General features: G+C 38.2%; 3 protein-coding genes and 1 long non-coding RNA gene across 5 annotated transcripts; 3 read left to right on the top strand and 1 right to left on the bottom strand.

Moving 5' to 3' along the window:
* The first annotated feature begins 18,029 nt into the window (after window positions 1–18,029).
* On the top strand, window positions 18,030–37,809 carry atp1a3b (ATPase Na+/K+ transporting subunit alpha 3b). Its single transcript, XM_060870687.1, has 21 exons — window positions 18,030–18,544; window positions 29,281–29,400; window positions 29,493–29,552; window positions 29,823–30,026; window positions 30,102–30,215; window positions 30,352–30,486; window positions 30,630–30,747; window positions 31,193–31,461; window positions 31,565–31,763; window positions 32,287–32,531; window positions 32,900–33,092; window positions 33,212–33,524; window positions 33,638–33,788; window positions 34,078–34,246; window positions 34,353–34,507; window positions 34,609–34,732; window positions 34,883–35,028; window positions 35,138–35,268; window positions 35,387–35,488; window positions 35,636–35,727; window positions 36,169–37,809. The coding sequence occupies exons 1-21, from the start codon at window positions 18,539–18,541 to the stop codon at window positions 36,195–36,197; spliced, it is 3,075 nt and encodes a 1,024-aa protein (XP_060726670.1). The 5' UTR covers window positions 18,030–18,538; the 3' UTR covers window positions 36,198–37,809.
* Window positions 37,786–42,599, bottom strand: rabac1 (Rab acceptor 1 (prenylated)). Of its 2 annotated transcripts, none has more exons than XM_060870688.1 (6): window positions 42,510–42,599; window positions 41,759–41,839; window positions 40,845–41,054; window positions 39,830–39,927; window positions 39,561–39,662; window positions 37,786–39,426 (listed from the first exon to the last, which is right to left on the bottom strand). In XM_060870688.1, exons 2-6 carry the CDS (start codon window positions 41,827–41,829, stop codon window positions 39,338–39,340), a joined length of 570 nt encoding a protein of 189 aa, XP_060726671.1. In that variant the 5' UTR covers window positions 41,830–41,839; window positions 42,510–42,599; the 3' UTR covers window positions 37,786–39,337. The 2 variants fall into 2 exon arrangements, with proteins under 2 accessions (XP_060726671.1, XP_060726672.1); XM_060870689.1 differs by having other exon boundaries at window positions 41,759–41,842; window positions 42,510–42,586.
* A 257-nt stretch (window positions 42,600–42,856) lies between these two features.
* dedd1 (death effector domain-containing 1) lies at window positions 42,857–56,505 on the top strand. Its single transcript, XM_060870686.1, has 6 exons — window positions 42,857–42,977; window positions 43,686–44,174; window positions 44,889–44,993; window positions 45,162–45,290; window positions 54,449–54,836; window positions 55,423–56,505. The coding sequence occupies exons 2-6, from the start codon at window positions 43,721–43,723 to the stop codon at window positions 55,427–55,429; spliced, it is 1,083 nt and encodes a 360-aa protein (XP_060726669.1). The 5' UTR covers window positions 42,857–42,977; window positions 43,686–43,720; the 3' UTR covers window positions 55,430–56,505.
* On the top strand, window positions 46,141–52,973 carry LOC132846128 (uncharacterized). The gene is made up of 3 exons (XR_009648461.1): window positions 46,141–48,356; window positions 50,955–51,124; window positions 51,777–52,973. It is a non-coding gene; the product is annotated as an uncharacterized LOC132846128 (long non-coding RNA).
* Window positions 56,506–72,089: the final 15,584 nt, after the last annotated feature.

The following is a 72,089-nucleotide window of genomic DNA, read 5'->3' as shown; positions in this document are numbered from 1 at the left end:
ATGGAGAACATAAAAGGAGACAGGAAAGGAGGGAGAAAGACAGTGTGTGTGTGTGTGTGTGTGTGTGTGTGTGTTTGAGTTAGGTCATATAATAACTGAGGATGCGTAGCACATAATCAAGTAATCGGAGGATTCTGTACAGTGTCTCTCACATTGGTAGCTCTCTCTGTTAGACAGACTGACTCACACAATCTGATTAATCTCACTAATCTCACTTTAGTAAACGTAAATTATTGAACCCTAAGCACAGCCCTCTTTCCCTCATTATACATCAGGTTGTATCACACCACCACTCTAATCTGGGACAGCTTCCCTTTTCCCAGAACGATAAGAGAACACACAGCTACTCACATAAGCTTCTGACTCAGAGTGTTTTTAAGTGTCACTATTGCTTTCATCCCAAAACATCCATGCAGTGCTTTGATCACTTGATATGCTTTGTCCAAAAAAACAGCTTTTTTACCTGTCTGTTAAATACTTTCATATATTTAGAATCTAGAGCATGGTCATGTACTAAGCTGTATTAAGATGTAGGCTTTAACCTGTATATTCCAGATTTCAGAGATTTCCCAGCATGAAAAATAATATTGTTGAAGCACATCACAGTCCAGTAATCAAAGACAGGTCTTACTCAGCATGGGGATTTACAGGTTTCAGAATGAGGTTGGGCTGCATTAAATATGTTCCTTTTTGTTTTAATGCAACATTTATATTTATTGCATTTACATTTGCATTACCGTTCACATGCAAAGCAAAGGCAGTGATGGAGAATGCTCTACTTCCATGCAAATACATTCTATCTAGAACAAAGCACACTAACTATATGGTTAAAGGTTTGTAGACACCTGACCTTCATACTAATATGTGGTTCTATCCCCTATCCCAACTTTTTCCACAAAGCTGGAAGCACACAATTATATAAAATGTTTTTTTTATGTTGTAGCATTACAGTTTCCTTTCACTGGAACTAAGAGGTCCAAACACACCTCTGCCCCTGTGGGCTCTGTGAAGACTGGAAGTGGAATGCTGATTGCACACCAGACCTCCTCACCTGACCTCACTGCCTGACTTCACTAATGTTCTTGTGGCTGAATGATTAAAAATCTCCACAGTCCCGCTCCAAAATCTAACGAGAAGCTTTCCCAGAAGAATGAAGCTTATTATAACAGCAGTGAGGAACTAAAGAGGGCTAAGAGAGATGGACTTTCTATTTAACTTTATCTTGGGGGTTAAGTTAAATTTAGGTTTAGAGAGATCTAGTTATGCCAACATTTGGGTCAAAAATGGTGCATCAAAGGTATTTAAATGCACTGATTTTAGAAAGTATTTTTATTAAAAAAAATACCAATATATATATATCAGACCTTTTATTCAATGTTTTCTTGAAGCACCTTGGCAGTGAGTACAGTGTTCTTGGATATGATGAATCAAGCTTGACACACCTTTCTGCAGAACCTCTGTCAGGTTGGATGTGAAACAGAGAGCTTATTTTAGGTCTCTCCAGAGATATTCAATCAGTTTCAAGTCCGAGCTATACCTCGTCACTTAAGGACATTCACAAACTTGTACTAAGGCCACTCATGCATCACAGGACTTCACAACAATCTGAGGTTTGGAGCACTCTTAAAAGGTTTTCCTTCCAGTCTCTGCTGACAAAAAGCCTCTCTACAGCATGACGTCAGCACTGTAGCTGGTTTCTCCCAGAAGTTCAGTAATTCTCTTTTGTCAGTCAGTTTATTCTTTGTCATTCCCTTGGAGATTTTGCTTTTCACTGTTGTTTCTGGTTTTAAGATGTTGGAGCACTAATTGGAATGTTGTGAGTTCACATTTCAGGGCCACCAATCTGGAACCTTGAGCAAGGCCCTCAACCCTCAAATGCTCAGATGTATGAGTGAGATAAATGTCACTCTGGATGAGGGCATCTGCAAAGGTAAATAAAAGTGCTGCAAAGGTAAATAAAACTAAAAACTATAAAACTACAATGTATTGCAGTCCAGTGGTGCAACCATGACAGAACCCCTATTGCCCAGTCCTGGACTGCCAGACAAGGTATCGATGGTCTGATGGATTCCCTCAGATATTGTAATCAGGGGCCAAATGTGGACCAGTACAATGCAAAGTCATGTCAAGTTCCCAGGGCAGTAAGAGCTGTCAACAATGTCCTTGCCAGAGTTACAGGGCATAAACTCATCTGTACAGGCTGCCCCATTGCGCTCTCGCATGAACTTTTCTGTAGAGGCTTGTGAGGCTTATGAAGTGGGTTTAGGATTACGTAAAGGAAACATGTACAAAAATTAGAAATACACATGAGCATGACGCTGATACAACAACATCCACATGATGCTCTTCAGAGCAGACTCTAGGCAAAGAGTGATCTAAAAACATGACTTAAATACTAAAGCTCACTCATGATTATTAAAACAAAATGAATTAGGTGTAAACAAACTGCCTTCTGGTCAGTTTACAGGTTAAAGTCTGATAGGTGAAGTGATACAGAGACGATTATCCTTCTGGCAGGTTCTTTCATCTCCCCAGGACCACTTGAGTTCAGATGGACCTTATGGTTTATCTCCCTTGTTGTAAGACATTAGCAGGTACAGGATGGAGTTGCAGGAATCTTCCTAGGCTCCAATACTGGTTCTCAGCCAACAAACCCAATTAAATACAAAGATACACCTCAACCAATTGTTAACTTATCCGTCAGAAGACAGACAGAAATAGATGGAAAAATAGGAAAAGAAAGGAGAGATGTAAGGCAAATAGACAAAGGAAAATCGATGTAAAAATACAAAAGGTTGAAGAGTTGGATAAAGAGTTGAAAGACTTAAATATGAGTGACTAAAAGAAGACAACGATGGATCAGACGCTGTACCTAGACAGCTGGAAGAAGATTCTAACAGAAAGGAAGATTATAATGCGTTAAGTTTTATTTCCAGAAGTTCAAGAAAACTCTGAATCGTTTTTCTTTTTTTTATATTCATGTATTCTCCTATAATAGAATTGATAAGATTAATATTGCTTATTTTGACTGTAAACTTAGATGATTATGTTTCTCGCAGTGAAATCTTAAAAGTCCACTGTGACATTTACTCACATCAAGAATCGCTTATGCCGAATTATAGCATTCACGGGTGAAATCTGCAAATGAAGGTTTCAGTCATATGTAACCACAGCTTTGCAGCTGCAGGAAGTTATCTGCAACCATATAACCATATATAGAATTGTTAACCTTTAAAGATGAGGAACAAGCACTCTGAGTGTCGCAGACGAGAAATGTTTGAAATGAAATTTGATGTTGGCTGTTGAAAAAGCCCAAGGTGGAGAGAGTCGACAGCAAAATCCAACTTGCAATAGCAATGTTACAAAGTGTATAATAAGGCCCATGAAATGTCATCTGGGTTTGCATTCATCTAGAGGCAAGCTTAGTGTGTTATACTCAGTTATTGCTAATAGTGGGTGCATCATAGAACAAACTCAAGCTTACACTTGGAGAGTGTTTCTTGGTTTGTTACTATCTTTGAATTTTAATTACTTTTACTTATTCTAATACTGTTTGATTATTTGAAGGAGATTTTATTTGTAATATTCTTTTATTTTACTTTACATACAGTACACACATTTATCTGTATTATACTGATTTTAATAAAAACAAGGCCTCAGATTGTGAGGACCCCGAAAAGACAAAAACGTCTAAGTCTGACTCCTTCATAGATTCAAACAATAGATTAGGTTGAAGAACTAGAAGAGGATTCTTTGTTAGAAGACTAAGGGACTTCGAAGGACACCTGCGTTCAAGGTAAGACCAACCCTGAAAGTTGATCTTGTGTTTTCAAAACTAACTCGTGCAATCTAGGACACATTCCTTAGTGGGATTGTGGAAGGGTTTCCCACGCAATCCGAAAACAAGTGTCACTAAGGGACACGTACGTCAGTACTGTATAAATTACTTCACCCTGTCTAATGTCATTCTACACTGATTGCATGTAACGTTTTGGTTGTGTGGCTGGCTTCCGGCTCCAGGAAAAGTCTCAGTTGGTCTGAAATTTTTCTATTATATAATGTGTTGTGTACATTGAGACCTTTAGAGTTGTAGTCATTTTCAGTTTCCTTTCCTCAGATCGTTGAGGTTCCTGTTTCTGAAGTCTATGGGCAATGGAATGAATCTCATGTATTATATAGCCATTTAATATCGTGTTCATTCAGCTGTATTTACCAAACTTAAATCATGAATAAAAAATGAAACAGGAAGCATCTGAGATTCAATTGAGTGTTCTTTGTGGTTAAGGTGTTGGACTACTGCTTAGAAGGTTGTGAGTTTGAATCCTAGGTCCAACAATAGAAAAGAATAGAAGCATAGTGAAATTCATTCTTCGTGTATCCCAACTTTTGGAGGTTGGGGTCAGAGCACAGGATCAGCCATGATACAGCACCCCTGGAGCAGGGAGGGCTAAAGTCCTTGCTCAAGGGCCAACAGTGGCAGCTTGGTAGTACTGGGGCTTGAACCCTGATCTTCCAATCAACAATCAGAACAAGCAGAGCCTTAAATGCTTGAGCCACCATTGTCCAAACTGCCATTCCTGGGCCCCTGAGCAACTCCCTTAACCCTCAATTGCTTATTTGTTTAAATAAGTTAAATTTTGCTCTGGATACAGTTATCAACCGATTGACAGAAATGTAAATAATGTATATAAAGAAAAAATGTCTTTGAACTCACTCACTCTCTCACTCATCTTCTATCGCTTATCCGAACTACCTCGGGTCATCTCAGGTGTCATCGGGCATCAAGGCAGGATACACCCTGGACGGAGTGCCAACCCATCGCAGGGCACACACACTCTCATTCACTCACGCAATCACACACTACAGACAATTTTCCAGAGATGCCAATCAACCTAAAATGCATGTCTTTGGACCGGGGAGGAAACCGGAATACCCGGAGGAAACCCCCGAGGCACGGGGAGAACATGCAAACTCCACACACACAAGGTGGAGCGGGAATCGAACTCCCAACCCTGAAGGTGTGGGGCGAACATGCTAACCACTAAGTCACCGTCCCCCCCCCGTCTTTAAACTACTTACTATTAATTACTGTGTGTGATAGAGACACTGATCAGACAGAGTCTGAGATAAAACAGGGTTGAACTGCTCTTATGTTTTACATCCAGATGTGTCAAAATGACTGAGACATTGTGTTGTTGTAATTTTCCTAATTAGATTGTTTTTTGTGCTGTTGCCTGAGTGTAATATAGCTCTCACATGCCATGTTCTAATTTATTTAGAGATTGTAAATAATTTATTGAGCAAGTTGATCAGTGATGCAGTCCCAGAGAAGGGAAAGCTATGCAGATCGTGTGTGTGTAATACAAAACGTGTGTAATACTAAATTAAACTGAACAACTCATCCAAGTCCTACTCTACTACCTGCTAAGATATATTTTTAGACTTGCTTTCCGATTCAGTGTCTATAGTATAGTTTTTTTTTAATTTATTATTACTAATTTATGTCACTAAGCCAGCTGTTAAACCTTTTGCATGATTAGGATGCATTCTCCAAAAAAAATGCATAATTTAAACATGCATACAGCCTTTTTCACCCAGAATCAGCCATTTTCACCCAGAGTATACAGGTAACACCACCAACACACTGATTATACATAACTGAAGAGCACTGGAAACATACTCCAATCCTCTCTCTTCAAACCTCACACCATTAAATGAACCTGTCCTTTTTTGTATATACACACAAACACACACACACACACACACACACACACACACATTTATATATATATATATATATATATATATATATATATATATATATATATATATATATATATATATATATATATATATAGCATTTTACCATTGATCTAAAACTAATAAAGTTATGGTGCAATATGGTAAGATAACAGTGTAGAGGTCAAAGAGCATGATGTATACCTGTAATGCAAATGGGAATTAAGTTAAATGAAATAAATAGGAATTACGGAAATAGCAAGGTTGACATAAACAGAGGTAAACATCATGATGCATGCAAAATGATATGTAAAGTGATTACAGTAATGCAATAATGTTCAAATAGCAACCCTATGCAAATATGAATAAGTTTAGTAATGACAGTTAATAGCAGTAATGTACAATGCAGTATAGTGGCAGTTAAAGTTCAAGGTTGTACATGAGTTTTTTTGTGCTAAGGCACAAACTTCTGTAGTGTTTTCCTGAAGGGAGGCGTACAAACAGTCCATAGTGGGGATGGGAAGTGTCCTTGATGATACCTTTCACATTCTGCCAGCAATTCTTCTGATAAATGTTTGTAATATTGGGCAACTGTGTTCCAAGTGATGTATTGGGCAGTTCTCATTACTCGTTCGAATGACTTCTGGTCACACACTGTGTGGTTGTTGTGCAATACTGTGATGCAGTTTGTAAGGATGGTTTCAATTTAACAGTGATACACTGTAGAACTTCACCATGATCTGAGGAGCAAGGTGAGCTTTCTTAAGGCTACGGATATGACCTACCCTTAGTCCTATTCTTAAAGACAGCAGAATGTTTGATGCCCCTCAGTGACGTCTACAGTAGTAGACCACAATCAGTTCTTTGGTTTCTGGGGGTTAAGGGCAAGGTTAATGTTGACTCACCATGCTAGCAGATGCTGAATCTCTTCCCTGAATCTCTTCCCTGATCAGGGCAACCAACGTACCATCGCCTTCAAACGTGATTACAGAGTTGGAGCAGTGCATGTACCAATACACAGTCAGTGTGATCAATAGTGCAGAGATCTGGTAAAATGCCAACCTTACTCGGAGGACACCGTGTTCAGTAAGAAGAGGTTGCAGGAAAGCTGCCAGCTTGGAGGACCAGATTAAACATTTATTTTTTTAAATAAGGCCCTTTGCAGATCACAAAGCTGCACTTTATCATCTTTATGCTGATGCTGTGTGGACAGAAGGATTTTTTAATTTTTGAGCATGTCTGATTTATCTCCTTCTTTGATAGGCAGTTTGAAAAGGTCTCAATTAAAAAAAATCTATTTTTGATTTTTAATCAAAAAATTTAGTTTAGTTTTTCCATGTTTGTGCATTCTGATTTGATATGTTCTTGCTTTCTGTCTGAATTTGATTAATTTTTCCTTACACAATTTTTTCGATTTCTCCACCTTTTTCTCTTTCTGAGATACTGTATATTTCCTGATGTTTTCATTTTAGCACGATTTGATATTATTGCATGTTTCTAATAAATTTCAGTAACTTGTCAGTTTAGCATCTCCTTCAGTAGGTTGAAGGGAATCTGTTCATAAGATGATTCTTAACTTAAGATTCTCATTAGCAGCAGTAGAGTCTGGTTTATTTGTGTTATTACTCTGTGGCTCTGGTAAGGAAATGCCTTAAATATTTATTTATATATAATTGTTTCCATGGAGATATATATATATATATATACAGAGTCACATCCTGAACCTGGCATTATCACCCACACAAAGTCTCAAATTGCCCTGAACCTGGAAAGACTTGACTTCTATGGGCTTATCATTATAGGAGGATGTATGTTTGCTACACAGGTTATGATTCTAGTTAGAAAATCCCCTTTAAAGATTAAATAGATTTTTTAGTGTTGAATCAGGTTTTTTTTTTTATATCAGATACTGAACCTGCCTGAGTCTCTTCCATATTTTACATTTATTTGTTTAAATGAAGACAGGAAAGAATTCCCTGTAGACTCAGAGAGACAGAGATAGAGATAGAGAGAGATAGAGAGAGATTTGTATATAAATCTAAAGATTCAATAAAAATGCTACTTTCTCGAAATTCTCTGTGTGGATAAATCATAACACGTAGACTAACAGAATAGCGTTAGTGCTCTGTTTGTAGTTGGACACCAGAATTTTGCCACTGTGTAGTTCGGGAGCATCTATTGATGGTGCAGGTGTTTACCTCTGGATTTCATGAGGAGGGCTGTAGTAGTATTGATATTTGCCCCTGAGGCTGGTTGTTGTGGAGTTAAAAAATGACTGTGGGGCTGGTGAGCTGGAGCTGGCTCTTGGGGAAACGAGGCTATGGCAAGCCGTTTTAACATTTAATGGCTAGTCTGGATATGTATTATAGATATCCGTAATTCAGTTCTGCTAGTCAAAATGAAAATTTCAGATATCCACAATAGCATTCCTCCTATCCACAATTGTCTTTTCAGATATCCACAACTTCATTCTTCCTAGGACGAATGACGTCACTTTTCCCATTCATGTCTATGGAGTTTCCCTTTACAGATATCTTTAATTCAGTTGTAGATATCCGCAATGTGAAATGTGGATATCTACAACTAAATTATGACTATCCATAATTCCGGTTAGAGATATCTACAATTTAATTCTGACTAGTCACAATTCCAGTTCCAGATATCTTCAACTCAACCTCAATTAAAGATATCTATAATGTCTGTTTGAGATATCTTAAATTCAATTTCAACTAGTCAAAACTAGATTATAGATATCTTGAATTGGAATTGTGACTAGTCAGAATTAAATTGTATCAAGTTATAGATATCTTCAAATGAATTTTGATTAGAGATATCTCAAATCAGAGATATCTTTAACTTTCATTCTTCCTAGTCAATATGTAATTAGAGATATCTTGAAATAGAGTTTTGACTAGACAAAATTATGTTGCAGATATCTGTAATGATGTCACTGCAAGTAGGAAGAGGGTCTTGTTATCGGTGAGAGGAGCTTGTTATAGCAGTGATTGCTGTTAGCCCATATCTATAACTTTAATTCTGCCTCAGCAAAACTCAATTATAGATATCTGCAATTGTCATTAAGGATGTGTGACGAGATGAATATCGTTTTCAGTGACTGAATTCCAGATATCCCTAACTTTCATTGTGACTATCTAAAACGGAATTAAAGATATCTCTAACTGTCATTTTGATTAGTCAGAATGCAGTTACAACTAGTTGAAAATATGTTGTTGATATATGTTAATTCGGGATAGTCAATCGTAGCCATTAAATGTTAAAACGGCTTGCCATACGAGGCTGGTTCTCTGGCTATTCTTAGAGCCTAGTGGACCGAGATCTTGTTGCTTGGTTGTGGGATTGTTCTGCTACTGCTTGGATTATAGACTGCTTTTTCATTTCATTGTTTCATCTAAAACCTAATCTAAAACCTTGTATTGTTCTTTCAGGTCATATTTTAAAAAAAGGTATGTAAAAGCGGGATATTCAGCATGGTCCAGAACTGAAGACTACCTGTAGGGGCTGGTGTGAGTTCAGTTGCCCTTGAACTGTACCACGATTTCCCTGAATGTGAAGACAGTTCATACTTAGGTATGCACTTTTAATTGAAGTAAAGTAACCTCAATGTGTGTTTTAGCTGATGACGACATTGTTGGTTTCCACAGCACATGTGTAGCATGAGTGGCAGGAGAATGTTGTGAGACACAGGAAGAGGTGAGGAGCCTTATTCAGTTATGGGGATGAAAAATACAGGCGCAGTGAAACACAACTCACAGACTTTTTTTCATTGTTCAGCACAAAATTAAAGCTTGGACTCAACAGAACCAGTTAACAATGTCATTTGAAAGTAAAAAAGCTTGGAAAGCATTGCTAAAAAATAAGAGATTAGACGTGTAAAACATGCTCCGTTGATGTAAATGGATACAAATGTCATTCAATACTATAATAATGATTGAAAAACTATATAGTGAATCGGATTGTGTTTGTGATGATGTAGCATGAATGTAAACGCACAAGGGTTTGATATAGGTGAATAAGGTGAGTTTGAAACTAGACCAACGCTGCAGGAGCACTGGGAATAAACACATTCAAGATTCAAACCACAGCAAACTTACCCAGCCTGAAAACCACCTTAGTCCTATTTTCAGCTTTAACTCTTTCATCTCTTCTAGTAGCTTGTGCACTGTATATTGTTTTTCTCCTGAAGTTTGCTCTCTTTAAATCTAGCTCTAGACTCAGAGTGTGTGGGCGGCAGCTAGTTTCTCTCGGCATTTACCTCAGAAAAGCTTACCAAGCATTAGTTTCTGTACCTTGGGACATTAGCATCCTGTTTCTGTCCTCGTTTATAGTATCTTTATGGGTTATAGCCAAAAGAAATCACCTCACGGTTTGTTTAAATTCTTTTAATCCCTTTTTGAAATGCCTTTTTTTTGAGAGAGAGAGAATTAAGCCGAGAGATGTGAGCAAGATAGAAGTACAGGTCTACTTTTATTTCTATCATGTAAAACCTTGAGTGTGTCTGTGTGTGTACATGGTGCCCTATGATGGACTGGCATCTTATCCAATAGCAATATATGGAACATTAAACACATACAGATATAGATACAAATACATACGCATAAATACAGATACTTGTGTTACAGCCCTACTTACATGTAATTACCAGAGCCAGGAAGATTGCAAAAGATGTCAGCCATCCCAACAATGGACTCTTTTCCTTGTTGCGTTCAGGGAAACGCTTCCGCTCCCTGAAAGCAAACACAGAGAGGATGAGGAGAAGCTTCTTCCCGCAGGCCATTCGGAGTTTAAACCAGGAAACACCAAGGATCTAGCACTGGACCTCTCTCTCCATCCCCACTGTTCTATGCACCCCCCCTTTTTTTGCAATGACACTTTAATTCTGGACTGTCACTTTCACTTTAACTCTGGACTTGCACAGCACAGTGCCACTTTATACACTCCATACACTATTTACACACCACACTTCACCTGGACATTCTATGGACACTTTAAACTCCGGACTTGCACAGCACAGTGCCACTTTATACACTATTTACACACCATACTGCACATTTATGTATATTTATATTTATGCATATGTATATACATTATTTCTTCATCTCTATTTTCATATTTTTATATAGTTATCTTATATAGTTTTCTTATATAGTTTATACTTTTTATTTTATTTCTTGTTCTTCTTGCTTTATACATATATATTTATATATACATATATATATATATATATATATATATATATATATATATATATATATATATATATATATATATACACATACATACATATGTGTGTATATATATATATATATATATATATATATATATATATATATATATATATATATATATATATATATATATATATATACGCGTATTTACACACAGAATTGCAGTGTGTATGATCGAAGGGGCTCAAAATAATGTTACCGGCTGAGATTGTATTGTGTGTGCCATATGAGCCAAATAAGTACAGGTTAGATGTTAATGTGAACTCTGTGTGCATGTGCATGATTGCGTGTGTGCTTGTGAGGTTGTATGTGTGTATACGTGTATGTTCGTATGTGTGTTCCCTAGAGACAAATGTAAATAGCATGGCTGGCAGATGTGGAGGAGGAGCACAGACGTCATAGTGCTATAAATAGCACCTCTTTCATCAGGATGTGCAATCTTGAGTATAAATGTGTACATATACAGTATATGTGTATATTTGAGGCTAGTGGGTGGGGAGGTTTTTTGCTCATTTAATAATCTTGTCCTTGTAATCAGTAATGTTCATATCGATAGCGCAATGCAGAAGTGACCTCTGACAGAGAGAGAGAGAGAGAAAGAGAGAGAGACAGAGGAGAGAGAAAGGGGGGGTGTTAGTTGAAAATTATATATAATGCTGAAACTGTAGTCTGATTTTTTTTTTATTCATGCTTACCTTGCCTCTATTCTCTCTCACAAAATCTGTTAAAAAATGAAGTGTTCATGTGCTTTTGTGGATTTAATGCAGAGCACATGGCCCTCCAGTAGCAGGTGTAGCTTTACAACAACAGATGCTAACTCTCACTCTGTATGTGTGTGTGTGTGTGTGTGTGTGTGTGTGTGTGTGTGTGTGTGTGTGCGCGTGTGTGTGTGCGCATGTGTGTGTGCGTGTTACAAAAAATGATGATATAAGTAAATACCATCTGTAGAAGTTTCTTAGACTAATTAGAAATAAAGCATCTTTTTGCAGTGCTAAATAACCTTGTAAGACGTTAGGAAGGTTAAGCCCAAAATATATAAAACCCCTGAAATCTACTTTTAAATAAATGAAGGAAAGTTTTTATTTTGTTGAACAAAACATAATTAAACATTGTGAGTCAGCTGTCAGTAAAAAGACTTATCGCAGCACTGCTGGATTCTCAGATCGGATTAATCAGTAGGCGTTCATTATTTTTGTATAACACACAGCTCAGACAGTGGTTCCAGCTGTACCATAAATGATAATTAATATTAATGTGTTCTTTCAAGTACATTATCGTTTCTATAGTTACAGAGCATACATGCGGATGTTCCATGCAATCTAACTAATGAGAGAGAGAGAGGGAGAGAGAGAGAGAGAGAGAGAGAGGTCAGATGCTGAAAAGTGGCTTTGCAACAATAACAATATAAATTATAAAGGGAAAAATCATATATATATATATATATATATATATACACACAGTATACACACACACACACACACACACACACATATGGATGTCTATTGGTATTGATTTTTTTGATGTGTGTATGTGTGTGTGTATATATATATATATATATATATATATATATATATATATATATATATATATATATATGTGTGTGTGTGTGTGTGTGTGTGTGTGTGTGTGTGTGTGTGTGTGTGTGTGTGTGTGTGTGTATGTGTGTGTGTGCATATATATGTGTATATATATGTATATATGTGTGTGTGTGTTATGTACCTCCATATAGCACATTCCTACTCCCAGTGTTCTCAGGATGCACTCTGAATGGACCACAAACCTTGTCGGAAGAGTTTACTGAATATGAGTAAATGAATATGGATTTTGAGGTCAGTTTTCTTGTAAGTTCACTTTAATAAGAAATTGCCCTCAGTTGCCCTTCTTGCTAAATTTCTTGCCATGAAATCTGGTTTCAATAAAGATAATGTATCATATCTTTTAACTCATTTGAAACATCTTTTCCTCTGATCATCTTAACAGCATTTATACTAAGTACAGTAATGACAGATTGTGGTTGACCAGCCATATAGACACCACACGGGTGTATATGTATTTCACAGGAGTATAACTGGGTCACTTACCAAGATGTTTCAGTTAGTGAAGTGCAAAGAAAAAGCAGAAACTGCCCACTGGTCCATTCACATACAAAGCTATTTAATTTCTCTCTCTCTCTCTCTCTCTCTCTCTCTCTCTCTCTCTCTCTCTCTCTCTCTCTCTCTCTCCCTCTCCCTCTCTCTGTTTTTTCCGTAGTACACATTCAGTCACAAATAGTAACATGTCCAGGTTACTAAGTCCTCACTTGATTTTGCTGTTCTTTTATTTTTAACCAGCTAATGCTAGCGATATCTCTACTGTTGATGATTAAAACTCAAAACAATGATTAATTTGTTCAGTGTTATAGATTGTAACCAGTGTTATAGAACCAAGCACTGTGTCTACATACGAACTGATCTAAAGACAACACTGCAATAAGCTAATTTTATAAAAGAAAGGGCACTTTATACTGTTCAGTGTGCATGATCACGTTGTTTTGACATCACTCTCTAGAAGAGAAAGTCTTTCACACTATTTTGGGCAGAGCTTTTTCTTTGTCCTCAGCATAAATTCGTCATTCACAAACACATATATTCTGAACTCCACTGACCCACAATTTAAAAAATGTTGCTATTTTGTTTTAATCATGGGGCACCAAGTATACTGCCTTATTTAGCCCATAGAGTTATTGTTGCACCTAGTGGTTAGAAATTAAAACTGCAACACATGCTAACACACGTTCCGTCCTGGTTACTCTTTTACATTTCATGACTGGCCTCCTGTCTATAATCTTCTCTATCCTTATCCCTTGGACAAATTCCTCTGCAGTGTTAACAAATAGCGTTGGGTCAGTTTAATCTGGAGGGAATGATCTCTGTGTCAGGAAGACATTTTTATCCTCTGGACACCATGTACCCTCCTTCATATCATAGGCAACCTTTCCTGTCTCTTCCCTTTGTCTTTTCACTTGGCTGTTTCGCATTATGTCTAAATGTGGTCAGAAGAATGTCTGTGAACTGTGAACTGGGGTAGATGAGATTGAGAGTGAGAGATTTCCTTCTCTCTTCTGTTCTTTCACACCTGACTAGTAGCCCTGCAAGGTCATTTCCAAGGACACACCAGTCTCACTGTCTGCCTCCTGGTTGGCTAGCTGACTGTTAAAGAGACAGCATCCTGCTGAACACATGCCTCTGTGAACAACCCCCCATTAAACACACACACACACACACACACACACACACACACACACCACACACACAGACGATGACTGCAGAGTCAGCAGTCGCACCAGCACGAATATGGCGATCCTTAAGGATGTGCCTTGTTTAATATAATGTAATAATTCATCATTCTCCAGCAAGTAAAATCAATTTCTTATAATAAACCCATTACGTATATATACTGTTTAACATGCTGTTTGTTTACTGCAGTGCTTTTGAGTGGGGTTCAGCAGCTAAAGGTCATTCAGGTGAAGGAGATGGCTTGAGCCTGCATGATGCCGGTTGTAGCTTTAGTGAAATCACTGCAGCATTCAGACCTTCTGAGACAGACGGAAAGAATGGTGCAGAGAAAGATTCCTTTGACCCACTTTAGATTAGATATAGGTGTGTGTGTGTGTTATGGTTGAACAATTTGGCTAAATGATTGGAAATTATATTAAAAAAAGACTTATACATTAATATTGCTCAATTCAATTTCCATATTGCATGTAATGTGCTACTACTGATAGATGCATAAAATTAATATAAAATCTAAACTCCTACACCTGCTAGATTCCACTAAAATATGATGTAAGTGACTCATGTTTAGTGTTTTTTTTTCTGCATGTTTAGAATGTATTAATGTTATTTAATGTGACATTTATAGATCGCAAGATGGAGTCTCTGGCAAAAATATTGTAGCCTGATCCTGTCATTTATTTCTATCATAGCAACTCTCGATTTTTCTTCTCACGTAGCATAGAGTTTGCGGCTTGGTATAATTATGTGTGTGAGAAAATCCGACATCTTGAGAAGCGGATTCCTGACATATCATTTGGCATTGTGTAAATGCCCGAACACCATTACAACTGACAAGTTCGCATGTTTGATTCTGCTGCAGGATGTTGGTTAATTTATATTCATCATAGCTCATGTGATGTGACAACTGCGTTCTTTTAAATAACACTTTTAGATTTTTTCCTCATATTTCTTCATGTGACTCCAGCCAACCACATCTTTTCAAACAACTGTTCATGCACCATGCTGGGTGAAAATTAGGGATGAGCGAGTACAACATTATCTGTATCCGTATCTGTTAACCATATAAATTATCTGTATCTGTATCTGTACTCTGAGTGGGTGGGGCCTAACCAGGAAGTAGGTGGGGTTTGTCTTGAAATGGGCGGGGCTCTAACTGGTAATAATTAATTTGTAATATTTATAACACTAGCTTACTACCTTTATGTTTTTATGAAATACAGCAAAAATGTGTCAGACACTCGGTGTCTGGTTACTGGTTAGAGACAGCTGAAGGTTTAAAAAAGAAAAAAAATCTCTGACAGGCAGAGACGCAATGCGAGTCGCATTCTACCAAGCAAGCACCACGTCTGAACGAACCCACGTTTACCAGAACTCTACTGGTTAGTAAGTACGTATTATTAACGTTACAACCCGAAGTAAAAAGATGAAGAAACCCTAAACGTTAACGGAAAAGACCCGCGTACCCGAGTGACTGAGGGAGAGACAGAGAGCTGTTCTGTGTGTGACTGTGAGTGAGCAGAGCGAGACACAGCAACACAATACATCTGTATGTGTGTAGGGGAGGGGCACTGTGACTAGCCTATCACAGAACGCTGACACAATCAGATACCCAATGATGATTTTCATTCAATCCGAGCACAGATATTGACTCGTATTACTTGTATAATACTCGTACTCGGCAGAAGTGCTTTATCCGTACCGGATACTCGTTTCAGCCGAGTATCCGGCTCATCTCTAGTGAAAATATAAGCAATAGTGACTGAAGAAGTTAGTGCAATAGTAATTATACATGAATCCTATCTCTATTAATTGTTCAACCCTGGGTCAGATGGGAATGCCGATGCTTAATCAGATAAGACTGAGGAAGACGTGGTGTAGTGTACTTAATTGATCTGATTTGATTATTTCATTACTTTGTCTTTTATTCAGGTAATTAAACTAATGCCCTTTTGTCCTTGCTCTTTAACACTCACTTGATGTGTTTTCTGTCTCTGCTTCTTCTTCTATCGTTCTCTCTTTTCCATTCGCCGACTTGACATTTCTAAACTTCTTGTCCATCTGCTATCATCTGTCTCATTTCTCATCCTGTCTGATCTTTTCTTTTTTTCCCCCAGTCTTTCATTCCCATGGTCCTTGTCCTTATATTAAAATACACCCAATTTTATGTTCTCAGTCTCAGAGTGCTTGTAGTCTGACATTTCACATATGAAATAAGATTAGGACACACACACACACACACACACACATTTGCACATACAGCAGTCTTGGTGGAATTTTATATATTTCAAGTCAAGACGCTTTTATTGTCATTTCAACCATATTTAGCTGTTGCAGTGTATAGCTTAAAGATGTGGTTATCTGCATTTTTTGACAACTGTCCTACTTCTACATATGTCCTCCTCTCCATCTTTCTTTGTCTACCTTGCTTTTCTGTGAATCAGCAAATTGATTGTGAAGCAAGGCAAGGTCACCTGACTGTTGTTGCCGTGGAGACCAGAGACCAAGAATCAGGGATAATTTTCCCACTATCCTGTTTGTATAGAGAGAGAGAGAGAGAGAGAGAGAGAGAGAGAGAGAGAGAGAGAGAAACATGGGGGCTGGGTGACTCAAGGATATATGTACATGGGGACGGCCATTTTGGTTATTCAAAAAACAAGAAAAACTTTATGGAAAGAACAAGCAAAGGACAATAACAAAAGTTTAATCCTAAAGAGAATTTAGGGTTAACATATAAAGGACACACATTTAAATGTAATATTAGGTACATATATAAAGCATAGAAGTACTTTATATATAACTAAATCTCTTTCATATCCCCTTCTTGAGATGCAGTGCCCACACTACACAGTCTGCATGAGATATCACTGAGGAGACACTGCTGCAGCAACCGTCGTATTGTTAACCGATGTTGCCCCTCTTCCAGCTCCCTGCTTTTAATTTCAATTTATTCTCCAATAAGCCCTCTTATCAGATATTAAACTGAAAGGAACAGATACTACACTTGGTTTTACAGAAGTGAGGTTCTCATCCTGTAAAGAGTAAAGCTTAGACTCTGTGCCTCCCCTTTATGTCCTGCTTTCCATTGCAAATTAGCTGATTGCTCGACACTTTGCGTGAGAGTGTGTGTAAGCATGTAAGAATTTATTCATAGTTTGTCAGGGCACATATCAACCATTGTGTATTATTATGGCAGAGACTCTGAAGTTTAAGACTAAAGCTCTCAAGACTAAGAGCATATTAGAAAAGTAGGTTTACATATACATATATATGCTTATTCCAATTTATATAACAGCAGGTGAGTTAGACAATGTGGATGTGCACATACAAAGCAATCTAAGTTGCAATTTGATACATGACTAGAAACACATCCTACTGTACAAGACACTATAAATCCTGCATGGTTCATCTGCACACAAGCATACTTACTGTTATACTGTTATATTGACATTTTGACATTTCACATTCACTTCAAATAAAAAAAATACAGTTGGCAACCATTTTTTACAAACACTGTGTCATGTAAAAATGACGCCTTAGCTTACAAAATTCGCTTATTTCTTAGGAGAAGACTAGATTCCTGCTGTCAATCCTCGGAATTCTGCAGTAACGAAGGCGGGGCATGGACAGCTTTCCGATTGGTCCGTTCAATCCACCTTTCTCACGTTGATTGGAAACACTATACGTCGATTGTACATAAAACGTGACGGGAGCTTTGGATTGGTCAGTGCAGCTGGTTTATTAATGAGCTTGGTGAGCGCTCTCAAACCGCTGCGCATCGCTCGCATCAACCGGTGCAGCTTTATGTGGCGGAATTGCGCAGGGTTCAGAGGGATGTGATGTGTCTGCTGCGGAAGGACACAAAAGCACCCCAAAACCCATCGGAGAACCGGGACAGTGCGGCTTCTTGGTTTTTGCCGGCTTTGCCTCAACTCAAGAGCAGCGCGCGACACCGGCATCCTCTAGAACCGGCACTGCCCTGCTCTCTTCATTTTCATTTAGTAGTTTCTTTCATTCGCGTTTAGTCTTGTTGAAGGTTATCCGACACGTCAGCTTTATGACTTTATTTTACAGCCTGTAGAAACTTTGAAAACTAAGCCGCGGTGAATCAGCCTCCTTGGCAATTAGCGCATCGATAATTAAACCACATCGAGCATTTTGTTTCACCTCGAATATCTCTGTCGTCTTTTATAAATAGTCCAATTTCCCCTTTCATTCATCCTTAAAGGGCTGACATCTTCTTACTGTACCTGCTGAAGAGAGCCGACTGACTGCGCAGAGATGGGGGTAAGAACCAGAAGCTTCATCTTCACCCTCCTTTTATTATAAAGATCTAATTAGCACTAACCTATATATTATTGAGGCTAACTGAGATTTATAAACTATATAACTGTGTGTTAGAGAGAGAGAGAGAGAGAGAGAGAGAGACGCAGAACTTTGTGTTCCGATCAAGACGAACTGCAGTGTCACTGCTGAGCTGTGAATGAATGACATTGACTGTAATGCGGATTTTCACTCTTTTACCTTCACAGTTTCAGGATAAGACTAAATAAATATCTCTGCTGGATGCGAAACAAAATGTCTCTCTGGTCAGATCTGGAACAAAAAAAGTCGCATCCCTGTAGATATGTGTGTGTTTTAACACCACTGTTCCGTTTATTGACTCGAACCCAAAACCCTGTGCCTGCGTCTTGGGTTCGTATATTATGCTGGTTATAATATACGAACCCAAAACCCTGTGCCTGCGTCTTGGGTTTGTATATTATGCTGGTTATAATATAACCTTATTTTCTCAGACTAATCGGTTTCATTAGCTGAGCAGCAGCGATGCGGAACGCAGCTCCGTGCGCTCGAGCTCTCGTTTCGGTTATTGTCACTTTTCTTTAATTCGTTATCTTTACTACGACTTGTGTTATTTTTCATCACCTGCAGTGCCCTTGTGATGGTGGAGTAAGCTGTAAATTTCCGCATCCCCTTTCCTCTTTCTGTCTCATATGTGCAGGTGTACGACCGGATGTCCTCTGTTCAAACAGCTCTCATCGTCATTTACTTGTACACATGTTGTCTTGTTAAAAAGTTGCAAACTTTGCAAAAACCCATCTGCCATATAACGCAACATACCAGCTATCCGGTAGAAAGATAATTTTTTCCAAATTCTTGAGATTTTTGACAAGTGCGCGCTCAGTGATGATCCGCTGACGCTAGCGCGTCATAATGCGGTTATACCGGGTATTACTGCGCTGCCGTCTACACCCCCACCCCGGCTAATGTGTGACATAACAGTGTTCAGAGAATCTTAAGTGAAACGTCCTCGCTGGGCTGATTAAATCTGTATTTCTCCCGGCGGGTGCTAATAATTCTGGTGTTTAAAGAGCGATCATCAGTGCGCCACTGCGTCAAACAGCGCACGCTTCCGGTAGCCAATCAGACACGCGACCTCAGTTGACAGCGGCATCAGCTGGAACGGCGATTTGTGTCTCCGGACGAACACACCGGTTTTTTGTTGAATGGAGCTTAATTATTCAGTTTTGCTTCATCATCGTCTTGTTGTCTTTCACTCATGTAGCTATTATAACCTGAAGTGAAAAGGTTTCGCAAGGGCATTAGGTCCTCTCACACGACCAGTGTGACGATGCGGCATTCTTCTTCTTCTTCTTCTTCTTCTTCTTCTTCTTCTTCTTCTTCTTCTTCTTCTTATTATTATTATTATTATTATACACTTTTGTTCTGCGAATTGGGACAACGTGGTATGACGCATGAAAACGAAGTCCCAGAACCTTGTGCACATGACGAACTTTTTTATAATGATGCATTTGTGAGATTCTTTGAATCTGAATGTCTATCCCATCCGGGGTGTGTGTATGCGGTCATTGCGGCAAAACCACGCTATCAGCAATGTTCCAAGGACACCGGGAAAAGTGATTACGCACACAATATTTGCCGAGTCATGCTTCGAATGTGTGTGTGGAATGAAAAGGTAGCATATGTAATATGTGTCTCCCTCCTTCACCAAACCACCGATTTATTCTCTCTCTCTCTCTCTCTCTCTCTCTCTCTCTCTCTCTCTCTCTCTCTCTCTCTCTCTCTCCCTGTGTTGAAGCTTTTGCGGTGAGCGCTGTGACGCAGTGCTGCCTCGTGCTTTATACGGCGCGGTCTGCGTCGAGGGGGGGAGGGGGACGGGCCAAGCCAGTGGAAACTCCCTGTGCATAACCGATGGACAGATTGTACCAATGCATATGGAAATACATATAGTAGTCTGAATCCTACACGTCTTCCTAATGGACATATAGTGCACTCGGTATTTATAGACTATGAAGTGCACTTACGTAAGGGGGAAAGAGACATGGAGACATTCTAAAAGCGCCTATATGACTGTATGGGATGCGAGGACCTGAGTCATGTATGTAACTAAAAAAAGACATATTATGGAGAGATTAATGAGATGAAACAGGAGAGAGCGAGAGGAGACCTAGAGTTACTGTATATACTCTTACAGTTAACCTTCAGACAAATGGAGAACACCCTGTGTGTGTGTGTGTGTGTGTGTGTGTGTGTGTGTGTGTGTGTGTGTGTCTGTGTCTGTGTCTGTGTCTGTGTGTGCTTCCACTAATATCTGAATATCTGAGAGTTTTGATCTTATGAGGAAAATCCCCCCCCCATTAACAAACAAACAAACAAACAAACAAATAAATATATAAAAGAACCGGAATGTGTCATTTTGTTTTTGAGCTTAAGGTTGGTGTTAGGTTTATGTGTAGGCAAAACATTCATTAATATATATATATACATATATACTGTATATATATTACAGGTTAAAGGTACTGGACATAGAGGGAGAATGCGTACTGGGAGGGGGAGGGGGATGGGGAGGGGGACAGAAGAGAATGGAAGGGATCATATTGTAGATTTCCACCTGAGTTTAGCTCATGTTTCCACTGCTGGTAAGTACTCAGGTGCCTTTCTGCAGGGATGCTAATGAAGAGTGAGAAGTGGCTGAGGACAACTGGGGTTTGTTAAAGTGGCACAGTACATTCTGGACTTGCTAAAGAGATGAGCTCATTCTTCATTAACGACTCAGTCATTGTAAGGTCATTATGTTATGTTGCTAAAAACGAGTGTTGGAAATCCATGTAATAATTAAAATGGCCCACAAGACACGTCCCCTTGTTTATCAAAGGGTGAGTCTGTTGAGAAGAAGCATGTTGAAAGGATGTTTTATGTCACAGTGACAGCAGCAACCAATCAGAGTGCTGGGTTTGGAGGTTATGACTTGACAACCCTCTCAGTGCTTCCCATTTCTTTTTATCTTACAGTAATAAAACTGTCTGTAAAACAACTGGCCATTAATCATTCACTTTATTAACATAACATCTTTTATTCATTTGGCATCTACTTCTTCCATTTAGTATGGGAGTCTCCAGCAGTCTGCGTTTAGTGTCTGAATCTCCAGCAGTTTGCCTGCTAAATACAGATTCGTAATTATCCCAGCTCTCAACCTTTTTGCATTGCATTCATTATATATAAAAGAAATGTGAGTCCTAGATTTACAGGATTAAGGAGAACATGTGGTGTTAGTAGAGGTTATTAAATCAGCTGACAGGATCGTTCGGGTTTTATTATCAAGAATTGTGCGTGAACAATGTGTGTGTTTAAGATGTGCTGGTGTGGGGATATGTTTAGTTTCCCAAGGTTAGGATTACCCCCTCCTATAGTTCCTTCAGTTTCGAAAGCTCCCCTGAAGGTTAGCAGCACGGTGAGATTACCGGTGTCTACAGGAGGTTAGCCAAGGGCCCAGCTCCGGTTCCCTGCTCAGCACAGCATGATTTATTCATGATACGCTCTTGTACTGAGAGGTGAACTGCAACCAAACATACAAAATATTTTTATAAAGTAACTTGAAACATTTATGTATTTGTTCTTGTGTGTTTCCTTTTTGTCATGTGGAGAATGATTGGCATATGACAAAACAATTTGATTCAGATCTATGAGTCAGGTTCTGATACAGAAGACATCATAGTGTGTGTGTGTGTGTGTGTGTGTGTGTGTGTGCATTCTGGGTCAACATACAGTTTCTCATGTGAGCATGTAAACACAACTGATTGCTTGAATGAGGATAAAAGGGATGGCTAGATGGACAGATGGATGGTTAGGCTGAAAGGGGGGAGGGGACAGAGGCGGTAATGCATAAATGAGGATTTTAGCATTTTGTTTGATTGCACAGGGCACACAATGATGTGTGTATTCTTCATCTAACCATTTTTGAGTTGTTTTTTATTTGTATTTTGTGTGTATTGTGCATTAATGTGTGCATCCGCTAAGAGATATCTTGGGGTCTCTCAGTTCGGGTGTCAGAACAAAGTCAGGGAATAACGTGAAGCGAGCGATTAAGGAGAGAAGTGCGAGCTAATCCTCATCTTTCCTAATCGGATTATGCAATCTGTATATGCACAGACCTATCATAGCCTACGGTAGAGTCCACAGCATACGGCCCCAAGGGCATTCTAGCATTTAAAAACACACGCACATAGATATATACAAGAACACACATTCACACATATATACATATATATTTATTTAAGTCTATTTATATAGATAGATAGATAGATAGATAGATAGATAGATAGATAGATAGATAGATAGATAGATAGATGGATAGATAGATATGAATACACATGCAGATTAAACAGAAGGTAGTAATTTCTTTATATTATAGTATTAATATTTTATTATTATTCTCATATTATTAACATGTTTTCTCTGCTGTTCTTTTGCTCACATGGTGTTTAAATACCACATCATCTGCCGCAGTGTCGGCATGTCTGCTGTAATAAGAATAAGTGCACACAATACCCCTATGCACTTGTGTGTACAAACACACACACACACACCTTTGCTCACCAGAGGCAGTGTCATTGTTGTTTCTGCACTAGCGCTCATTTTCAGCTAAAGCTCCCAGTAGACACCGATGGAAAATCGTGACCTTAGTGTTACATAAGGTCCATTCTCCTGTTCATTTTTATCGCACATTGAACCTTATAATAGTAATAAACTCATGAAAGGGCATGTTTTGTCTAACCAAATCCTTAAACACACTACAGAAAGTCTTTTTAGGTAAGCATAAAAGGTTAAAAGGGTCTGATCCCCCTGTAAGTCAAATGTGCAAACATGCTGCTTCATGGTGTGTGAGCAGATGTGTAATCAGGTGTGGTGTTGGGCTGTGCCTTCAGCATCTTTGCTTTGTATAGAAAATAATTAGATATGACATGTCGTGGAGCTGTAGAAAAGAGCTCAACATGAGCGAAAATATACAAGAACGTGAAACAACACAGAACCAAAATGTTCATAGACATTTGGACAAATCCAGTTCATGTTAGGGGACAGATCTCTAAGAACCAACCGCCAGCAACGGTAAATGATGTATCTAAGAATGTAGCTGATGTAACTAAGAAAACAGCAAAATATCCAGACCAAAAAAAATACTGTACAAAGAGAAATTCAATGCAATTGTTTCTTTTTATCATTAAAACCATCATAGATAGCTGCTCCAGTTGAAATGTATTATAATTGTGTCTTTTATATAACACAATAGTTTTTTTGAGGCATAATGTGAAGAAATTGGTCTTGAAAGCGGGTACGATATTTAAACATTGTTCATTGTTGGGATTAATAATTATCAGCCTCAGAGTTTACTTGTATATACGATGTATACATTTTAATAAATGCAAATAAAAACCTTTAGAAAGTATAAATGTACATCATATGAAAGCAGAGATTAATATATTATTCAATAAATCAATATATTATTTAAAAATAGAACTTGTAATTTTGTGTCAGCCCTGAAAATCAAAAAACATTACAGAACAATGCTTGAGTAACACAATTCACCAGAAGTCATCATCTCTGTCGGGAGGACAATGGTTCAATGGCAAGTAAGTTTTTTCTCATATATCTAATTTACTATTTATGAAGATTTATATTTGATTAAAGTCTAATATGTCAGCTACCTTTGAATATTGTATGAAAAGATTTTCAGTCACACATGTGACCAGATTTGCTCTACAAGGACAAAAGGTTGACGTGCATACAGAGATATGAGATTTACTGTAATTACTCATCAATAAACAAATAAAAATGGACTCAAACTGACCCCGAATGAAAGCCTAGTGAGTCCAGGGCAAGATCCACATGCCTTGATTTATTTGCTATGTATGATGATGGATGGCTTGGTTCAACATTAAAATAGTGACAGAAATGAACACAAAGATGTGAGTAACATCAGACTCATTGTGGTATCAGGCAGGGAAGAGACTGTCCTTCACAAGCTTTCCATTTGCATGATAATGACAAAATATTATTTATAGGTATTTCTCTATCTTTGTTCAGGAGGAATCTAGTATTCTCTCTCTCTCTCTCTCTCTCTCTCTCTCTCTCTCGCGCGCGCGCGTGCGCTCGCGCTCTCTCACACACCCAGCCGACATTTCAGCCGACTCCACCGTGACTCACAGATGATACAGTCTCCCAGTTTTAGCGCATCATCAATACATCAGATGTATTTTACTAGTTACAAGACTACTCTTTCTCCCTCACTCTCTTATATATCTTTATTTCTTACATACAGACACTCTCTGGACTAACGGTGGGTTCCTGTTACAGAAACATCAATAAATAGTTATCAGAGTTCAGGAAACAGTCCACCAGTGTAGAGGTGTGTGTGTCAGGTCAGTCAGTAGAAATAAAGCAGGATGTAATTCCAGCCCGAGGTCTCTGGTTCTCTCAGAGACCAGTTCTGCAGTTCCGTTACAGTAGCGTAGGTAAGAAACAGACACAGAAATAATCATGACAGAAATCCGGTGTGTTTAGTCATACAGACATACTGAAGGAATTATTCAAAGACTATTGAACGCCTCTTATGGGCTCAAAATGTACCAGATTGACCACTTCTGTGTGACCCCTATTGCGTTATGGCCGGTTTACCTGAGCTGATCCTGACATCTATCCACTGCAATCTGATCTCATATGGAACTGATTCAACCTTAATGACAGAAAGAAAGATCCACTATTCTCCTCTTCTATTCTCATTCGTGTGTGTATAAGGGAGAAAGCTCTACCTGAAATAACCGCAAGTTAGAGGTCTCGCAATAATTTTATTAATATCACTACGCTTTAACTGTGAAATAATCTCTGTACATATTCATATGTTATACAACAGATCTAACTATTCATAATTATTATTACCTTATACCACTTCTACTACTGCTGCTACTATGACTACTACTAATAATAATAATAAGATTACTAATAATAGGAAGAAGAACAAGAAGAAAATACACTCATTGCCCACTTATCCTTACTCACTTTTATCCAGTCAAGTGGAAGCAGCACAATTCATAAGATCATGCAAATATATGTCAGGAATGTCAGTTGGTGTTCACATCAAACATAAGAATGGGGGAAAATGGGATCTTAGTGTCCTTACCCATGGCATGGTTGTTGGTGCCAGACTGGCTGGTTTGAGTATTTCAGACATTTCCGATCTCCAGGGATTTTAACTCACAAAAGTCTCTAGGGTTTACACTGAATAGTGTGAATAACAAAAACCCTCCAGTGAGCAATGGCTCTGCAAGTGTAAATGCCATGTTGGTGAAAAAGGTCAAAGGAAACTGGTTTAAGCTGACAGAAAGGATGGAATAACTACAATAACTCAAACAGCATCTTTGTGCAGCCGTGTTGAGCAGAAAATCATGTTACGTCATATTGTGCCAGAGCAGTGAAAGACTGTATAAGGCCTAGGTGATATTTTGCTAACATTCAAACTGTTCAATTTTTCTGTGATTCTGTGCACACTATATCCTCACATTCTAGTTCTTTCCTGAAAGGAGTGGTGTGTCCTTCTTTCATTCGCCTCTGACCTCTCTCATCAGCAAGGCATTTCGACCTGCAGACTCACCACTGGATGTTTATTGTTTATCACAGCATTCTGTGTAAACTCTAGAGACTGTAGTGTGAAATGTGAAAATCCCAGGAGATCAGAAGTGTCAGAAATACTCCATGCAGGCACCAACAACCATGACATGGTTAGAATCACTGACTTTACCAGAAGCTCTTGGTGTTTGGATGCTTATATTACCCCTGATTGGCTTATTGGATAACTGCATGACTGTGCATTGGTTCCTATTAAAGTAGCCGGTGAGCATATATTTAAAATATACATAAAATTATAACATATATATTTAACACTAATTCAACTAATATATGCTTAAGCCTTTTTCAGCTGAGAGTAAACGCATCTCGATGTCCAATTATATCGTTTTCAAACTCCTTTATATTCTTTGGTTGGCCGCTAGTAATAAAACTACAGGATTTCAAATGCAGAGATTCAAATTAAATTTCAGACACGCCCCAGAAGAGAGCGACTGCTCATGTTAATGTTGTCACCTGCTGGAGGCCACAAATGTAAGTGTAAAAAAATAATCCGTCTTGAAATGCAAGGGGATCTAATTCATTAGATTAATAGTTTGGACTTGCACAGATGGGCAGTGTGTGTGTGTGTGTGTGTGTGTGTGTGTCCAGTTAGATATAACCAGGTGGTGTGCTGGTAAGAGCCATCAGGCGATAAATGCCATCGCCGTTGGCAACAAGCTCACATGCTGACAGAGCAGCAGGTCAATATCTAATTACCACACTGGAAGGAAAATGACGAAATCCTCCCTCTTATCGCCGTCTCCCTTTTCCTCTCTCCTCCTTTCTCTCCTCCTTCCTCCCCTTGTTCCACTTTATACAGTAGAGTGATCTCTGCCTCATCAGATATCTCTCTCAGTCTGTCAGTGTCTCCTCCCCTATGCTCCTCTCTCTTTCCATCTGTCTTCTTTTTCTTTCTCAGTCTCTGCCTATCTGTCCATCTCTCTTTCTCACCTTCTCATTCTCTATTAATCGAATGTCACCTGGTGGGCAGCTTAGTGTGGATGTGTGCATGCCGGATGTGTGGGTGTAAGCAGGTGTGTCCTTGGTCAGTCCTATAGGGAAATTAAGAGCGATAGACAAGACGAGGGGTTTTCATGTGGCTGGACAATGCTTTTGATGAAATACAAGTGAAAAGAGCTTGATAATATATTTTTCTCACACACGACGAGGGTGTTGGGTAACAACAAGCCACCTGAACAGCTTCAATGTGCTTTGGCACGCCTCTGGAAACCTACAGGAGTGACGAATGATAAACGATATTCTCTCAGCTAGTGTTTTGGTGATAGCAGTGATAGCACTATCTAAAATATCACTCTGTAGGTGTCTTAATTTCACCTTGTTTTTGTGAAGGTGAACGTACAACATCATGTCCAAAAAATACCCAACATGCACCTACAGCGTTCACACCGAACACAGTTTTCTAGTTTATAGCAAAACATTTACGCAGTACTTATGCTCAGGAATCCACTGTAATATAGTAGAACTGCAGAATTTATTATGCAGTTCGATGTGAGCACATGAATTGTGTATTAGATTGTGGTTTCAGTAAGGTACTCTGCTCACTGGACATTAGTCATTCTGTAAATGTGTGCTAGTCCTTCATCAGGCAGTAGGGGGCACCAGTGATAAGTACACTGGGTTTGTTTCTTTACTGTGTCTCTACTTAATCGTTTGAACCGGTCGATCAGTGAAGTGCTTTTTGACTTTTTTGTAAATGGAAATATAAAACCAAACCCAATTCACAGTCATCCTGCTACCACTTAACAAGTTACCCACCGCTTTAAAACTCAATAGGAAATTCTATAGACAATCACATTGTTGACTGAGGGGTTTCCAGGAAGACACTTCACTTTTGGGTAACAGCAGTACATTAAAATAGCTGCTCGGGTTCTGGAGGATTGTCATAATGGCTCTTTTGGATATTGATCAGGAAATATGCGAATGCTGAACCCAGGTTAGCGTCTGAAAGCCCATGCTAGTTCACTATAAGGGATTATTATTAGATGTTTTAAATCATTATACATTTTGCCTTTTTATTTAACACATATAACTTAGTAAGAGTTAATAAGACAATAAAGTCCATGTTAGTTAATAAGACAAAAAAAATGCAGCTTGTTACATTACTAAAATTTCACAATCAAATGAGTGAAACGTCTGTTCATGTCATGCAAAGTGGAAAAGAAAAACAGAAGTAATAAGAAAAAAAAGAGTAAAAATAGAATTAAAGGTGTTACAATGAATGAGCAATCAGAAAAAATACAGAAAATATAAAGTGAAGTCTCTGAGAATGAGGTGATACTACAGAAATTATAATGTATTAGAATGAATGCATTAGTATAACAATGTGACTTGAATTACTGCTTACCAATTACTACTGGAAATAGTGGAAAATAAATGAACGCCTTCTGGCCAATGAGATTTGAAAATTCAGCAGTACTGTGGTGTAACTATTTTATCAGGTGGTCCATATTTCATTCCTGAGTCAGGTGGGTTTGCTGTCACTTCTGTTGAAATTAAAACAGGATACAGGTTCAATTCCTAGGCAGAAAACTAACCCAGACGCGGATGGGTTAACTCTCAGTGTCTGTCCCAAGACTGAAAAGTCAAATATGTGGACCAGATGAATGTCTGTGGCGGCCCTGAACGGGAAGCATCCAAAAGCACTTGGTCAGGACTCAATTGCGCCCCAGCCACACCGAACCACATACATAGGCGCGTTTGATGCATACAGACGTTTCAGTCAACTTGTCTAACCTTTGTGTGTGTGTGTGTGTGTGTGTGTGTGTGTGTGTGTGTGTGTGTGTGTGTGTGTGGTTTTATCTGGTTAGAATCAGACACTGACACAAAGCAGCAAGTCTACAGTAAATATAGACTCTTAAAAAGATAATGAATCATCAAAGGTCTTGATTACACAGAGAAAGACAGAGCGGATGATTTGTCAGTGTTTGATGATATAGTTAACAATGTTAGCATCCATTTAGCCACAGTAACTGATTTGCACATTGTTGTTGCAGCAGTTTTTCCCACAGGTTTAAGTGTCTCGTACATTATGTGTGTTTCAGTATGGGCGATCAGACAGCTACCGCGTGGCTACCACGCAAGACAAAGATAATAAGGGCTCCCCTGACAAGAAGAAAAAAGCGGCGAAAGATCTGGATGAACTGAAGAAGGAAGTACCTCTGGTAAGATTCATTTGCATTGTAAGTGGATAGTATGAAACTTTTTCTCATTTTTTTCTCTTTTTGAATGTGTCGCTTGTCAATCTCTATTACAGACAGAACACAAGATGTCAGTGGAAGAAGTATGCCGGAAATTCCAGACAGACATAGTTCAGGTAATTGTCTCTCTCCCGCTCTCTTCAAACAACTGCAATGTGCCAAAATCTCCACTAGGTGTCAGTGTAATCCAATATAACGTTGCAAATACACACACACACACACACACACACACACACACACGAACACACACACACGAACACATACAATAAAGACATTATACATGAATAATGGTGCTGATATAATTATATTAAATATTGATATTTAAGTCTATCAATAGTCTTCAGTATCATATTCAACATCATGCATTTACAATCTCGCTGCAAAAGGGTCTGACTAATGCCAAGGCGGCTGAGTTTCTGTTGCGGGACGGTCCGAACGCTCTCACACCTCCCCCAACAACGCCCGAGTGGGTGAAGTTCTGCAGGCAACTCTTCGGAGGCTTTTCCATCCTGCTGTGGATCGGCGCGCTCCTCTGCTTCTTGGCCTACGCCATCCAAGCTGCCACTGAGGATGACCCAGCTGGGGACAACGTACGCATAACACACACATTAAGCATATAACACTAACACCTCACTGTTAGTAACTCTGCTTCCTCTTTCCCTCAGTTGTATCTAGGTATTGTGCTGTCGGCTGTAGTCATCATCACCGGCTGCTTCTCCTACTTTCAGGAGGCTAAGAGCTCCAAGATTATGGAGTCTTTCAAGAACATGGTGCCTCAGGTACACTCTACATACAAAGGGTAGCCCCTCCGGTGGATAGTGCACCAGTAGCCACACCACTATTCAACAGGCATGGCAGAGTACAGCATAGTCCTAGATACAGAACCATCCTGAGTAACATTCTCTCTGCACACAGCAAGCTTTGGTGATCCGTGAAGGAGAGAAGATGCAGATTAATGCTGAGGAGGTTGTGGCTGGAGATCTTGTAGAGGTGAAAGGGGGTGACAGAATTCCTGCTGACCTCAGAATAATATCCTCCCACGGCTGCAAGGTACACAGTCATATACTAGAGATCTTGTGTGCTTGAATATTATCATACAACATACAGATGTGTGTCCATATGGTAATTCGAACACAGTGCTACTCGCTGTAAACGGGTAAACTGTCTGGAACTTAGCCAACTCATTTGTGCAGGTGGATAACTCCTCTCTCACTGGAGAATCAGAGCCACAGACGCGATCACCCGACTGCACCCACGACAATCCTCTGGAAACTCGCAACATCGCCTTCTTCTCCACTAACTGCGTTGAGGGTACAGACTCTCTTTCAATTAACCACTCAATTAACCACTCACTTAATTACTCATTTTAAATGGAGTACACCAACGTTTTCAAATGAATTTCTGTCCACTGCATTTGTAGCATATGAGGAAAGAATTTCCTCATCACGTTTCCCTATCATGTGCATGCGCAAGCAGAATTATTTTATTGTGTCAATAAAATTTTTCAAATATAAGATTGTATAAAGCAAATTCTTAGCTGAACCTGAGCGAATTTCTTACCTATGACATTTCTGTTATTTTCTCAAATACCCCTGTATGTATTTACGGCACAGAATGAATGTTATGCAAAGATAGTTTGAAAAATGCTGGAATACTTTTAGCACCAAAAATAAATGACAATGGGTGGACTGTCTCTAAAAGTGCATTTCTTGTAATGTTATGAAATTTATATACAGTGGAATTATGTTTTTCTCAGGCACTGCCCGTGGCATTGTTGTGTGCACCGGGGATCGTACAGTGATGGGCCGCATCGCCACTCTGACCTCAGGGCTGGAAACAGGAAAGACCCCCATTGCCAAAGAGATTGAGCACTTCATCCACATCATCACAGGCGTGGCCGTCTTCTTAGGAGTCTCCTTCTTCATCCTGTCCATCATCTTAGGCTACTCCTGGCTGGAGGCTGTCATCTTCCTTATTGGTATCATTGTGGCCAATGTGCCTGAAGGACTACTGGCTACTGTCACTGTGAGAATTCAAATGAATACACCTAGTCACATATACCCGTACTAGAGACATTCACATAAAATCACACAGTCAAAACCAATTCTTCTTCACTCATGTCTGACAGGTGTGTTTGACCCTGACGGCAAAGCGCATGGCCCGGAAAAATTGCTTGGTGAAAAATCTGGAGGCTGTAGAGACTCTGGGCTCAACATCCACCATTTGCTCAGATAAGACTGGAACCCTGACACAGAACCGCATGACTGTGGCCCACATGTGGTTTGACAATCAGATTCATGAGGCTGACACCACTGAGGACCAGTCCGGTTAGTAACCGTCACCCCGTCATCCCATCACTGGGATTGCACAGTTTAGCTGCCTAGTTGTGGATAATCTAATAACAAATATCATTAAAATGCTGTAAAACTGTTTTTTTTTTGTATGTAAATACTAAAATTGATCTAGCTGTATATGTGAGGTCCTGATGCTCACTTGTGTTCTCTTGGCATTTTAGAACTATATGAAAAAAAAAATGAACACCTGCTTTTTATGAGCAAATGTCATCTTAAATGTCAAATGCAGTGATTTCTAGATTACCGAGTTTCACTTTTCATTGTTTAATGTGTATTAAGAAATGCCATTTGCCTGTAGATAGTAATCACTCAGCCTCCACTGAGACAGCTTTTAAGGGGGTTAAATTAAGAGATCTTAAGAGTAATAAGGAGAAACAGGAATAAATGTAAATACTCTCTTCAGTGCTTTATGCTTGCAGGCATTCCAAAGGTCTTCATAACTCATTTTATACTACATGCTGTGCACCTAATAAGAGCACTGACATTTCCTCTGCAGGCGCATCATTCGATAAGACCTCGGTGACATGGGTGAATCTGGCTCGTGTTGCGGCTCTGTGTAACAGGGCAGTGTTTAAAGCCGCCCAGGACTCTCTACCAATCCTGAAGAGGGACGTGGCTGGTGATGCCTCTGAGTCTGCCCTGCTGAAGTGCATTGAACTTTCCTGTGGGTCTGTTAGACAGATGCGAGATAGAAACAAGAAAGTAGCCGAGATCCCATTCAACTCCACCAACAAATATCAGGTCAGTATTGAGAATAGCCTCAAAACAACATTAATTAAAATCAGGTATCCTAAAGTCTATTCCAAGCAACTCCAAGCACTCAGGGCCCTTATAAACTAAATATATGTTGTAACTAGGCTATAGCCTCATGATGGCTCCACAGTTGTCCACCTCTCAGGAATTTATATGGTTTATTGTATTATGTTTATTGACGTAATTGTCTGGATGACTTGCTCACTATATAAATAATTACATTTTATTAGGCATCAGTCAGTTTCTGGGCAAATAAAACATGACTGGGGAAAGCATTCATGCTTTGATGAATTTCTTATTTGTCCACCGCTAAAGACTGTTATTTTTGTCTCACACTCTTTATCTTTCTATTAAAGCTGTCCATTCATGAGACTGAGGATCCCAATGATAACCGCTATCTGCTGGTGATGAAGGGAGCTCCAGAACGCATCCTGGACCGCTGCTCTACCATCATTTTACAGGGCAAGGAGCAACCAATGGATGAAGAGATGAAGGAGGCCTTTCAGAATGCCTATCTGGAGCTGGGAGGACTGGGAGAGAGAGTGTTGGGTAAGAGAATGAACAAAAGACATTAAAAGAAAATTTGAGGCAACAACATATAATGAAAGATATGAGACTCTAAATAATACTGTGTATTTAACTATTACTTCTCCTGTTCCCCATCCCAGGATTCTGCCACGTCTTATTGCCAGAGGATCAGTACCCTAAAGGGTTTGCATTCGACACAGATGATGTTAACTTCCAAACAGACAACCTATGCTTTGTGGGCCTGATGTCCATGATTGACCCTCCCCGTGCCGCTGTGCCTGACGCAGTGGGCAAGTGTCGTTCAGCTGGTATCAAGGTCATCATGGTGACTGGAGACCACCCTATCACAGCCAAAGCCATCGCCAAGGGAGTGGGCATCATCTCAGAGGGCAATGAGACTGTGGAGGACATTGCTGCTCGTCTTAATATCCCAGTCAGCCAGGTCAACCCCAGGTAAGAAACACACACACATCATACTCACAGTCCATTCATAAGAACAGGTAATGTTACCTTAAAATGTATATCATTATTATGCCATATACAAATATACATTCTCTGTGTTTTAGGGATGCAAAAGCCTGTGTAATCCATGGATCAGAACTGAAGGACATGTCTCAAGAGCAAATGGATGAGATTCTGCGCAACCATACTGAAATTGTCTTTGCCAGGACATCTCCCCAGCAAAAGCTCATTATTGTGGAGGGTTGCCAGCGACAGGTGTGGATACACACTCACACATCATAAAACATCATACTCACAATACTTAGAGCACTTTTGGATAAAACAATATGTAAATTTATTCTTTAAATAGCACCAGCATCATTACTGTAAAAAATTACCTGCTGCAGTTTCTCAATAGATTCTGTATTTAAAGGTCATATATCATGTAAAAAAAAATCCTTAATTTCACAAAGTACAATCATAGTCTCGAGCCTTTCCTCAAAGATTTGGCATCCTAATCACTATCCTTATTCTCTCTTTTTCTCTTTTTCTTCCTGTATGTCAGGGAGCTATAGTAGCTGTAACCGGCGATGGAGTAAATGACTCTCCTGCTCTGAAAAAGGCAGATATCGGTGTTGCCATGGGGATTGCTGGCTCCGATGTGTCCAAGCAGGCTGCTGACATGATCCTGCTGGACGACAATTTTGCCTCCATTGTTACTGGAGTAGAAGAGGGTGAGAAATGGAGAGGAATAAAAACAAAGCCCTTTATGATGAGCACTAAAATAACCCTGTACTGAGTAACTGAGTCATGTATCTATATCTTTCACTCTCGCTGCAGGTCGCCTGATTTTCGACAACCTGAAGAAATCCATTGCTTACACTCTGACTAGCAACATCCCAGAGATTACCCCCTTCCTCTTCTTTATTATCGTCAACATCCCATTGCCCCTCGGTACCATCACCATTCTCTGCATTGACTTAGGCACAGACATGGTGAGATTCCTCTACCCAGCTCAAACACACACACACATATATATGTTCATGAGTACATGTAGGATAATTTCTCAAGCATTTACACTGTTTCCTACGCTTAGGTACCAGCTATCTCTCTGGCCTATGAGGCAGCTGAGAGTGATATCATGAAGAGGCAGCCCAGGAACCCAATGAGGGACAAACTGGTCAATGAGCGTCTCATTAGCATTGCTTATGGACAGATTGGTTAGTTTAACACAAACAGTGCCAACACTACCACACACACACACACACACACACACACACACACACACACACACACACACACACACACACACACAGAGACTGTTTTGTATAATCAAATATAAACACTTGTGCTGTGTGTGGTGTGTGCAGGTATGATCCAAGCCTTGGGAGGTTTCTTTAGCTACTTTGTAATTTTGGCTGAAAACGGTTTTCTTCCCTCTTATCTGGTGGGCATCAGGCTCTCCTGGGATGACCGAAGCTTAAACGACCTAGAGGACAGCTATGGGCAGCAGTGGGTAAGTCTACACATATTTGTGTTTCTCTGTGTGTGTGTGTGTGTTTGTGTGTGTTGTGCCAGTTGTTAGGACTGAAGCTAATGAATCTCTTTATGCTTGTTATTGACAGACTTATGAGCAGAGAAAGATTGTGGAGTTCACATGTCACACAGCTTTCTTTGTCAGTATTGTGGTTGTGCAGTGGGCTGATCTAATCATCTGCAAAACCAGACGTAACTCAGTGTTCCAACAGGGCATGAAGTGAGTTTACACACTGTGTGTGTTTGGCCACTTGCATTTCCTCTCACTTGCATGCATGTCTCCATGACTCTCGTGTCCGGAGTATCACCTTACACCTATTTTATTTATTTTTTGACAGGAATAAGATCCTGATCTTTGGCCTGTTTGAGGAGACAGCTCTAGCAGCATTACTGTCTTATTGCCCAGGCATGGACGTAGCACTCAGGATGTACCCACTAAAGTGAGTCACACATACACATGGATATAAACCGAGAACTGTGAATAATACACCATTTAAACTACATTACAATTTGCTGGGTATAGGGATATACACTTACAGATCACATTGTCATGAATCATAAACATCTCTCTTGTTATTTTCCCCTAGACCTTCCTGGTGGTTCTGTGCATTCCCGTACAGTTTCCTAATCTTTGTTTATGATGAGATCCGAAAGCTTCTCCTGCGCCGAAACCCCGGAGGTATGCCAATAGGCACATGTACACACACAAGAATGTATTTAAAACTAGAATTCAAATAATTCAAATCAAAATGTAATAATGAGCATTTAAATGCTAAAAATGAACATTACCAGAATTTAAAAGGACAGGACATAGCAAATTGTGATATGTGAGCAAGTAGCCTAGAAAAGACGACAGTATCAAATAATAAAAAAAAGTATCAAATAAAAAAAAAACATGATAATGACATGATGATTAAACATTTTTGATCTGCAATATTAGCATTTTTTGAGGGCAGGTTTTAATTATTTTTATTTGAGGTTTATAGCATTAAGCATAATTATCAGCAATCAAAACTATGTAAAGAATAAAAGAGTATAATCACTAACCATTTTATTTAATTTTGTTTCATGACATCCCTCTCTCTCTCTCTCTCTCTCTCTCTCTCCCTCTCTCCTGCAGGCTGGGTGGAAAGAGAGACATACTATTGATTGATGAATTCCTTCTTTACTCACACCCCTACATCTTCCATTATTCTTCAACTCCTTCTATCCTTGTTCAAGGCGCACAAGCATCCCCCCACCCCCACCCCCACCCCAATACCCATTTCAAAAAGAGACAGCGGCTTAAAGCCAACACCATGCCTGCCCCAAAGAGAAAACTACAAAAACACCTTGACCATCCAAGCCCCTGTGCTGCTCCCATCACCCCTAATATTACTCTTTGCATGACTTTTCACGGGTGTGCACATAAAGTCTGTTATATATTTACCAATGGCAGCTGCATAATCATTATGTAGATCTGAGAGGAGCTTTGCTAACATGCTCTGCTAACAAAGGGCCCAGCCCTCTGCTTCTTCCTCACACTCATCTGCTTCCTCACCTGCCTCCGTCTCCATGCCTTTCTACTTCTCTGTACCCTACCAATCCCTCGCTTACCCCCTTCCGCCTGTCCTCCAATTTCACACGGGTATGTGGGTCACATGACTTGCGGCGGGACGCCACCCGCTGACACCGGTACGCTCTGGTCAGTTACTCCTGCCGACTACTATTGTCTGGGAGAAGACACGTCCACACTTTCCTATTTCTTCTCTCCGTGCTGTCCATGTTGATTGTCCTTTTTGGTTTCTCACTGTAGTTTGCTGTGATGTTACCTTGAGAGGAAGGCGTATTTATACACTGACTGTTTTTATTATTATTATTATTATTATTATTATTAATTGAAGATGGAGAGAACCATGTTGGCTCTTTCTGCATGAAATTGTCGTAAACATGGGTTTTTCATATCTTTCTCACGCTCTCTCTCTTTTTCTCTGTCTTTGTGTTCTCTGCTAATCCTATTTCAAATACTTCAGATTGTGTGTTTTAGAAACAAACCATATATCCAATATTACTTAAGATTCAATTAAATAAAACACAACCAATACAAAAACAATGAAGAAAGAATGGATCTCTTGCATGTTTGACTGTAGTAATGGTCTATAACTAGATGCCAATGACACAGGGACATGTCCGTTATCAGGTATAAAGCATAGAGAGTATGCACTTTTAATATTTTTGGTATGTTCTGGTTCTACTGCCATTATATTTCCAAACACACAAGGTTCGGCTTGTCGTTCCCCCCAAACACTTTGTATTGTTTTTAAATCAAGTTAAATCTATCATCCCATCACACCTGAGTGGACTGACTGCATTATATCTGAAGTAAACAGTCACCATGTCACAAGACAGCAGCTTTCTTTCATATGGTCCAAGTCAGTTCCAGAGAACCTGCTGTGTTTGGGGCCTTTATTTGTTGGTTTATCAGGAAACGTGTGTGTTGTGTGGTGTGGTGTGTGGAGCCTCCCGGGTCTTGTGCTGTGTGTGTGTGTGTGTGTGTGTGTGTGTGTGTGTGTGTGTGTGTGTGTGTGTGTGTGTGAGTGTGTGTGAATGCTTGGGGACAGTGCACTGTAGCAGTCTGCTTAAAGGCTGCGTCCATCTCAGAAAAGTGTGGGGGGGTGAGACTAAAGAAAGGGACGAACATTAAATATAACAAATTGTAGAGACAATGTGTTTGAAAGCAATGAAACCGACACCAATAAAACATCTAGAACATTTAATACAACCGAGAACAATCTGTGTCTTTATTTCCCTCATGAGTTGTATGTGTTAATGGGTCACTGAGCACAAAACATTATTTGCTATTTATTAAATGGCAAAATAAAAACACGACTACAATTTGCGGTGTACACTCCGAAGGTGAACAAAAACACTTCTAGTCTTTAGATTAGACTGTGAAATTACATCTTAGTCTAGTGTATTGGTAGATCTAGCACAATATAATCACAAGTATTTTTAAGCCAGTAGTTTATTGGGTTTCTCGGTTCATATGCTGATGTCTGCGGTTTTGTCTAGAAACTTCTATATCAGCACTATGTCGTGACTTGCACACACAGTCCTGTAGAGTCCTGTACCTGGTCGGTGTGAGCGCACTGCGGTGCTGTGTTCCCCTCCCTCCCCCGGCTTACTGCACCACTGTAATGGAGTATCGATCGCTGGATTCTTTAACCGCAGTATAATTTAAAGCCAGAGAGGGAGCCTTTTCTCCAAGGTCATCACTATGGCAACCTAAAAAAATTGGATTCTCAGCAGGCAGGAGAAAAAGGGCAGGGAGGTCAATCAGGTCAAAGGAGTCAGGCAGGAGAGACAGAAAAGAGGGAGTAAGAAAGAAAAATGAAAGCCAGGATTCAGAAGGCTTGTAACTCAAGCTTAGCTTATTGATAGAAATCCTAGAAGATTACAAAGGCTTTTATTCACCATCAGCACATCCTGGCAAATTATAAGCAGTGATGTCAAACCCTGCACACGAAACGTTACAGGCGAAGGAATTTATTGCACTTTTGATCAAAATACAACGATAAAAGACAAGCCAAGAAAAGAAATGAAAAAAAAAAAAAAGAATATTATTTAATATAAAAAGGCAATAGAAATACTGCAAAGAATTGCAATAAAAGCACTTGGGCAACATGCGTTTGTGAAGCTATTTGATACTGCATTTTGTACATACTCTATTTGATTACATCAATAAACAACACCGTAATGATAATGTCCACAGGCACACTGGATAGCTTTTCCCCTCTGTACACAAAAACTTGATTTTTTTCGTACATACAACTTTTTTTTTTTTTTTTTTTTTTTTAAAGAGACCCTCAAAAAATGTAAACCACTCCTTATTTAATTTCCATTAAATTCCTTCATAAAGCAGAGTTTAAATGAAGAAGCTATTTGAAGTTTTTTCCTGTTATGACTTCTGTTTTTGATTTTAAAGCACGATACACCACATGCAGTTCTTCAATATGTTACAGACGGAGCCGAGTATCCGCTGTGTACCAACGAAGCTGAAAGTGTGCGTAATGTCAGCGACTCATCATCAGTCTGCATTAAAAACGCGTTTCATCTATGCGCTTTTCTGTAATCGGATCCGGAAACGAAACAGAAAAGAAAAACGCATCAATTCCCAAATAACAGTCTATCCATAGAACAGTAATTGATTAAATATTTAGTTCATTCACCACAATGTATTTGAAAGCAGTAACAATGTGAAGGCAAGATGTTCAGATAAATAATATGTGCAGAGCTCAAGAGCCGATGAGTTATACAGGCTCCATCAGGAGTTCCTCCATGTCTGATTGCTCCAGTTCACGGAAGGCAGCGTGAGTGCCAATCACAGCCATCGTAGCTCCTGTGTGGGTACAGAACACAAAACAATAAATCAGGAGACAGGTGAATTACACTTTTCTTGTACTTTAAATCATCAATACAGTGCGTCATTTCAATACCTAAATGTCACAGCAGGGTGTAAAACTAGATACTCACCCAGTACCCAAAACACAGCTGTTCCAGCTCCTGCAAGCCAGAAGACGGGTAACGACACTGCTCCAGCCAGTCCTAACTGGTGACCGTGAGTCAACTCCCGACCTGACACACAGGAGAGCAGACAGAGACACAATCACACACCTCATAGCAGGCTGTCATTTACTACAGACATTTACTACTCAAAGTCAATAAACTGAAGGAGGAAACACTCACACGCACACCTTCACCAACTCACTTACATCCCATAACTCACTCACACACACACTTACCAAAAACAACCAGCTTAGTCTCCAATGATTTCAGGTGGATGATGTAAAAGGCGCCAGCAAATACAGCCAAAGCGATCAGCAGCATGGGGGAGCTGATACTGTGTGAAACACCAAGAGAAATCCACTGTTTAGATCAAGAGTGTTTAGATCCATTTATATAAAATACCCAGCATTTAAAAGGTCAGACAACCGACATGACAGAATGGATAATGACGTCCCATCACTCATAAACCACTCGCTGTTCTGAGGACAACTCCATGTGAACTGCAGATGGAACCACGTAGAAACCACGTTAATGGATTTAAACTGCAATTCACCATGAACGGATTTGAACTCAAGTCTCAATCTAGATTTCATCTTATATCTAGAACATGAATCTCCTATTTGATCATAATTAAGTGACGTGACATACGGCTAAGTATGGTGACCTATACTCGTATGTTTAACCCATCCAAAGTGCACACACACAGCAGTGAACACACACACACACCGTGAACACACACCCGGAGCAGTAGGCAGCCCAGGGAGCAGTTGGGGGGGTTCGGAGCCTTGCTCAAGGGCACCTCAGTCGTGACTGGCCAGAGACCCGAACCCACAACCTTAGGGTTAGGAGTCAAACTCTCTAACCGTTAGGCCACGACTTCCCAATGTTCACACTTATAGAAGGGAATTACCGGAATGAACTATATGGTGTAACCGAGATGAAGTTCCCTTTTGAATCTGTTTCCTCTCAAGGTCTCAGAAAGTTTTTCCTCACCATCATCACCTCTGGCTTGATTGTCAAGGAAAAATCTAAAATGTATTATTATTATTATATACTGAAATATTATATTTCTGTAAGTTTCTAAGCTCTGACTATCATTACGTTTAAATACCATTTCAATAAGGTCATTTATTTTACTTGTCATTAAGATAGCTGTAGGAAATTTCAGAGAAAAACTCCAAAAATCCAGGTTTGATCAGTTTTAATTACTGATGGGAAGTGCACCTTTTTATCTGCAAAGAGATTTCTTACATGCAGTAAAGGATGAGTGCCAGGAAAATGAAAGTGTAGTTGCTGTGGTAGGTGTCCATGTTGCGCACAACACGCTGGCACAGTTCACCGAAATTCTTTGGTTTGGAAAACTTGCGCTGGTCCACAAAGCCGGCCCAGGGCCTAATAGATTTCCGTCTACGGTCCAGCCACTCCTTCGCCACATTCCCAGAAATCCCTTTAGGAAAGAGTCTAAAAACACAAGGATGGAGGAATAGAAGGTGAGAGATAAGAGGATAATCCTGTCAAATTTCTGCCCATAGTAAATATAACAGGATCCATAAACCAGATGTAAATATACATTATAATAACAAGACTAATGTTTTGTGCAGTAACAGAGCCATACTGTAAAAGTCTCATTAATTATGTTAAGAATTACCAGCAGTAAGGTTTACATTAATGTTTATTTGTTCTAATAAATTAATATGTCATTAGTAACTAACACTGGGACTTGTAGTAAACAGAGGATATGTGGACAGAGGACTTGGATAGAAAGGTTTTTGTTTTTTTTGTATTATATTAATCTTTATATTATTCTTTATTTACCTTTGGTTCTATGTTTATGTTCTGTAAAGCTGCTTTGAGACAACGTCAAATGTAAAAAGCAAATAAATTTGAATTGAATAAAAAGCTTTTTTTTTTTTTTTTTATTTTAAATATTATTAACATTTGTAATCGTTGGGAAATGAATAAAACATCTATCTGTACATGTGAGAGTCAACAAACAGCTGGAACCAAATTCCTTGTGTGTGTCAACACACTTGGCCAATAATTCTAATCTCGGGACATATTGTTATAAGAAAATAATCAACACTGGGAAGTTGGCTGTTTTTTAGAACAGTGTGTTCACAGTGTGATCAGGTTTTAATCTTCAATCAATAACTATAACTATTCACCTGCTGATCATCCGTACTGCAGGAAGCTCCTCAGCCTCACTGCTGAAAGGGTCACCTGCCTTCGCCTCCATCTCTACACACCTGCTTAAAAGAACCACACACACACACACACACACACACACACACACACACACACACACACACACACACACACACACACACACACACACACAGGCGTGTACAGTGATTGACGTATGCTGTGTATAGTGATGTTGAATTCAGCATATTTAATGATTTCAGCATATTTAATGATTTCTTTCTCATGCTGCACACTTCTGAACAGATGTGGGACTTTTATTCTATTGTTGGTACAGTTTAGGGCTGGAGGCCTAATAGTTAAAAATAAATTGTAATAAATAAAGGATATAAAATAATAATAATAATAATAATAATAATAATAATAATATATTTAGTGGTTATATAGGGATTAGGGGACCGTGTGATATTCAGTTTGTAGTACTGAAGTCAAAATGAGTTAACAACAATGGTTAACAAAACACCAAACCTAGATCAGTCAATTCCCAACAACTTTACCATTTGTTTCTGTTTTTATGTGATGGAAGGAAACTTTAAAGTTCACCCAATAAAGTATGATATGTACAGTGTGTAACAACAACAAAGAAAGCTGCTGTATAACTACAGACTTAGATCACACACACAAAAAAACCCCCAAATAGATTGATGAATAAACAGCAAATAAAACGACAATCATATAAGAACAATTATATTTGTAACAAAAAAAGCTTCTTACTGTGTATATCAGGGATGTTTTCGTTGTGTCGTTGTGAGGCGGAAGTGCTGATGTGGAACAGCTTTAGTTCCTCTTCCTGTTCCGGTGAGGTTTGTTTACTTTGCCCGCATTCGCCCTCTTGTGGCATTACATTAAGGCACACTCTGGACATTTGCACGTGTTATCTGGTCCTAAATAAACCATCTGATAACTGTTACTTTCATATAAATCTGTTTTGTTTTATTTAAACGAGCAAAAAAAAAAAAAAAGATTAGAAATTACACATCCCGGATTACTTTCCCTTACCAACATGGCGGCTTTTGTTGGCCGTCACGCTCGGAGCGTACGCCTACGTGATTGGTTGGTGTGTTTGTTATTCCCTCCACGTGATTGGTCAGCTTGTGTTATTCTTTAGCACGGCCACCACCCACTGCTGTAAAGAGATGGTTCGAGAAATTTGACTGTGGTCATCATCTTACTTTGTCCCAAGTAAGTGTGAGCTATGGATAAGTATGTCGAATACAATTCGTAGATTGAGGTGGTTGGGGGATGTAAAAGTGAAAGAATAAAGAAAAAAAGGAAAGAAAATTAAAACCACCTTTCAGCAGCTTGACGTCACTGGAATATCAGCTGTTTTTCAGCTAGTCAGATAAACTAGCATAGCAACGTATATGTTTCCCTGTGAGATAAACTAGCCTAGCATACCGACTGGCCTTTGTTTCTATGACAACTTTAACTAGCTGTCATGCTAACCAAGTAAAGTGTAAACATTCCAGGATAAGACCCAGAGTGTCATTGTGGTTTGTTGTTACATCTCTCAGGCAGAAGGACGGTAGTGTTAGCTAGTTAAAGTCAGTGTTTTGCTAGCGACTGCGGAGATTAGCTAACCACCCTCTAACGTTTTCTGCTTCTTGTCGCTATACAATTCTGCAACACAACTTTTGACTTCTTTCTGCGGTCCCATAGAGCTGTGTAAGATGATAATTAAGCCTTTTTACACTTAAAAACATTTTGTATCGCTTAGACGTGATGTCATGATGTAACATTTCGCCTTGTCAGTAAGCAAGGCCTTTTGCAACCCCTCCAAAAAAAAAAAAAAGTATATATCCTAATGTTTGGGACTTTATTTGTAATACTGTTTTGGAAGCTTATTTTTTAATAACCAGCACCCACATGTGTGACACTTTGCTTTTGCAGAGGCGTTTGGTGGAAGACTTTGGCAGAAGATAACCATGGCAGCGTGTTCGAGGTACACTTTGTACTGGGAGGAGACTGACTGCTTGAGCTACTATGACATGCTGTCACTTCATGAAGTCTTTGAAATTGTGGGTTCCCAGCTGACAGAGACCGACGTTGAAGTCTTATCATTCCTTTTAGATGAAGCCTATCCTGCCCAGCATCCTCTTGATCCAGAAAGCTGGACCGAAGCCGTTTTGCCAGACTCTGATTCACCTGTAAATTCTCCTTGCCCGCGCCTTTTGGAGGCTTGGCGCAGGATACGCCCGAAGGGAGAGCCAAGTCCGTTTGCTCCCCGTTGTAAGCCGAAGACCGGCGTTGCGCTGTTGCTGGAACTTGAGAGACGTGGCTTCTTGAGTGAAGCAAATCTGGAACCTCTTTTGCAGTTACTTCGAATTCTTACACGGCATGATCTCCTACCATTTGTCTCCAGCAAGAAAAGAAGAACAGGTAAGCAATGGACCAACTGTAAATTCAAAGCAGCTGTGCTCTCTCCCCTCATACAGGAGTAGGAAAATTATAAAAGGAATAATCCACCCTGAACAATTTGCATATCAATATGTTATCTTCACTAATACATAAGATTTATTTTAAGGATTAATTTACTGGGAAAATATTTTCAGTATTTTCAGCATTATTTTCTTTTCCCTTTGATAAACTGTTTCCTACATTACTCACAGTGCTCTTTGACACTACTTGAAGCAACCGGTGGAGCAGGACTTTAATACTTTAGTCTGCTCAAGCACAGAGAATCCAAAAGCTAATACTAATACCGCTGTCATCTTGTATTTCTTATACCTGCACTGCGTCCAACATTAACTGTCACTGTTATATGGCAGAAGCAAGTGAGAAGAGAAGCTATCAATCTTTTGTTTTAACTTACTAACTTCAAATCCTGACCATTATCCCATTATATGTTTGAGTCCACTGATAAATGTTTACTTCTGTAAAACACTGTTGAAGTTGATTAACAGTGATGAACAACATACAGTGTCAAGCTTGTGACAGGGGTCACTAAGCACATGACAAATAATTCAGTATAAAGATATTTGATGTGTTTTTGGGTGGAGTCTTTACTGCAATATCAAGGGATAATATAATATGGGTCACCTGTTGTTTTGTAAAGAAAACTTTATTCTTATGTTTTTGCATTTCTCCTGCCAGTGTCACCAGAGAGACAACCTGTAAGCTATGTGGAAAGCAGAGAACATGCACACACAAGTTCACACTCAGACCTGGCAAACACACAAGCTTCTCCGTGGAGGGCAGGTGAGTTGAGATGGTTTTTATTTTGATCACAATTTCACAAACTTGTCACTTCAGGACAGTGAAATTCTCCAAGGGTCTGCTAGTCCTGGTTGTCTGGACTTGTGATATGTCCACACCTTTGAGGTACATGTGAAATGGTTATGAGTTATGTGTGTATCTGGTGATTAGGTGTTGGCTCAGCTGTCACCACATCTGCACCAGCACGAAGGAGAAGGGGAAGAGGGCGAGGCCGAACAAGAAAGAGCAGGGATACGTCAGAAATTTTACCTCAGCCAGCATCTAACAAAGTGACATGCGGTAAGATCACTTTTCCTTCTCTCTCTCTCTCTCTCTCTCTCTCTCTCTCTCTCTCTCTCTCTCTCTCTCTCTCTCTCTCTCCTTTTTTGCTCTTTCTTCTCTGCTTTCTTTTTAACATTCCTATAAACCTTTTTGTTTGTGCCCTTACTAATCTCTTTGTCACTCTTCACAGTTCAGATTTAAACAGCCTTTTATCATTCCCTCATTTCTCACTTCTGTTCTGTATGTGTAAAAAAGAAAAAAAAACAACAAAAACTAAACAACAATTACGATCCCCCTTTCAATCTTCCTTGTGATCTACAATCTTTTTTAGCACAAACTGTCGTCGGCTTCTGATCTCAAACAACTAGCAAAAATAGAATGCTCCCTCACTTCTATGGCAGGTCTTAATACATGTATTTATTTTATATAATAAAAAAAATTATATAAAAAATAATATTGCTTATGTGCTTGTCAATCACTCATGCATAAAATGCATTAGTCTGATCAAACATTACTATTTATTTTGCATGTTTGTTACTGTTCGTTTAGCTTATTTTCCTTTCCATGGTGTTTTTATATTTATTCACTACCTTAAACTGATAAAACTGCCCTCACACAATTAGACACAAACTCTTTAACATAAATATATTTTAAGTGATTACATTGTAAATGATCTGCATTTTTAAGGATTTACCTCTGAGGCTGTAAAAACCCAATTTAACAAACTCTGATCATTCACCGATCTCTGATTTTTTTTTTTATTTGTTTGAATGAATTTTTTATCTAATTGCAGAGAAAGTACAGTGTTTTGCACACAATACACTTAACAAGCCAACTCTGTCTCCTGACATCCTACATCTTTAAGAGGTGAACCAAGCTGTCGGAGATGGGGGCGGCCATTTTGTGCCGTTCTGATGATTCAGTGTCTAAGACAGACAGACACGCTGAGACTGCTGACTTGGCCAGTGTTCAGATTAGCACATTGAAGTGGCTGTCTGTTTATTAATAACAACCCGCTGTGTAAGTCATGTAATCTTTAACAAACCAAAAAAGTTGGGAAACTATTTATTAAAATGGTGAAAAAACGAGAGTCTGGGTGTATATTGCTGCTACAAATGTCTAGTAAATGTCTATTAATAAAGAAAAAAAAATGTGACGCTAGAAGGAGTATGGCTTAAGCTATACATATACACCCTCGCTGCATCTCTCATCTCCTGGTGTAGAAAGAATTTTATACTAAACACTGACAACAATACCATTGTATGGTTCCAGCTAGGCTTGGCAAATTAACCAGGAGACTTTGTCCTTATGAGGATATTGTGTTTACACGCAGGCTAACTACACTGACGAGTTAGACTTCTTGTCTACGTATCAAAAATGGTCTAAAACAGGTGTGTCCATTGTTTTTTGGAAAGAATCTGTGTGTGTGTGCAGGTTTTATTCCAATCAAGCAGAAGCCACAACCCGAGTCTACTAAAAGCCATTATCGTCTCATTAAACAGGTGGAATCAGGTGTGGCTTCTGCTCAAATGGTATGAAAACCTGCATCCACACCGACCCTTTGCGGAAAAGATTGGACTCCCTGGTCTAATCCATCAGTTGGGACAAGGTTATAATCTCAGAATAATTAAAATTCATTTTTCTGGCTAGAATCTGTTCTCACAAAATTCTTCAGTAGTGAATTTCTCTTTTCAAAAGTCTTTTGTGTGGTGGATTTAAAAGCTAGCATCCTATTTCTATACAACAGCGTAATGTTTCAGATTCCGTTTGATTTAATTACTCGTATTAAAATGTTCATATTGATGTGCACCCACATCTCTTAATATTTAAGTAAAATCGTCGCCTTCCAAATACACACTTTTGTGTATTTTAACACCAAGTGAGAGATACCACTTACATTACGATCATATTGTTTTTCTTAAGACCATTTCAAGTAATCTGTTAGTAGTCAGTACCTGAGAAACTCTAGACAAACTCCTCCTACTGTCACAACTAACAGTATACAGGTTACTGATACAGTCCTATGGTCAAGTGCCAAATTAAAACAGATATACAGTTTGTCACTTAAAGACCTATTGTAAAAGACAGGTGCAGCATCATGAAATGTGTCATAGCACTACATTAACTCCATCACTTTTCAAAGAATGTTTTGTGGACAGCTCTTTCAGCTATTTATAAAAGTAGAAATATTATATAAAGACTGTTGACTTGTGTACGTCTTCATTATCAAGCTATGTGTATAATCTTAAAGTCCATTGCAGTTACACTAGATTCAAACACTACAAAATGTAACCACAAAGTGCTCGAAAACGCTTTTATTGTGTAATAAATTGCACTCTGTTTTGTAGGGAATATACAGTGGGGTCTAGTAGTCTGTGACCGTAGTGATGTAGAAATATTCAAATTCTGCTGTGTTTATAGGTCTCAATTTATGTGTGATAAAACGTGATATTGAGCATGATATTGAACTGCTTTGTACAAAGGATCGGATGTTCCTCGTGCCTTATCTGTTAATCTGAAGCATGAGTTCAGATGACAAGCCGATGGATTTGATCTAGAATGAATCATAAGGTTTTGTACAAACTTGTGGAGTCGATGCCAGCTAAAGTAAATGCTGACATTAAATCAAAAGGGAGACGAACCAAATACTAAAAAACTCTGAAATTCATTTAAACGCAAGTTGTTTTCAGCAATAAGATTTCTAATTGAAATTGTTGTATTAAAATAACTGTATTAAAAGAATGCAAAATAGATGTAGGTTTCACTACCGCGCTCTCAGACATTTGGACTCCACTGTATCTGTATCTTTTCTGAACTTCTGACAAATAACAGAATTATTTGACAATGTGTTTAACACCCCTGCTCTAAAGTCTTGAGATGCATCATTAAAAACACACCACATCGCCCTAAAGGCTGTTTACCAAGTAATCAGTGTTTGCTCAAATATACGTGAATGTTTCAGAATGGATGGTGATTCATATTTTCTGTTCAAACAGCGTGAAAGGGTGATAAATGGGTAAAGGAGTAGGCAAGAAAAAGTGCCTCACAATTGCTGCTAAGTTTAATGCTGCTCTGCCACACCAGGTAAACAAACTACTGCATTAGTCATTGGGAAATAAAAGGAAATATGGTCTGTGCTGTAATAAAGGTCCACTAAGTTGGAAAAAAAATCAGTATTTCTAAAATTAGCATTGTAAATAAAAAGTGAGGTGCGTTGTGCACTTCACATACAGTATTGCACATACTAATATGTGATTTGTTATGTAGTTAATGTTATGTCTTTGCTAAAACAAAAATAAACCTACAGCTAATCATACATAACTGATATAACCTATAGGATCTAGAATATCAATATAACTGATCAGACTGATATAACCTACTGAAATGGTAAACAAAAAAACCCCTGTAAATCTAAAATGAAAATATGTAAAGAAAATAAATTAGAATTATGAACATCTCCTTTATAAAATTTCAGCTGGAGACTTTTAATGTACTATTTGTAAAATTATTGATAAATATTTTCTTATGTTTCTGAGTAGCGAAACATGTAGTGCCTGTAACATGTATATCGACCAGTTCAGGGGATTATAAACACTTATATATATATATACACACACACACATATACATATACATATAGATATAGATACACATATACACACAATAAACAGAGCAGTTATGTTTAAACCTCTCATACACTTATCGAGTGTTAATATGTCCAGGAAGGGTTTGGGCCTTTTGTAGGTTTACTAATCAAATGTTACTACTTGGTGCTTAGAAAAGTAATAAATGTCATTTGGTCATCTTATTCGCAACTATTATTCCCGAGTGTTATATGATGTAGGTGAAAATTAAGTAGCTTGTGAACTCAACAACAGTACAGGCAGAAATTCAAGAATCATGGGGTCAAGGGTCAGATCAGATTTAGGCACAATTGTGTTCTTAGGAAATGAAATGTAATGGTCAGTTTTGCAGACCTAGTGAATGTGACGCATATACAGTGTTTACAGAATAAAGCAACTTAAGTTCAACTGCCAGTATTTGAACTTAAGTATTTACAGTATTTAGAAACATCCATTCAGGGGCTTAAAATACAATCTAGACTAACGTTGCCATTTCTTTCTTAATTCATTCTAAAAAACATTTTGTTAATCTTAAGCAACTGCACAATATTTGCGCTTGTCAAAAATATTGTAAAGTTGTTGAATATTCCTAGATGTAGATTTCACATTTATTTATAATCACTGAAAATTTCTCAACAATATGGATCTTACTCACATTAATTACTTGTAAGCGCCGCTAAAAAGTCCTCCAGGTTCCAAAACAAATCACGTCCTTGATCATCCTGCATAAGCAAGAAACTGCTTGCTACCTTTCCAAAGATTCACATATTAATAAAATCTAATTTCCTAACATCATATTTATATATTTAATATTGGCCTCAGATATTTGTATTGTTTGTATAATCTGTTATCGGTCTTAATTCTGGTCAATATGCGTCAACGTAAAGAAAAGCAAAACCCAGCCATAGGGTTTGGGTTAACGTTTATAGCTGGGACATGCCTCTGTCCTGGCCAAAACTTGGCCCTGTGTATAAATAGCACTTACAACTGTCAGACTAGTGTAAAAAAAGCTGTGAGGTGTAGTTTGTTGTAGGTGAAGCAGGAACCAGTGCGCTCTTAATTGTGTGAATGTATTACTTAGTGGACCTTTAAATAATTATTGCATTTATATCTAAATGATCTCCGTTTTTTTTTTCCCCATATGAAATATTTGTCTAACTATTCGATGTCACTTCCAGTGTCTGTTTGTTTTTAGCCTTGCTTCACATCGGCAGTAATTTTCATTCTGCATGAACACATTATCTTTTCTCTCTGTCATGCTCACACTAGCTCTCTCGACATAACCTAATGCTGGGACGTTAGCTGAAATGCACTTGCTCTGAATGAAAGCAAACTCTTTAAAGCTTTCTACAGTATAATTTTCTACTTCTCTTTATCCAAACTTGGCAAAGCTTTCTGATTCGCTGTGGGTACGTGTGCAGCTGAACGAATGAGATTATAATATTGCACTCATTCATTTTCCCTCCTTACTGCTCTAGCTTCTAAACATCACAAACCCAAATGAAAGCATGCATAGTATTTCAGCTCCGTGTATATGATGAAAATACTGTGTCATTGTGCTAGGAGCGTTAATGTTGTCTGTCACAAACCCTTTTTCAGTGAACATGTGGCTCTTGCTTTTGCTTTTGTTTGGTTTTTTTTGGAATGATAACCCTTTTTGTTTATTCCTAGCTTTACACAATGGCATTTTCAATTTGCTAGTTTTATTTAATTGCTTTCTTCACACTAAAAAAAAAAAGTTTTCCAAAATGATAAACCAAACATTTGGCAAAATACCTTGAGATGAAAGCAAACGTTTTTGTTTTTTTAATTCACTATTTAACACAGTCTTTTTGTCTTATCACGTAAAAAAAAAAAAAGTCTCTAATCTGGAACAGAAGCAAGTTTCTCTAACTGTTTTTGTGTGCTTTCCATGATGGCTACAGCGTGTTGGTTTGGTAAGAAGCTTAATATTTAAGATACAGTCCTGCTTTACCATGAATGCCCTGTGACCTTTGACGTTTTGCTCCTGAACTTGCTGAAAGTGCTCTTTGCTCTATTGACCCCACATTTGATTCCAGCAGGTTGACTCAGGAATGGGTAGGAAAAGCAGGAGAATGGATAGAGAAAGAGAGAGTGCACGTCACAATAAAGGGCGTGTGCTGTCCTCTCTGTGCGCTCATACACACTCAAGCCAAGTGTGTGCGTTCTCACTCGTGTGCTCCTTCATGAGGCCTGGTCCATGTCTAAGGTAAAAAGTTTACCTTCCTCACTCGGTTAAGAGGAGGGGTGAAAGTGCTGAATGTTACCATTATAAACAATCCACTTCTTCAAACCATGATTCCCAAAAAGCCCTGTTTTTTATTTGTGTACTTTTAGTAGACTTTGGGGGAAACAACTAGTACAGAATTCTGGAGAAAGTTGTTGGCCACAGAACTGACTCGAGTAGAAAAATTCTTCTATCACTTTCATCCCTGCTAAATGGGAAAGGAAACTTCATATAATGGGAAAATTGTTCTAAAACAATATCATTTTCACAGATCTTTCACAGCTATCAGGATTCTCCTGAATGTGCCATTTGATGTGATCAAAACTGAGGAAGTCAATAACAATATCAAACCTGAATCTGCCTTGAGTGAAAGCTCAACCTAGAGAAATGTCCAGTTTTTCATTTTGTGAGCAGTTCTGAGGAAAATGACCCAACAGAGCTCTTGTTGAAAATCAAATTTAAAAAAATGTAGACGTAAATATCATTGGGGGGGACTACAAATTCAGTTTATTTCTACCTATATAGAATTGAAGCTTATGAAATTGCCTGCTTTGACCGCAACAGAGGAACAGACATTGGAAAAACGTTCATCCCAAACTTTGCTTCTCTCTTTCTCTCTCCTTTGTGTCCACAGTTGAAAAACAGACTGACTCAAGTGTCAGGAACAAAACAAGTTGGCCATCCTCACATACTAAGAGAGGGGGAGAGCGAAATTATTGAATGAGATTATGAGAAAATAGTGAGTGGTTGGTCATCAGCCTCCTGCTCTCGTTCTCTCTCCCTCCATCTTGGTTTGTTGTTCGTCACAAAAGAGGGATGGATATAGTGTGGAAGCTCTTCGCATGGAGCAGCTCCTTCGTAAAATTGTGCCAAAGGTTGTGTTTTTGCTGGAAAATGAAATGACCTGTTTGTATTTATATTGTTAATAACAAAAAAAAATCTGAAAATTAGACTCCTAACTTTACCTTCATGGATTAATGTAATTGTGCTCCAGTGACCTCCTGTCTGATTCTCTGTAAACAGTGAACACACACACACACACACACACACACACACACAGAGAGAGAGTCCATCATTAGAGGAGAACTGTTGGTACATGTATTTTGTACTGAATTATCTGCCTGAACAAAGAGTGTAAGTGGAGGTGGAAGCTCAATGGAGGGTTTTATTTTTTATTTTATTATTTATTTATTTATTTTATTATATTAAACCAATGCAAAAAACTACTGTGTCCTCGCTGCATGACAGCATGAGAGGTGCTTTACAATGGAACAAAATGGAAAGTGCAATGCTTTAATTGGACCTCTTTTGGAGATTTTTTTATTTATTTAGTTTTGTAAAGCTTTTAACCAATTCATGTTTCTAGTTTGTTGTGTGTAAAAGCCACCATTGAATTTTAATATGTGGGGAATATTTTGAACAAGATCTACGTGGGGAAATCTCAATGAGATTGATTAATGTTTTTTTTTTTTTTTTTTTTTTTTTTTTAAAATTTATTTTCTTTATTTTTTAAGAACAGCAATTCTAAAAGTAAACAAGGATTTTATTCTCTTACATGGTTTGTGAATTAAGGACAAAGACATTTCCTTGTGCTCTTATTCTAAGTTAGATTTATCACTGGTTATTTGCTAATGCCTTATTTGATGTCTACTACAGTTGCTTGTTGCAGACAGCGTTGATAAATGAATAAGTGATACGTGGGGGGTGTTTGTTTTCTAAATTAATGCTTGAAAATCACATTCAACCTCCTTGTAGTTATCCAGTTATTAAAGTCTTCTTTATTCTTCTTGTTCCTTCATCAATAAACTAATTGTATTAGAATCATATTGAAGCAATTGCTGTTGGACAAGTATCTCAATCCCTAACATTTAAACTAACTATGAATAGCTCAGTTCAAGATGTATTTTTTGGAATTTCTCATAACATTCTCCTGGATTTGTTTATAAAAAAAAAAAAAAATCTCATGATTCCACTCCATGTGTCTGTGGAGTTCCTAAGACACTTTCACTTTTAAGTGACCAAAAAGTGAAGAAAAAAACCCAACAAGTGCGTAAAGGGTTGAGTGGAAAGGGTTGGATTTGTGTTGCAGCAATGCTCTGAAGATCGATGGGTCCACTCCTCTTCTGACATGAAATGACATGAAAGGAAATGACATCACAACGAAGCGCTGGTTCAGTATGTATCTTTCAATCGTATCTTGCCATCTCTGTGCCCTGTGCTGTTGCATGATATCAGTTCCTCCTCCTGTTGTCAAATGACCACAAGGTAGCACCATCCTTTACTAGTTTGTGTTACTTCTGACTACTTGGCCTCTGAAACCTTTTAGTTCAAAGCAGTTCTACTTAAGGACAGTCCACCTTGAAATAAGTGAAATTTTTAGGACGGAGAAGCTGTGTTTTAGTTCATTGATCACACTGAATTTCCTGAAATTTAAGCCATCTCTTGTGGACTTTTTAAAGTTGAATAGAATCAAAAATGAATTGTGATCCAAAATGGTTGTGAAAACGGGACAGTCGGAAATTCAACATAACGCAGAGGACCTGTAAGAACCAATGCTGCAAATCATTTGGTATTGAGGGTTAAGCGTGTCATCAGTGAATGTTACCCCAAAACCACCATTTTCAGTTCTGCTTGCTCAATTAAATATGCCTGTCGATCTCCAAAGTGTGGCTACAGTGAACGGTCTTCTGCGAGATCCATTGTTTACTCAGAATCTGTTCAGCTGAAAAGTGTTAACTGTTTCTCGACTGTCTGCTCCTAGAACTGAAATCATTTTTTTTTCTTTTTCTGAATGGCTTGTATTTTTAAACATTCAGCTGTAGCCTCAGGTGGTCCAGATGAATGTTTTAATCATTTCAGTTCAGGTTTCAGTCTTTACTGTCAGGCTGTTGAGCTCAGAAGCAGCTCCTGAGCAGAAAAGTTTCACTTTAAGGCCATTAAGTACACAGCCAGGAAATTACTATCCTCTTGCACTTTGTTAGACTTGAAAGAACACAAGACATAGAAAGCCAAGTTATTGTGTGTTGATATGCTGAGTCTGTGTTGGTAATTGACAATTTATTTTTGCTTATTTCTCTACGTTTTTATCCCTCTCCTGTCTTGCCTGTCCTTCTACTCTTATTTTATTCTCATTCATTAATTTCCTCTACCCATCCTGCTTGCCTGGCTTCTCTGATTTTCCTTAATACTCTCCTCTTACTCTGTTACCCACTCATGTGTTGGAATCTGGCCTACTTTTCCGCCTCTCTTCATCATCCCCCCTTTCTTTTCCTCCATTCTCCTCCTTTCCTTCTGTCCTCATGGCAGACATCCGGCTGCGCGTTCGAGCCGAGTACTCGGAGCACGAATCTGCCCTGCGTGCCAGGGTCTCCTCGGACAAGCAACAGCCTCTGGAACGCCAGTTTGAACTGTTCAGCCGTGCCAGCCTTCTGCTGCGGGCTCGTGACCTCGGCTCCATCGTCTGCGACATAAAGTTCTCTGAGCTGCAGAACCTGGACGCGTTCTGGGCTGACTATCTAAGCGGTGCGCTGCTGGAGGCACTCAAGGGCGTCTTCATCACAGACTCTCTGAAGAGAGCTGCTGGGCAAGAAGGTGTGCGGCTGCTGGTCAGCGTCGACCAGGACGACTATGAAGAGGGCAGAAAGTTACTGCTTAATAATCAGACACGCAGCACAGCAGGTGGCCCAGTACACAGGTAAAAAAAAAAAGTGTCAGACACTGGTTAAGGGCTGATTAGTGAGAAAAATGACGGTTCCAATTGTTTGATTACTTTTCCAGGTACACTACAGTAAGAGCATTTAACAAACGAATCAGTGTGTAGTTAATATAAGATTAAAGTGTAGGGCATGAACCACCTTAGCAGTGTTTATTTTATTATTTTTTGCAAATCCGTTGTAGTGTTTTTTTTTTGTTTTTTTGTTTTTTTGTTTTTTTCGTCAAAGATAAAACCTGCTAAGGACAATGACGGACCTTTTCCTTTTTAAAGGAACGGAAAATAATTTGCGCCACTAGGAGGCAGTAGATGCCATCAGCACTTCTGACCTTTTTGTACAATAAACTGTAATAGTGCATAATTTTCTTTTACGAGTAAATTACTGTTGATTGTATGACTGTTCTTAATAACTAAAAAATAATGTAAGGTTTTTATTTATCAAACTGCCATTTTTTTGTCAGCCACTCAGTACCTCTTTGTCCCACCTAATTGTATATTTTGCCATTCTTTTTAATATTTTCATTTTTTAATTATGTGCACTATTTTTCGCTTGTTCCTTTGTTTCCAGGCCCTGAGACACACTGCCAAAGAGAGGAGAGAGAAAGAAGAAAAGTCCTCTTGAATGAATTTAACCATGCCTGTGCAGGAGGCGTTGTGTACGGCATCAGAGTAAATAAAATAAAGAGAGATTTGAATTGAAGTATGGCTGAAAGAGACACTACCAAAAAGGGACAAAGTTCCCTTAGGGTAGACATGTGTTTGTAAGCTAATCGATGGCACACATGTTCAGGCCACACACAAGTTGAAAGCAGCCTTCTGTGCTGCTGGTAATTTGTGCGCTGATGTACGTCTTTGGTTACACCATATAGTGAAATAAAGGAGACCCAGCTGAAACTGGTTTTGTATTTTATGTTAAAGGCAGCTGGGTAATAGACAGGAATTCACCATGGTTTTTGTCTTAATTGTTTTGAAGAAGAGGAAAATGTCCTTAATTAATTGGTTTGTAACCCAAAGTGTTGTTCTGAAAGTTCCGATTGGTCTCCCGAAATGCTCACTATTTGTTACCTTAATCACAAAAATATCTTTACACTGGTAATCTTTCTCTTTCCTACAAGTTGGTGTGTGTGCTCACTATAGCAGGACACTGAAGAAATGTAACAATAGTATTAGTTTTCCTGGTGGTTCTGGGTATTTATGGACCAGATGTAACATAACATCTGTATAATAAACACCAGCATTCCAAGACCCAGGTCCAAAATATCTGACCAGATGCTTGGAGCCAACTGACGAGCCATTTCTAGTGAAAGGGATTCTTTAAACAGCTCATTCACTTCAACAGATGATTCAGAAAAGCTGAAGACTTCTTGACCTTAAGTCACAACCATATTGAGCCTTTATAGCATTTTTTTTATTAAGAAAACATGAGTTATTACATATGTCTTTGTATCATTTGAAGAAAATGGAAACAAAAAGAAATAATCTTAGGTAGTGATTCGTCTATACTCTCGTCTGTCTGGTGCGTCAAATTCTTTCTTGAATATCTCCTACTTTTTCCCTTCTGTTTTTGTTCAACGTTTTAATTTAATGAACGCATGTATAGACGTTTATATTTCAATTAAAAATTTAATTCTGAATAAAATATTACAAATGATTTTTTCATTGTTTTTTTTTTGTCTGAATGTTTTTTTTTAAATTGACTGTGCAGCACTTTGTTGAATCAGGAAAAATTAACAAAACTAAAATTATAGTGTATATATATATATATATATATATATATATATATATATATATATATATATATATATATATATATATATTAACGTTAGTAAACTCCTGTCTCACGAGCAAATTTCAGAAGTTCAGGACCAGCCACCAGCAGATGCCCTCAGTGTACCTGTGGATCAGACGTTACAGCCTCTGCTGTTGTGTAAATCCAGATCCTGTGCCAAACACATTTCTGGGCACTTCCTTTATTTCTGGCCACTGGCTTATTGAGGGTCCCACTGCTACAGCCATTCATATACTGCATGTCCAACTGTATGTATTGCTGCACAAAAATATCCTTCAACCCAAAATTTCCATTGCCTGCGGCTCGTTCTAGACGACTCGCTTAGTTCAGTTTAGTATTTCTGCAATCCCGAGCCATTCCTAGATTTTACTCAACGAGATTTTAAATAAGCATAATTAAAGCTCTTGATGTTACATGGTCGTGTCATCAAGCAAACAAATTACAAATTTGCAAGTTTCAGATCTGTTTTGAACAAATATTGAAATTAGAATTATTGTGTCCATAACACACGCACGCACGCACGCACGCACACACACACACACACAATCATTTTACTTCGTCTCTCTCTGCCAGGTAACCCTACACTATAGGCCACTTTGCACATACACAATTACTGACTGTATCCCATGTGTTGCTCTGTGCAATTTGTCAGCCCCTCTCTACTGTCCATCAATGCCAAGGTGCCACCACTCCACAGAACGACTGTTGAGTAGCTATTATTTGGGTGTTGGATAATTCTCAGCACCGAAGTGACACTTACAGGGCATATTAGGGTTTGTTTCACTGGTACTACTAGTGTTTCAGGTGAAGCCTGAAAACACTCGCTACACATACTAGCCACTTTCATACATACACTTAGTTGTATAGGTGTAGAGTTAGTGCATTTATCTTTTTGTTCCCGTGAGAAATGTATGTGGCCTTTCATCAGCGTTTGGTTTCTGAATAAAGGACTACAGCTGGCTGAATTGTTATCAACCCAGACATGCTATCAAGATATTGTAAAATCTTTAAAGCCAGTGGATTAGTTAACCGAGAGTGTAGGTGTGGATCAAAATAAAAAATATTTTTACACTTCATTTGCTAAATTTAGCTTGTTCGGTCAACGTGACTTAAAAATAAACAAATTCATTCTGTATTTTACAACAGAACAGTTTTTAAAGTAAATGAACTTTAGGAAAAGTTGTTTTGTTCATATATAACCAAATTTGGCGTTTTTTAAAATTACACTTTCTACATTAAATAGACATTATCACTGGAATAGCTTTTGCTAAGAGGTGTTAGCTTGCTAACAGAAAGTATGCTAGGTCACATTTTTATATATAAGGTGAAATATAACTGGTTAGATCTTGTAATGATTAAGACCAGCGTTAATACATGTTTCAAATGCAAAGTGTAGAATACTTTGCAGCATATTTATTATAGATGTAGAATTATCATCAAGTTGTCTAATTTGGGATAAACATAACTAATAACGTTATTTCTATTATCGTTTTCACTGTAACATTATTATATATCGGCTAGCAATGGAGTCTATACAGATATCAGGGTCATCATCCTAGCCCAACCTTGGTGAATTTAAACAACCCATGCGGATGTAGTCAGTACTGACCATAGTGCTTTGTTCATACTCTGGTTATTTTCAACTCAAGTGCAGTTTACATGTATGTGGAAATCAGTCTTTTGTTTAAAAGTAGTGGTTACTTTCTGGATTGAAACAGTATGCGATTCTTTTCAGAGGAAAGGCGGGTGTGTCTGCGCTGTCCATGGTGCTGAAGCTGGAGGTCAGTACAGCCTACGATCAACCGCCATGCTGCTGAAATGACGACCAGTTCACTCCTCAGTCTCACTCCTGTCTTGGCGAGCCACTGTTTCAGGTTTTAACTGCTCGGTTCAATTCAACTTGATTGTCATTACAGCAAAGCATATCGAAAAGCTTTCTCACTATTCCCCTTCGGTGCAACATACATTATACACACATAGAAGAGTATGAGACAGGACACTGCAAAGGCAATGCTAAAGTGCAGAGTAGATACACACTGCAATACTGGAAGCAAGACAGGACACATGGTATTATATTACTATAGTGTGTGCCACGGGGGCACTCTCAGAAATAAGGGTACTGTATCATTTTTGCCAGTGGGGATGGTATCCTTATGCCTGCGATTTGGTTTATTTAAGAAATGCTTTGCTTTTAGAATTATTTACCTCTAAATTGTGCATTACTTTAAAATACAATTATTGTTAAAAGTTTATAGTGATAGTAGCCAATTCGTTACTGTTAACGATATAGCATACATAATTATTGCAGATTTTATTAACATAAATCCAAGGCCTTTCTTTCTAATTTTGCAAATTTTTTTGCTGAATCTGTTTTGTGTATACACCATTATTAATTGCGTGCATGAGATTCTTAAGAAGACATGTTATACCCCATCTGACCTTGCAAAGTGACACGTAAATTTTGTCTGTCTTTTTTTCTTCTGTCTTTCTCCTGTTCTTACACTCTCGCACGCGCTCATTCTTCTATCGCCCAGTGAAGAGCAATGAACACGTCTCCATGGAAACCGCCAACAGTCACGGACAGTGTGTGTGTGAGGTGGGGTGATGGTATTGGCGTTGGGAGTGATGAGAGGTGCAAGTCTGACCCACTCCCCATTGCCTCTGACCCCCATCACCTTTCACCTCAGATTCAAATTCTGCCTCCTCAACCCGAGTCCCCCATTCTGTCCCTACACCGGCCCCCGACAAGCACCTCACTGCCCCCTCCGCCCACATCTCTCCATATCTGCCCCATTCCTTCTCCATGCGTCTCTAGCTCGTACACAGCCAGACTGCACATATATGGCGGACACTGCGGCCGTGCGTCGATGGAAAAGCTGGTAATGTCTTTGGGGCAAATGCTTAAAAAAACTTTAATATTTATATAGACAACTTTTTCCTTGCGTTGCTGATATTTTTTTTCTTTTTCCCCCTCTTGCTCTGCTTTTACTTCTTGTCTAAATTAATAGTAGCTTAAATGATTGTGTACAATAACTTTATGTCCTGTTCGGTAGGAGGGTAAAGAGAGAGACAGAACGAGCGAAAGAGCAATAGAGAGAGAGAACGAGAGCGCGCGCATGAGAGAAAGTGCGGCGGGACCAAAGGCCGGGACTTTAGTTTCTTATTGATTAGTCGAGAAACTAATTCCATGGACAACCCGAGTCTCTCTCTCTCTCTCTCTCTCTCTCTCTCTCTCTCACTCTGTCTCTCACTTACTTTCTACCCCTCCCTTTGCACGTAGCTTTGCATGTGACCGCAAATCAGTGATTCTGCGTGTGTGTGTGTGTGTGTGTGTGTGAGAGAGAGAGAGAGATAGAGAGAGAGAGAGAGAGAGAGAGAGAGAGAACATACGCGCGCGCTCTGTGGAATATTCCACATAGCGGGAACATTTGAATAGTCTGAATTTGCGCTGCTTGCGTGAACAGAGGTTTTGCGCTGCCGTTTGGCCTCTGCGCCTTTTCCAGATTCTAGATGATCTGGAAGTCTTTGTTCTTGCTTTGTCTTTGTTGCGGTTTTGATTTTTCCCCCTTTCTTTCTGTTTAAATCGGGTTATGCTATGGTCAAACGTGATTGTTTTGGGGGGAAAGGGCGTGGTGGGTTTTCTCCCAGTATGATCTTTTTCATTTGGTGGAAACAGTAGCCTAAATACACAAACGTGAACATTGTGCATTGTGCGTTCTTTACCTGAGCATTGATGAGTTGTAGCTGCGTATAAGCACGCGCAGGCTTTTTCCATGACAATGTTCAACCGCTGAAACAATACAAATCTTGTTTTTAGCCTTTTAAAGTGACGTCTGTATTTGGTGCTGAAACAACGCCCTTGCTTTATTGGTGAGGTTATTAGTTCGGCTTTTGTTGTTCTCATTTAGATGGTGAGTTGATTGCAGAGAACACAACGTCTGTCCTTTTCTATCCTCTTCTCCTTCCTTAACGCTTTTGTCTCTGTGGGAAACGGAGCGTGTTTAGTCCCTCGTACGTGTCTCTTTAATCAATATGGTCGATACGTGTTTGGCGGCGGTATCTGCGATAACGACGCTAAAATAACACCGGAGTGCAGGCTCTGCCGAAGGGAAATCGATCAACAAACCGAGTTAATTATGGGAAAAAATCAATCAAGAGGAGGAGATTTGGTGGGCTTTAAACAGAGAGAGAGAGAGAGAGAGAGAGAGAGAGAGAGAGAGAGAGAGAGAGAGAGAGAAGGGATGCAACGCAGGCAGACGAGAAGAGAAGCAGCTCCTCCAGCCTCGGCTTTTCTTTTTGCCTCAGTGTTAACTGAAGCCCACAGGCTCTAATATGACGCACAGGACACTAAAGAGACACTGTACGAGTTACTTAAACATTGTATACAATAATTAAACACCTGGTATTTTGCTGATCCTTATTATTGGCTTATTGTTGCATCTAAACATCTATCACACACATACACAACAAAATGCTTTAACCTATATAACGTGAGTAGGCCTATATTATAAATAGATTACTCTTACGAAGAAGACCAAAAAAAAGCTCAACAAGGACATAAATAAATGACTTTATTTCTGACTTTGATGTTTACTTTATGGAGTCTTCATTAGACAAGGAAAGGTGACTTATGACTGATAAAAAATGTTTCCTTTTTCGTTACTTCTACTTTTAGATTAGAATTAAGGTGAGGTTTAGGTATAAATAGCATATGTCATTGGAAGTCAATCACAAGCATACGTGTGTGTGTGTGTGTGTGTGTGTGTGTGTGTGTGTGTGTGTGTGTGTGTGTGTGTGTGTGTGTGTGTGCGTGTGTGTTGCTCACTTATTGTTAAGGCAATCTGTAGAGCTTTAGGGCCCGCAAATATTTGCGCGACCTAACTGCGTTCAGTTTTCGTTATATGTGCCCTCACGTTTCATCGCTGCTGCACACCTGCCCGTAATACTTACCAAATCAACCACACACACACACACACACACACACACACACACACACACACACACACACACACACACCTGCAGAAATATCAAACCGTGATCCTGTGAAGATATGAAGAATAAATATGCCTCTGAGACAGACCGAGTTAGTTTGTCAGATACTTAAGTGTGCAGAGAGAGTTTTAGAAAGAAAAGGAGAAAAGGAAATTATTATTATTATTATTATTATTATTATTATTATTATTATTATTATTATTATTATTATAAGAACAACAACAACAACATGAACAGCAACCACAACCATAACAATAGACAGTAAAATAAATTATTTTAAGGGAAATTAATTATATTTCAGATACATTTCCACATCCAACAGTCTGAATTTGAACAAAATGTCGCACAAATTATTTTGAGCAGGTGTCCATAAATTTAAGCATGATACATATTAATGACAAATATACATCCTAAATGAAAACAAAGGTATTATTTCCATGAGAAATTCCAGTAGCAGGTATAATTAATATGCACGTGTTCTTCCGAAGAAAAGGCCCTTGTTAATGGGGACTAAAGACGCAGTGCAGGTGACCCTCGGTCTCGGGCTGCGTCCCAAACCAACCATATAGCCTCCTAATACTGTCACAACAGTAAGCTACGTGACCTAGTTGCCTAACGATAGCAGTGCATATAGTGTTGTGTTCTAAAATATTAATTTAAGCACGTGATTAATGCCAGAGTGTCACCTTTTCACCTGAAAGGGAACCCTGAAAGAGAGGATGTGACGCGCTGTGAAGATTCGGCTAGAATTTAAATATAAAATAAATACTGAATAATAAAATAACGATTCCCCACCCTGCCAAAAAAAAAAAGAAAAAGAAAAAAATGAACATATTATATATATATAATATTATACATTTATATTTATATTATAAATGTATATTTATATTATAAATATAAATAATAAATAATGTAAATTATATTTAAAAACTACAGCTTGTTTGATTTTTTTCACTTGTACTTTTTCCTCTTCACATTTAACAGCTATGCTTTGGCTTTTGAGCAATAACCAATTATACATAATACATTATATATATATAACATTTTCTGTAACTGATAGGGATTTTCTAATATGCTAAATGAACGTTAATCTGTGCATTTTAAAACAGCTTGTTATATTTGGTAATTATAAGGAAAACATGCATCGATTTAAAGCCTTGCCTTTATGGTGAAAAAAACCGAATCCGAAAATCTACGACTTATTTTATGATGAATATTTAATATTGATGTATAATATAATTAATATGAATATTAAACAAACTGTTGCATAACAACATGCAGGTCTTTAAGGTTTATCTTTGGGGAAATACTTTTAAAGAAACATTTATGATGTAAATTAGGCACTCGATATCCCTAATAAAATATAAATCTAATATAGTAGCAAGTTGTGTTTGCATGTGTGGTTTTATTAACCTACATGTCTTGCAAAGCATCAAACACTCAGTGACGGATCTGCGTAAGTGGAACTCTGGACTCACTAGTGTAGAAATGTAAATGGTGATATTTACCTCGTAGGAAAAAAATCCAGAATAGTGTGTTGGCGAGATGTATTGTCTATATTGTTAAAGAATTAAATGGATTATTAGAATAATCAGTGTAAGCAAGTAGTTCATAGATTATGCACAGCATAATTAACCCATTTTGCATATTGCATATTTGGTGCAAGTATGGTTAGTAGAATTTTATATAAAGACTATTTAAATATTAAACCCCATATTACTGTGGATTAAACAGAACTACAAAACACCGATGAAGTCGTGCTAGTTCCTCTACTTCTAAAATCCCTGCTGCCTGTGGGGTATTTTGTTAATTGCGATTTCATGGTAATTGTTATTTATATATTATTATTAGGACTATGATTTGACATGAAGCTTTGAGGGGTTTTTGTGTGTGTGTGTGTGTGTTTGTGTGTATGTGTGTGTGTGTGTGTGTGTGTGAGAGAGAGAGTTTGTGTTTTTGTGTGTGTGCGCGCGTGTGTGTGTGGCCACCACACTGTACCGCACACCACCGCAGTGCTCTTATATCCGAGTAAAATGCACTGAACACTGGAAAAGGTCATTTAAGCAAATAAGTGCGTCTAAAAATATCACGTGTCTGGTGATTTTTGCTTTATCGCATTATGTGAAAAACGTCTTCACCTGTTTGTTTCGTTCTTTCATTTTTTACACCCGGATTCAGTTGAATTTGAATATGTGAATATAAGCTGTTCATGTAAAGAGTAAAGTCTTCCGTTAAACGCAAAAATGCTCACGCAATTAATGCACGCAATATCTATAGTATATTTATCAAACCGATATTCACACTACTAATATACAAATTACTTTTTGTATATTAAAAAAATATATATTTTTCATTTGTATTTTATATCAATTCTGCATTTACACTTGGAACAGAGGCGCATCAGGGTGAAAATGTGTGAATATTTGGGTCTCTGCAGCACAGACACACTGTATATTTTCCTATTACTTTTATCTCAGGTTGTCTTTAGCCTCTTATTCCACTAACCTAAGTCTTACTTGTATTAGTTTGGCATGGTATTTAGTGCACTTACTGTGTGCTGTACTACTGTGTGCATTTGGGCTGGTCTTAGATTCAAAGGGTAATTTAAAGGGGACCCGCTATTTAAACAGACCTTTCTATTTAGATATCTTAAAGATAGCATCTTAGCTACTTAATTGTTTTTTTGTTTTTTTTTATGTTCTCCCCATTATATGTTTGATAAATTGTTTATTTCTAAAGATTTGACTTTTCTTATTTAGGCAGCATGCATGCAAAATATCTTTGTAATGTAATGTAATTTGAGTTTTCTATAATATTAAATACATCTAAAAACACATATTCAATTAATTTAATATAGAAGTAATCATCATCATCATCATCATCATCATCATCATCATCATCATCATCACCATCATCAAGCCCTAAGTATTATTCTCCATTAGGTTTCTCTATATATTGGAGTGAATGGATTATCTGTCTTGTGTCATATATTGAAGTCTACAGGATTCTTGTTGACCTCTTCAGCATTATTGACAGATTACTTAGTGAATGTTCACATAATGAATTCAATCAGATTACAATTAAAGCAGTGATAAGTAACATCCAGCAGAATGCTTGTCACCAATGATGCCCAGATTCATCATTTCACGCATGCCTTCTCTCACACACAGTTAAATGATTTTTAGAGATTTATTTACAATACTATTGTATTTCTATTTCCTCCTTTATTGATTATTGAGTCTGTCCGAAAGGAATTCTGTTGTTTATAGCTCCATGTGTGTGGGGTGGAAACGTCTCAGCTGCAGTTGTCATTTGTGACGTTTGCTGCAGCCCAGTGACTGATGGATGAAAATAAGCACCATAAGGCCCAGTCTTTTCTGTTGTGTGTGTCTGTGTGCTCTGTGCGTATGTATCTTTAGAACCTGATCAAGCGTCAGGGTCAGAGTTCAAATTCAGCCAGAGGTCAAATTCAGAGAGCCAGACGACCTTGTTCGATTGCATGACCTCAGGGGTCAAAGAGTGATGGTGGAGAAGACGGCAGGGTCAGGGAGAAAAGACAGAGACTACCGATGTGGTCATCAAATTTAAATCTGTCATGTTCATTCAATTATACATGGTGGATTCATGCGCACGTGTTCCTCTCTCTTTATCTCCTTATCTACCTGTTTCCCTTTTAATTTTACACGTACACTATCAGTTAATATCTCTTTACTTGATACACACCAGGCTGTAAGGGCTATGCTTTCTTTTTTGCTCTGTGAGAAGGCGAAGTGTGCCAGACCTGAGTGTCCAATGGCTAACAGAGGATCAGGGCTTTTGTCCACATCCCCATCCTAATTAAAGTCTGAGTGCACTAGCAGAGAGGGTGTAGGTCATGCACTTCTGCCTGTGACCTGTGTGAGGCAGTAGAGAGTCGGCTGTTTGATTACTCATCCTAGCTGATAAGCAGGTGAATAGGGCGTAGAGGAGGAAGGGAATTCAAAAGGAGAAAAAAGAACAGGAAAAATGTTGTGTGTGTGTGTGTGTGTGTGTGTGTGTGTGTGTGTGTGTGTATACTGAAGTGTCTCCACTTCTGTATCACACATAAGCACATCTAAGCACATCATCTAATCTAGAATTCTATGCAACATAATCACCACTGTCTTTCTCTTTCACTTGTTTTTCTTTATACACCTTCTCCATGTTTTTTCTCCTCCCATCGATTCTTGGAAACACCTCTTACATGGTTCTGAGAATTATAAGACTAATGTTAACATTTAACACATTTTGCCTTACATTTTAGAGGCTCTTCTTTTTACATCTTTTCATTCTCTGTCTCTATCACCTTCTGTCTTTCTTCTGATTTTTTTTTTATTTCACCGTTTTCATCTTATTTTAGGATCTCCTTCTTTCCTATGGTAAAAGAATCCAGTCAGTATTTAGAGCACTGGTACACACAATTTCTTATGTTGAAATACACCACATCAAATCCACAACATTTTATAGTGCCTCAGTATAAATGTTAAATACTCATCTATGCCTATAACCATGCAACTAGAACATAGAATTACAGAGAAAATGGGGATAATTTCTATATTATGTTCCCATTGAGAATAAAACCATTTGCATCCCCAGGCTCCCCGATGCAGCCGAGCTGGAACAGCTGCTAAGCAGTGCTGTTCCTGGGTGAGCCCTCGGGGTGAAAATAAAATCCCCTCCACTTTACGTCCCGATTGAAAAATGACTTTTTTCCCCTTGCTCATGTACAAGCCATATAGGTGTATCAGTGTATTGCCTTTAAGAAGATCAGGGGCAATGACTGCACTTTGGTCCAAGGAACTCCTCTTCACTTTTTATCAGGACTCCAGTGGCAGGAACCATTTAGTAGTTTAATGGAAGTGTAATGGAGGTGCTTAGTGACTGTTTTGCTTGTAAGATCCTAAATGGTAACTTTGGTCCTTTTAATTCTTTTAGCACCCTGTAATCAATTCTTGTTTAATTGTCATGAACAATATTTCACACAATATATCAGTCTCTGTGATACATACAAATTTCAGATTTAAGGCTTGCTGTAATACTGTCTGAAAACGGTTGACTGAAAATTCGCCTGGTTTTAACTTATATGTTTTACAATGTAATGAAGGATGTATACCTCTTTACTATATTTATACACTGCAGACACTGTATATCAGTATTCATTTAGAGAGAGAGAGATTTTTTTTTAAATAAACAGTTGTGTAGGATTGTGCTTTCAAACTGACCGGCCAATATCACCAAAGAATTGACTGTTCTTCTTCACATACTGTTCATGAAATTCAGATGATGATACTTCTATGATGGAACATTCCAGATATTTTCATAGAATTCAGTGTATTCGGGTAACAGCGTTGATGAACACATTTTCCTGAAGCATAATCAAGAAAAACATTCACATACCGTGAGTGTTTTTCTTGATTATGCTTCAGGAAAATGTGTCCTAAAAAAAGGCAGAAGTAAATAAAAAGAAAAGTACAAAATCAAGATTTTCTTTATTCTATTATTATTTATTTATTTATTTATTATTTTTTGTAGATATCCATCTTTGTAGATAATGTGTTTTTTTTTTTACTGTGTTTACTTTTATTTCTACCTTTTATTTTAGCATCACCTTTAAAGTTGATTCCATCTCATTGTTTATTTGTTTGGATTTAATTAAATTCAATGACACATGACAATGATGCTCAAAGGCTTGCAATTCATCTAAGAAATGTTCAGCTAAAAATGTGCTGTTAAAGCCTCTTGCAATCAAAAACTCCATTTGATCTTAAAATTAATCTTCGCTCCCAAGGTCAATTTATCAGCCTCAAAAGGGAACAAAGTCAGTGAAGCAGAATTCTCCGCTGCTCGGAGAATACTGTAGCATGACCACATATTAGGTGTTAATTTACGACTCTTTAATCAATTCATATAGATTACTCCACCACCAACACAATGAGCATCATGTTGCTGTTTGTTTATGGTTGCTTAACTTATCCTAGCTCACAATAAGTTCATCATATAAGCTTATGGATTTTATTTCCATGCTATTTGTAGCATAAGTGTTAGAACATTTCTCTGTTTATAAAAAGTCTAATAGAGTTTTTTACGATAGATTTTTTAACAATGCTTTTTTTTTTACCCTTGATGTTGTAATCTTCCAAGATTGTGGAGTCATTTAGCTCTTGTGTCTTTTAAAAAAAATTTTTTTTCCTTTTAAGCATGTGTTAAACCAGATCAATTACATTGGCATGTTTTTATAAGGTTTCTTTTCAGAAAATGCCTCCATTCTGCTTTACATTAAGTCACAAGTGTGGGTTTGTAGCACTGAATTAGTAAATACACAAAATGTGATTAACTAGCATCTGGTCTAATGGCATGAGGACATTAATTCATTTTTTTTGATTAATTGATAACAAACCAGCTTTGCAGAAATATAGGTATAGATTTAGATTAATAGTGAAGGATAACTATTTACAATCTTCATTAAATTCAGATAATGTATAATTTACTGCTAAGGAAACATTCTAGATTTTTCATAGAGGTTAATGTATTTGTGTAGCTGTGTTGAGTCAGCATAGATGACGTGTAACTGAATGAAATGTTAAACGGATTCACACATTAATGCGAAATCATCTGTGATAAATTTTGTAATATTTCAATGAATACATATACAAGGCAAAATGTAGTTCGAGAGTTAGAGAAAACAACGATCCGATTCCCAAAATCTGTATCAATACTGGGCCAAAAATTGCAAAAAACAGTGGGAGAAAAAAAGAAGAAAGAATCCTCTGATCATGCAACAAGTGCAACATTGAATTTGGAATATATTTAAAGAAAAAAGAAACTGGAAAGTTTACATATAATTTGACTTGATTTTTTTTTTTTTTTTTTTGATAAGATAGAATTTTATTATATTTATACTTCATTAGATTTGTCATGTATAGCTAAAGCTAAGGATCTGAGTCACATTTATTTTTTGTTCGTTTTAACTGCTTCAGTTAACTAAATGAGCGATTAAAGGAAAATGAGCAGATGAATATTGTTTCAGTTTTGGCTGATACTCCTGATACTCAAGGTTTAGTATAGTATTGTATTGTCTCTAGCTATAGTGGTCTGATTTGAGATATATACGTACATATGTGTGTGTGTGTGTGTGTGTGTGTGTATATATATATATATATATATATATATATATATATATATATATATATATATATATATATATATATATATATATATAGGAGACACACATAGTATCATCATAATGGTATAGCTGTTAAAATTATAGAGTCACACCTCCTTTTGATCAAGCTGTGTGACTTTTTGTTATCAGTGCACATAATGAAAGTGGCTCTTTTTAGGCTGGGTCTGAAAGGAAAAGCAGCCTTATACGGAACCAATGCATCCACCATGCTTTGTTATGAGCAAACCTCCAGTCTAAGAGGAAGGTCTGGCTGAGGCTTTGTGGATCCTGGCAGCTGTGGATGATCCAAATGCAAAATCATGTTGGCTATGCCTCTCTGTCTCATTCCTGCCCCAGCGTTCAGACAGCACAAGCTTAACGCTAAGGCCATCATTTCCGTTCATGCAGCAGTTTCTCTCCTCTGTTTAATGTGTGGAGAAGCGCTTTCAGATTATTGTCTAATACCTATAACAGCGCTCCGTTTTCGAGACAGCACTGTGGTCTTGATAGAGAGATGCTGACAAGACGGCTTAGAGTATGCGTTCTGGACATTTTCTACAGAGGAAGAAAAGAATTTCTTAGAAATTGTGCAGTTTGTTTCTCTTTGTTTTTTTTGGTTTTTTGACTGTTCACCCTCAGCCTATTTTAAGAACTTCATTTTTTTTACTCATGGGGTCAAGTAGGAAAAAAGAAACTTGTGAGAAAAAAGTGAGAGCGCAGCACAGCTCAGGAAAACAAAAAGCTTTCAGGGGAGAGGGATGAAAGCGAAAGGGATGCAGACACAGAATCACCTGTGAAGCCTTGGCCTCACTCAGGCTTTTTTTCTCTCTCTCTCTCTCTCTCTCTCTCTCTCTCTCTCTCTCTCTCTCTCTCTCTCCAGGCAAACAGGCAAAGCGGTTGCTTACTGTGATCACTAATTATCCTCAATCGAGCATTCAATACATTTCCACATTTGCTTTTGAGACACTCATTTAGAATGATTTATTTAGAAAAAATGATTTTTTTAAAGAGAGTGAAATTTGGCTTTAGAAAATATGAAAAGAGATTTGCTAAATTAAAAGTGGCTGGTATGAAAATGTCAATAAATAGAAAAATAGTTCCCAGTTAAAAAGCTTTATAACCCTTTTCAAGCCCACCATTGAACATTTAATAGAGAAATTGTGAATAAGTGTATTCTCGATGCATTCTCATCCTTCCTTATTGTATATTAAATTATTATTTATTAAAAAATAAAGAATGGATTATAAACAGAATGAGATGGCCTTGATTAGAGAATACACAGATTTTCAGTCAGATATGACCATGAATCTGTTACATTGTGCTTATTACAGTAATCCCTTCACTTTAAATATATATATATACACACACACACAAAATGCTCATCATTATTCTATTCAATATTTACTTCTATTTCATGTAACCTACATCTGAGACAGAAGAAAAATGTGCTGTTGTCGATCAAGGGCTCAGCAGCAGCTCTCTTTCTGTTGTGGGATTTGAACTCACAACCTTCCAGTCATTAGTACAAAACCTTAACTGTTAAATCACTGCCCCTGTTCACTCCGAGAGCTTCATTTATTGATTATGAAGAAGAAGAGGCTAAACGAGTCTGTAAGCGTAAAGCTAAGTGACCCAGACTTTCCCACCACTCACTTAAGAACTGCAGTGTAGTAGTATCGGGGCATGTGATTAGTTGTATGTTGGGTAATTCAGGCACAGTGACGGTGCTATTGACTCAGCTATTGACTCGGCTATTGACTTGCCTTCACCGGGGTGGAGGAAGAGAGAAAAATGTATTGATTGATTGACCCCAAATTAGCCCCTGCATTCCATCCCACTCAGTCAGTTGGGATATCTCCATTGGAATCCGGCTGTCAGCACAGCTTATCTTTTTCATCTGTTCATCAAGCCCTGAACAATGTAGTCGCGATAATGTTAGCTTCACCACTGGGGAAAAGCTAACATTGTAATTGGTTAACGATAGGCCAGCTTTCTCCCATCAATACTCATGGTAAAATGTCTTCTTTTCACAATGGCTTCTACTACAGGATTCGTCATTGACACTGTCTTGGTGCTGATAATGTTAGTGTGTACAGTTGGTATTATTATTATTATTATTATTATTATTATTATTATTATTATTATTATTATTATTATTATTATTAATAATAATAATAATAATAATAATAATAAAGAGTAAATTAATACTAACTGAAAATAAACAAAAGGTTTTTAGTTTAACAATGGACAATGCCATAAAGCAGCTTTACTGAAATATCCAAACTCTCAAACCAAAGGATTTGAGACGATGTGAGAGAGAAACCTTGAGAAGGAACAGACTCTCAGACGTGGTGACACTGAAGAACGTGATTATAAATAATTACATTTCTATCAACTATGTACTATATGATTAAAAAAAGTACAATGTTACCAGGAGATTTATTCTAGTTCTAAAATGAAGTCTGTCTTCACAAATCTAAATGATTCATATTTGGATATTTAATATTGAAAATTCTGCAATACTTTAACGGAAGCAGATTTGTGATAAAGCCCGTGTTCTATGTACAGAGCGTCTGATTTCTCTTCAGTCGTATCCCTTCTGTCGAGACACGTATTCAGACAACACTCAACGGTGTCCATGGAGTCGGTGCCTGCTGGAGCGTACGCTGTCATTGCAGCAAAAAGGAAACAAAAAAGCCCACACTGTCATTAAACCAAACTGAACAAATATTAAAAAACTCTGAAATTCATCTAAATATTTCTGAGATTTTCCTTTTCACTCAAGTTATTCCTGATAATCAAATTTGTCAAATATTTTGAAATATTTTTTATCAAATGAGTCAAGAATGCAGAATATTTTTTTCACCAGAGCGAGACATCTGGACCCGACTGTAGTTCATCTCATTTTTAATCTCAAATGACAGAGACTTCATGATGGCCGAGAGGGCGGTGATTACAGAAAAATGAAGGGAAAGTGTAAATGTCATATTTGAAATCGGTTTGAAAATTCAAACATTCCCCAAATTCTAACCTAATACTAATCACACTAAAAAAGGAAGCTGTGCTCACTAACCTACAAAACAGCAGATTCTGTGTACTATGGGCAAGATTTGCTTGATTTATATCCATGTCCAATATTTTATTCTTTAGGTATTTATATATATAAATATACACATATTAAATATACACATATTAAATATACACATATTTCATTATGTGTTATGTCATGTTTCATTTAATTTCCTGCCTTTCTCATTTGTTCATTCATCATTCT

The sequence above is a fragment of the Tachysurus vachellii genome, chromosome 5 (genome assembly GCF_030014155.1).
Source record: "Tachysurus vachellii isolate PV-2020 chromosome 5, HZAU_Pvac_v1, whole genome shotgun sequence".
Lineage (NCBI taxonomy): Eukaryota > Metazoa > Chordata > Actinopteri > Siluriformes > Bagridae > Tachysurus > Tachysurus vachellii.
Note: the sequence above shows the minus strand (reverse complement) of the source record. Positions and strands in the feature narration are given on the sequence as shown.

Coding starts and splice junctions, on each gene's coding strand:
- atp1a3b (XM_060870687.1), top strand. Junction 34,508..34,608: donor TTGACTTAGGCACAGACATG/GTGAGATTCCTC, acceptor TCCTACGCTTAG/GTACCAGCTATCTCTCTGGC. Junction 35,489..35,635: donor CTCAGGATGTACCCACTAAA/GTGAGTCACACA, acceptor ATTTTCCCCTAG/ACCTTCCTGGTGGTTCTGTG.
- dedd1 (XM_060870686.1), top strand. CDS start 43,721: ATGGCAGCGTGTTCGAGGTACACTTTGTACTGGGAGGAGACTGACTGC. Junction 44,175..44,888: donor CAGCAAGAAAAGAAGAACAG/GTAAGCAATGGA, acceptor TTCTCCTGCCAG/TGTCACCAGAGAGACAACCT. Junction 44,994..45,161: donor AGCTTCTCCGTGGAGGGCAG/GTGAGTTGAGAT, acceptor TCTGGTGATTAG/GTGTTGGCTCAGCTGTCACC.
- rabac1 (XM_060870688.1), bottom strand. CDS start 41,829: ATGGAGGCGAAGGCAGGTGACCCTTTCAGCAGTGAGGCTGAGGAGCTT. Junction 39,663..39,829: donor GACTAAGCTGGTTGTTTTTG/GTAAGTGTGTGT, acceptor CCTGTGTGTCAG/GTCGGGAGTTGACTCACGGT. Junction 39,427..39,560: donor AGCTGTGTTTTGGGTACTGG/GTGAGTATCTAG, acceptor GTACCCACACAG/GAGCTACGATGGCTGTGATT.